Below are 63273 nucleotides of genomic sequence, written 5' to 3' on the forward strand. Positions count from 1 at the left end.
TTGCACATGCAAAATGAGTAGTAATGAATGTGAAATTACTTTGATGAATTGGTACTTAATTATCAAACACTTTTTAATGCATAAAACTATGCGTTAAGTGTTAACGACCTTTAGTGAATCGGCCCTATGGTGCCATTTGGAAAATGTGCTGCCAAAAAAGAATCCTCCTAACTAATGTGTTGCAACAGTGAGGTATTTAATTTTTTTTCCTAGTGATAGCATGTTCGCATTCGGAAAGTACAGTCATTCCAATATTGTACGGCTGGTTTCCCATGAGACAGGGTGATACAGGGTGGGGGTGGCACAGTGAAGTTCAGTTTGGGTGAGGGTGAATAAATATATACTGTTTGGTTATCCTTTGAGCTATAAGGTAATGTCTGATCAGCCATGTTTTCATAAGTATGTGACCTTGTTATAAGGCAGGGGTAAAATATTTGACTGCAAATCGGGACCTGACAAAAGTCTAAAGAACTACAGTAGTATCTAGAGTTTGAACTGAAGTTTAAGCAATGGATTAAACTTGACCTGGATGTTTACCTTTTATTCTTTTCAACTTGTAACTATGAACAATTACAATGCAAGCACATTCCAAACATATGTTGTGTATATTAACAAAGTTATAGATCTTCCCATGCAAAAAGTTGCAGTTTTCAACAGAACTGAGCATAATTTATGGGACTTTGTACATACAAAAAATCACACCACATTTAAACAAATGTGTGTTATATGACAGGAGGGGTAAAGCGAAATCATGCACCTCAGCGCTCATTCAAGAAGCACTTGTGTTTGGGGCATATCTCTGCTCTCCAGCTTGTGCCAGCTTGAAAACCCAGTGTGAGGTACTATGGGGATATTCACACTAGACCAAAGATAGTAATTAGCAAACATACTGGCTGAGTGCTAATGACTGCTGCCACATCAAGTTTTAATATAAAGCATTAGAATATCACTGGTACACCATTCTTAAAATGGGACCCAGCTTTCACGGGTTACGTATCAGAGCTTCAAATGGTATAGTGGTGGCATTATTTTTTTCTGAATAAGCTTAAGCACCACTCACCAAACACTTTCCTTTGCTTGTATCATTTAAAGCTATGTATAGCACTCTTATGGGGTTATGAAATATAAGGTCATGGTTGGTAAAAAAGGCAGAGATATTTTGTGGCATAGACTGCTGGAGCTCAGTTTGCCCCACCTATATTTTGGCCACAGGAAGAACAATAATAATAATAAGTTAGCAATAATACATCTCTCTTATATATTTTTCTTTTATCCTCATCTTGCAGAAAAAGGTCACTTCAAAAGATATGAATGCTGAAGTAAAGCAGTTTTGACTTATATAGTAATAATATTTTTTAAGGGAGACATTTTCAAATGAAAACAAGAGATCTTGAGGTCATTTTTACACTGCTTTATTTTACCCTTGTCATCCATGAAAGGAATGGTTTACCCATTTTTTTTTTAAACTATATTATATACTGAAATTTTGGTTGTTACAAATAAGGATACTGAGTGACATTATCAATTTAGAGTATCTTATTGATTTTTAAGCACAAAAATAGGCGAAAAAAACTCTTCTTTTTAAAGTTTACTTTGGTCATCAAAACCAGTACAGGAGGCCATTACCAAGAAGGAGAAATCGGCTGTCAAGAAATTGCAATAAAGAAGTAAATTGAAAGCAGAACAGAAGAATTGTACAGCTATGCTGTGCCAGTTATCACACTGTTTCTTTACAGCAAGACTGATAAGAATCTACAAGCAAGGAGAGCCCAGGGGACTTCAACATGCCTAGTGAAAATTGGAAATCAATAGGAGTCTATAATCGCAAGCAAACTGCATCATTTTCATTAGGGTGAAAGATGACAAGCATCACACTCTTTCTATAGAAATTGTAATACACAAGGCATTTCAGGAATCTTACCTCCTCAGTCATCAGTAATTCATCACTGCAGTGCAGAGGAAAATACCTGCTTTCTTTGTAACTGTACTATTGATAAAATCAACCAGCACATCATGTCCCTCCCTTCTAAAACATGGTGTATTTCCTGTTATCATTATATATGAATATACGGCTAGTTCCCTTCAGAAGATGGACATGTATGTATGTATGTATTGTGAGAGATACAAGCAGTAAGAACACTGTTTGGTGTGTTTTCCACCATTGTTAAAGGTGAGATACATGTAGCACCAGGGAAAATGCCTGGTTTAGCGGCAGCTAATGCTGTATTCATGCAAGCAGATTAGGAAAAGCCAGATAGGTGAGTCAATGGAGGGTTAATAGGTTAGGTCCTGCATTCCATACTCCAGTTTAGCATTTTGATTTGGCCAGCTGTAAGTAGCTGCCTGATTGGGCTTCAGGTGAGCAGCAAATAAAAGGGCTGTGGGATTACACAGTAGGGGGTAAGGGGTGATAGGTTATTAAGGTTGGAAACTCAGTTCACTCTCAGAGCAGGGCACAGATCAGGAAGGCTGCCTGCCTGTGTTGGGAACTCCCAGAGGAGCTGGGGGTGCCACCTGCCACTGCAAGGAGCAGTAACCAAGTGAGGAGTCACAGAGAAAGGTCTCTCAGCAGGGCATAGAGCAGGAAGGTTGCCTGACTGTGTTGGGAACTCCCAGAGGAGCTGGGGATGCCACCTGCCACTGCAAGGAGCAGTAACCAAGTGAGGAGTCACAGAGAAAGGTCTCTCAGCGGGGCACAGAGCAGGAAGGTTGCCTGACTGTGTGAGAAACTCCCAGAGGGGCTGGGGGTGCTGCCAGCCACTGCATGGAGCAGAGGGAGTCGTGACCACATGTTTGAGTGCCAGGACGTTGAGGCTTGGTGAGAAGCCTAGGTGTGCCAGAGGCTGGTGAGCTGGAATCCCAGGAGGAGAGAGACAGCAGGGCTAAGTGAGTAGCCCAGAGTGTTAACGAGTGTGAGAGTCACCGTGGATGTGTGAAAGCCACTGGGGATGGTGAGAAGCCCCGGGAAAAAGCTTCCAGTGTAAAAGTTACCCTGGACAGTGACAGTCCTGAAGAAGGGACGATTCATAACCATGTTTGATGAACTGTTTATGAACTGACGGTTATGTTTATGTTTGGAGGAGTTTACCCCAAATAAACTTATGTTTTGACATCACATTTTGGGGCCCATTTACTTACTCACGAACGGGCCGAATGCGTCCGATTGCGTTTTTTTCGTAATGATCTGTATTTTGCGATTTTTTCGGAAAATTATCGCGACTTTTTCGTTACCAATACGATTTATGCGGAAAAACGCGAGTTTTTCGTAGCCATTCCGAAAGTTGCGATTTTTTCGTAGCGTTAAAACTTGCGCAAAAAGTTGCGATTTTTTCGTAGTGTTAAAACTTGCGCAAAACGTCGCGCCTTTTAAGTTTTAACGCTACGAAAAAAGCGCAACTTTTCGCGCAAGTTTTAACGCTACGAAAAAATCGCAACTTTCGGAATGGCTACGAAAAACTCGCGTTTTTTCGCGCAAATCGTATTGGTAACGAAAAAGTCGCGATAATTTCCGAAAAGTCGTAAAGGCGCCGAAAAAATCGCAAAAAATACGAAAAAGTCGCAAAATGTTCGTTTTCCAATCGGAATTTTTCCAATTCGGTCGGAATTCGTGTCTTAGTAAATCAGCCCCTTTGTGTCCCTGTCTCTTATGCTTCTGATCCTCTGCATGCTGCCTACCATAGCTAATTCTACCAAAATTACGTGTACAGGCAGTCAGCATATCACAGTATGCATGTATGCTTTAAAACTTTTTACATGTGTGGGAAAAGTATGATTTAAAACTTGTGTGAAATAACAAAGCAGAGATTGTTGTGTACCTTTAACAATTCAAGTCTTACTGATAATCATGATTTAATGCTAAGTGATAAGGCATCCCCACCTGTCTTTTCTTTATCACTTGATACTTCCAGTATAACTGATGCTGAAAAATGATGTTAGTAACAGGTCAAAGAGCTTTATAATGTCAGTTTTAACACAGCTTTAACCACTAATGTAGCCTTTTAGTAGTTCCTTCATAACCTTAACAATAATTATAATGCCATGTCAGCTGTTATTCTACCCCCTCTAACTATAACAAAAAGGTAACTGTACAGGTGAGTGACTGGTAGGAAGGAGCGTATAGGCTGGATAACTTTGCTGTTGTGGATTAAGAGAACACAGAGCAAAACAGCTATGCGTTATGTAATTTAATATGCAAAGTGAAATAATAATAATAAAAGAAAAACATAGTTAAGCAGTTTCTAAGTCCATAAAGAGGCCAGAAGTCAAGGCAGATAGAAGGCAAAACAAGTCCACAAAGCAAACACAAAGTAATGCAGGCAACAGGAACAAAGGACTACTCAGGACTCAGGAGCTAGACCAGAGAAAAAAGCTCAAAGATCCAGCAACTGTAAGGAGGACATGGCAGGCTAAACAGCCTTTTAATTGGGAAATTACCTGCAGCTAAGGCCAATGACTTTGCACATAAAAGGCATAGGGGAAATAAGTCTATACTAATAATTACCTCTTGTGGCTCAGGCAGGAGAAGCACTGGCTAACAAACATGAAGTACCTGGAAGGTCTTCATAGTAACCATTAGCCACCCCCTCTACATAGTTTGTCATTAAGGTAACAATACACTACACAGTTCTAGTAATTAAGCATACATAATTACAGCCCAAAGCAATGCATACTTTCCCACAACTAGCCAATACTCCAGAATACTCTAGATTAATAAAACAGATTGCTGTGTTGTAGTATGGTATATTATGAGCCCCACACTAAATGATCTAACACATTTTGTGCCATATAAAGCATTTACTAATTGACTGGCATTATTTTTCAATCCACTCCTCCTCACTGTTAGTGCAGAGTGGTATGAAGTAGGAAGCATTGTTGGTTTTCACACACTGGTAAAATTAATTTCACTCTTGTCCTCATCAGAAATGGTTTGTGAATAGTTTTAAATTACAATAATGTTTTCTCTTCCATCATTTCCCTTAAAATTAAGTCTTGGGTATCTTGCTAATATCTGTAATCATGTTTTGTATATAAAACCACACCTACTTGTTTGTACCTATGGTTCATCAGCCTTCAAGCTTTAATCCAATGTAGTATTAGTTAACATGCCATAGGGCTCATACTCATGGGCATTTTGCCCTGCGTATCCCGGTGGTAGCATCCTCCAGTGTACCACACTCAATCGTGGTGTACTCACACAGACGCACATAAGCGCCAAACACAAGTGAAATGCTGCATGTTGGAGCATTTGGTGCTTACGTGCTACTGTGTAAGTATGCCACGATAGGGAAGAATGGGCTGAGTCTGTTACTGCATTCCCCTGTGGTATAGTGAATAGTTTCAAAGCAGTGGGGGGTATTTCTGGGAGTAATACTGACCATTCTTGGAAAGTGTCAGAGACATTTTAGAAGGTAAGTGAACTAAATATGGAAATATACAATTTGTGCAGATGAAGTGACTAGTACTGCCACATTAAGACATACTAAAGAGCAGAATTTAGACTGTACACTTTTATGTGTCTGGAAATGGTAATGAAGGAGTTAATTAAGTAACTTGCAGATAGGTAACAACTGTGATGTTAAAAGTACAAGTCAGCCCTGGTCATATGGGGATAAGATTAAAGGAAGAAAAGGCTAATGAAGAGTTAATTTCAAGATGCAGACATACCTTCAGTTGTCTCAATAGTGCCCTTAAGTCTCCCCATATTTCTCCCGTTCAGATGATCAGAAGCCAAACAGGAAGAAAAAACGCTGAGCTGTGTAAAGAAAGTTCTCATAATGCCTCACTCCTGCACCAAGAGCAAGACCGGTGTACATGCTCAGTTAGTTAGACTATGAGGAAGCTTCCTGCTGATTGGCTTAGATCCACATTCCTAAGGGGGGGGGTGAGTTCTTAGCATTCTTGAGGGAGGGGGAGCAGGAGAGTGGAGAGAGCAGAGAGCTGTGTGTCTCTGGCAGAGGAAAAAAGACACAACAAATCTTTTGACAGAGAACTCAGTGCAGAAAAAATTAATTTGTTGGTTCAGGAATAAAATTTTAAATGGTAGAGTTAATTATTTGCTTGTAAATGATGTAATTTAGAAATAAAACCAATAACCAATAAACCAATAAAAATCATGTCAGAAACCCTTTAAAATATGTTGGATCATTACTAGATTTTACATTGTGTCTTAGGTTTCATATTTGTAATAGCTCCTAACATTTATATACTACAATACTACAGAATGCAGGCCATACAGTGATGTAGCACTGCTTTTTCTTTAGATTACACAAAGAAAAATGGAGCTGTGCCAAAATCAAGTTTTACTTCATAATAATAAGCATGTAAATCATGAAAAATATAAACAAATTCCTTCTTATTCCATTATACATGCTTTGTTTAATAATGTTAATATCATTCAGTATCCCCAGGAGAAATGAAAAAGCTGACTGACTTTCTGCATACAGAATGCTGACACCATATATTTTGTACGTGTGGGGTCATTTAAACCCGTGTATTAGTACTCCACTGGATATGGATCATTTACTTTTGCAGCTCTCTGACAAAAGAATTATTTGGGAACAAGACAAGTAATCATTCATGGTGATAGGGAAAAAAAATAGGGGACAAATCCAAAATATATTTTAGCATAAATTCATTTTAATTTATGATGTTATTGAATTACAAATATTTTATCAGACAGCAGAGCTGTGGGATAAGAATTGTTGTGATACAGTTTAAAGTACACATTTTTATGTGGCGATATGAGAAATATCATACCTGCCACTCTCTGCCCCGCTGGATATTTTTCTTAAACTTGCACCAATTTTGGATATAGATTATAATGGTTTTTGTCAGGGGTAAAACATTTTATCTGAAAATCTATCAAAAAAATTCAAAGTATAACTTTAAAATACAGAAATATATGTCCAAAATTTGGCATAAAATGAATCATATATTTAGAAAGATGCTGCTGGTGAAAGGCAGCCAAATAAGTTCCATATGTAAAAGCTCCTTTTATAAAATGTGTATGGTAGGATTACAAATAAATGTAAACTAATTATTTTACTGTGCCCTGGAATTTGCAAAGTTCATTGAAATCAATGGGAGAAAAATGATTATGGAGAAAACCTGGCAATTAAAGTCTAATTAATAAAACTGAATACATGTGTTTTTATGCAGTTTTACAAAGTAAGTTGTTTTCTACACAGCTTACTTAGGGATGAAACTATGGGTAGGCAGCCAAGAAATGTGGGTGCAATCATTTTAAAAAAGAGGGGAGCATCTGCAAATTTATTGCAGTTTAAATAGTTTAAATGCCCAAATCGAATGAAATATCAATAACAGCTCCTTGTGTCTCCTCTCTCTTCCTGTGTAAATTGGTTGTTGTTATCCACTAACTATGCCAAACAGTGGGAAATGGAATAGTAGTACCACAGGGGACTTGATGGGGCGGGTACACAAACTGGCAACCATTTCTGCAAATTTCTTTGTATTGCTCTGAAGCATCTACAAACCTGAACACTATGGAGCTTTATACATTCTCTGTTGCATGGCAAATAGTCATGTAACAAATGAAAATACAAATTGTAATACTGCACTGCATTTTACATTGCCTTTATAAATGTGTGCATTAGTGTGGTATATGACAAAAAGGAACTCGCATAGTAAATGACAGATTATTGCATTGTGCTTTGGTTCAGTTGTTGTACAGTAATATACTTCATTGCACGAGGATGCTGAAATTTTTCATATGAAAGAAATAACAAGTATGATGTATAACTAAATTATGTTCACCTGAGGAGAAGGAATAAGAAATAAATCAGACCATATTTTATGATGTGAATGGGACATAAGAAGGATATCATATGCCTTTAGTCTTCACAGTTACAGTTTTCTAGTGCAGTTAAAAGCAAATATGACTTTTACCACCAAACTTAATTCAACAACAGACAAAATATTCAAGGTCTTGATTGTGTTCTTGATTGGCAGACCCTGTGTGCATGAACAATTTAATCAAATTCTGGCCTGCACCTCCTTGCCTGCCAGGAACTCCATGCTCCCTATCCCCAGTCATGTGAACAAGTAAAATGTAAAGGGTACAGTGTGCAGGGGTTTGAGAAATACAAAAATGGGGTCTGAGGGTCCTGAGGTGGAAGCCCCGGTGTGGGCCCGGGCACCCTAGTCCAACAAAGAAACCATGGTAAGGTCCCATCAATAAAATTCAGTTAATCTATGACTTCTGTACATAAAAATGAAATAAAAATGAGAATTGCACAGAAAGGCAACACAGCTAATAAAGAAAATGGAGTGTGGACATTAGTGTGTATATAGATCAACTTGTATAAATAGATGCAGCCTGTCACAGATAACAAAGTGTAGTGGGAACAGGATCCTTTGCCTCAAAATTTTAGGTTGTGTATTCTGGACCTAGGAAAAGGTGATGTACCGCTAGTCAAAAATGTTTACAGGGTAACCCTTTTGAAATAAAAAATAACAAAAGTGGTATAAAGGTGATACCTTTATTGGCTAACTAAGATAACCCCCCCCCCCCCCACCTTTATATGACTTTGTTAACACCTTCCACACAGATATTCTTTTTTTCTGGTTATTTGATCTATGAGCTGAATGTTGTATATATCTCAGAGAGTGTGACATAACAAACTGTATAAGTTGGATGAAACTATTAGATATTTCTGTTTATGCTGAAATGTACCCCCTGCCCCCTCCTACCTGTTGTAGCAAATGCATTGTGTAAGTTAATCTCATTTAGGGGTGTATTGTGTGTAGCCAGCCGGCTCTGTCTGGCCCTTCTAATGTAATTGCCCCTATTGTGAGGGCACACAGAGCCAGACCCCATAGTGACACAATACACATAGTTACCCCCTTGTGAGAGCAGTGCTCTGTCTGGTGAATGCAATAGACTGAACTGGGCATGCTCACTAGGTGGCTTCCCATAGGCACAGTGGGATTAGCTATGATTGGTCCCTCTGTAAGCTGCCTTTGGGTTGGCAGAAGGAGTCAAATCCTGTTTTGGTTTTACGACAGGAGCTGTTCCCTTTCTGGCTACAAAGGTGGCTTCCAACAGTTCCAAGCAGCCTTTTTGTCTGGGGTAAACCTCGCTGCGGCAGGACCCCCTCCCCTGTGTTCCCCTGGAATCTACCTTAGCTGCGGCAAGAAGATTCCCCCCAACCGTGTGTATTTCCCAATTCCCTAAGGAACAAGAGTGCAGGCTACCACCTACTGGCTTATGGAAACCTGCTGATGGCCACTTGCTATTCTCCAATAAACGCCTCATCCTGTGAAACCAACTGTTTGCTCTTTGGGTCCTGCCCTATGTCTGTGAACTCACGGCCCTGAGGTTGTGACATAATTTCAGAAATATCTAATAGTTTCATCCAACTTATACAGTTTGTTATGTCACAGAGAGCACCACAGCTTCATTGTAATCAGCTTGAAAAAGGAACTAAAATGTTCTGAAAGCTTATTCTGGACCTACAAATAGCCAGGAATATACTTGGGGGGTTAGGTGGACCAGAACAGTGTCTGGGCCTGACTGACAATTGTCAAGGTGGAATGGGCATGGCCTAAATTGTCCTTCATTAAGAATTAAAATATCAGGTGGTATGGGGCTTTGGCCAGTGATCTCTCTTCATCTGTACACAGTGGGGTTTATTTATTACCATTGGAAACAAACATCACAGGTGATGTTGCCCATAGCTAACATCAGATTTTTGTTTTCTAACTTCTAGGGGACCGTTCCATTCAAATCTTATTGTTGATTAGTTGCTATGCGCAACCTCACCTGTGATGCTTGTCTTCAATATTAATAAATACACCCCCTGTGTAACCATGTCTGTAGCCAGAAAGTGCACTTGGAAGTCCTTAAAGGGTTTCTCTGCCCAAAATTGTTTTATTTGCTCAATTCCAAGCAACATTCTATTATACATAAACTAACAAACATAGGTACCAAATGAGGAATCATGGCTGTAAGTGTGGCATTTGATTATATATTAAAACTTATAAACAAAGTCCACGAGGGCCCCATGGTTACTAACTTTGACAGTTAGTGACCAAATACCTAGTTATTCTCAAAGAACACATAGATCATTATTAGTTAGGGGTGCACTGAGTGCAATCAGTGGCTCTTATTTGCTAAGGAGATTAGAAATTTTTTTTGGACATTGTGCTAAATATGTGAACGGTTTTTAAGCATAGTTAGGTTAGAGGTTGTTCTATGAAATCATTTCTTTTGTCTTAGAGTCACAGATATGTTGAAAGCCAAATGATAATTGGGTGACAGGAGGCCTGCCCTAAGCAAAAACATTTAAAATGGGAATATACTATTTGGCAGATGTTGGTCATTATCATAAGGAGCTTTCATGATGCATAAGTTACATATCCTTTGCATTTTATAATCTGTATATACAAAATAAGGACCTCTGTTATAAATATAGGCTGAAAAAGCTGGAAATAAGTGATGAACAAATGTTTTCACCAAGCATGTATTCGTAGCAAATTTGCACATTTCGCCATTGGCCAATTGTTTCTGTGAAAATTCACCACGGAAAAATTTGCGGTCACATCAAATTGGGCACGGCTGCGTCAAACACGGGCATGGTCGCATCTAATTGGGTACAGTCGCGTCAAAATTGGCATGGCCACGTAAAAAAAAAAAAAGACGTGGGTGACAAAAATAAGGTGTGGGCAACAAAAAAGATGCAGGCAACAAAAAAGTTGCGCGGAAAATGCTTTGCCGTTTAGGGAATTTCCTTGTCATTTCGCAAATTTTATGGCGAAGCGAAATGGGACAAATTCGCTCATCACTAATGGAAATGTCTACTTAGGAGAAGAAAGGGGGACTAAAGGAGGACTGTGATCACTATAAAATGTATATACATTAAGGAACCAAAAAAAACTTTCTGGTGCCTTATTTAATAGTAGGAATTATTATTTTTTGAATCCTAAAAATAAGGTAAAAATACACTGTATATATGTATGAAAATCTAAAGGTAGTTTTTGGTAATTTGTGAAGTACAGTATTGCAGACAATTTGTCACATCCCCTGTGAGAAGCTGCAATAAGCAGTAGCTGGTACTAATAATACTGAGTAAGGGATCTTACGGATTCCATACAATTACCTTCCATAAAGATTAATAACCTCAATATAAAAAGTTGGCATGCAATGGTAAAAGGAAATAAAAGAGATTTAAAATGTGCTCGAGAACATTTTTTAAAAAAATGAGATATCTGTTGATTTGGAGGAGTGTCTTGCACCTAGTTATAGTTTTGCTAGCATAGCAACATAGTAACTTAGGTTACAAAAAGGCACATCCATCAAGTTTGATCCCTTATGTCTAAATGAATGATCTTAGTTACACAATAAAAAGTACTTAGCTGATTCTCTCTGTTTCTCACACTTACAAGGCATTCTTCTGCTGAAGCCCCCAGGACCCCTGTCATGTGGAATGCACTGGCAGAGTTCCATACAGGGGTCTCCTCTCCTTAATAAACCTTTCCCCTGTTTTTCTGCAGTGTCCAAAAAACCATGTCCAAACTTCTCCCGAGCTCCCAGCTTCTGTAGGTTTTTCTCTACCCTACACCTGAACACTTCAGTTCTGATCACTCACTCCTCGTTGGGACAACAAACTCTCCTTATTGGTTAACCTATCTATCTTTCACTTTTAGAGTGAACTCATACCCAGCTACTACTCACTTCCCAGCCCTGAAAGAAGCAGTCTCCCACTTGGTCTTGCCACAGTGTTCTTCATCCTGTCTCAAAGATGTTTTTAGGCCAGAAGAGGAAGTGCCTAGCTCTTCACTTTCTTATATAGGCTCCCATAGGGGAATGCCCCTGAGGCCAATCTTGTTGCCACCTGCTGGCTGAAACTGACATTGCCGAACTATTTACATAAATTAAAAATAAAATATATTTTACCTCCTTACATGTCTGCTGGAAAGATGTACAGAATTTATTATATGGTCTCTTTATATGTATACATAGTTATCATATCTTCCCTTAAGAACCTCTTTTATAGCATAAACAGGCCCAGTCTATTTTCATAAATGAGACTTTCTAAACACTTTATCAACTTAGTTGCCTTTCATTGAACTCTCTAATTCAATAATAGGCCCTTTGAACACTGGAGACAAAATTGCACTGTATAGTCTAGATCAGTGATCCCCAACCAGTGGATGTTGCTCTCAGTGCCCCCAAAGCAGGTAGTTATTTTTGAATACTTGACTTGGTGGCAAGTTTTACAAGATTTACTACCAAATAAAGCCTCCTATACCTTATTTTCAAACACTAACTACACTTTTAAGAAATAAAAATTGGCCAGACAATAAAATCATATAGGAAAAGTCCCTATTCCATGTAAAAATGTTGCCACATCTTCATCAGCAATAACTAAATCAAATCAATAATATACAACCTAATAAGACATCAAAATAAAGTCTGCAAAAATAAAAAAAACGGTTTATTTTCTGATATTTAAACTTCCAGGAAAATATATCTATCAGTATTATAAAATTCATTCACAATGTTAAAGACTATTACCAGGGTACCTTTTTGCTGTTTCATTAAGCTAGTTTAGGCTGTCTGTCTACCTACCTATCTGCATCTATCTATCTATCTATCTATATCTATGTTGCTATATCAATCATGTATCTGTCTATCTACTCATCCATTGATCTGCCTGTCTAATGTAAAGAGATTAAATCTGACCTCCATTAGACAATTGTTTCTGCAGCAGTAGACAACACGAGTCTAAAAGTAACTGAGAATTAGAATCAATCACAACTGCCAGAAAGGCTTTAGTTTTTTCATTGAATCTGTAACCCATTAGAAAAAGTAATATTGGTCACTATTTTTGCACCATGGGCCTTAGTTATCAAACCCTAAAGAGCCAATGTCAAGAGTCCTCCTCATTTCTTCACAAATAGAAACAGTTATGTTTGAAGCAATTATTTGCATGGGTTTATGACAAGTTTTATTCCTCATTAACTTGCTTAAAGTAAAAAATGTTTGCACTAAACAAGTTATTTTAAATATAATTAACATATGCATTTTACACTTGTATTAATACATTGCGAAGCAGATTCCAATTAAAAGTAATGTCACTCAAGGTGCTTTTTTTTAGCCTAGCATATTTCAGTAGGCTGCCGATCTACCAAGACTGCATCACCATTTGCATTGGATCACTTTCCATTCATTTAAATGGGAGACACTGTATGTGAGCCCTCACCCACAATTATGGGCTTATTTGACAATTCTCGAGTTTGTGAATTTGAGAGTATTTTTCTAATTAAAATAAACTGGCATTTTTTTAAAAAAAATGAATGCTTGCTTATTTTTTAACATGGAAAACTTGTTTGAATAAAAAAACTTGACTACCTTGAACCTGAATACTTAGAGTTTTCTTCACTTTCACGTAATAATCAGACATTTGACTTTTTGAACCAAAGTTGAACCAATTTTGCTAAAAAACTGTTGATAAATCACCCCCTTAGTGAATGCATCAGTGTATGGGTCCTGAGATGTTTTTTATTTCACTGACCAATTCATAGTCTTAAGGTGGCCATACACGCACCGATATTATCGTACGAAACCTCGTTTCGTACGATAATCGGTGCGTGTATGGCATGTCAGCGAGCCGACCGATATCGCAGGAAGCTGCTGAAATCGGTCGGCTCGCCGATCGGCCAAGTTAGAAAATTTTGATCGGGCGCCATAGAAGGCGCCTGACCAAAATTCTCCCTTCAGAGCTGAATCGGCAGAAGGAGGTAGAAATCCTATTGTTTCTACCTCCTTACCTGCCGATTCAGCCCTGAATGGTGTGTGGCGGATCTGACGATGTTTCGTGCGACCGACGGTCGTACGAAACATCGTGAGATCGCCACGTGTATGGCCAGCTTAATGTACCACTATCCCTCAGACAGTAGACAGAGGGTTTTCATTTATTTTAAATGTGTATGTTTATTAATCATTAATAACAGGTGAGGAAATAGTAAAAACAAGTAGGGGACCATTGTTTTTAAGAACCTTATGACTAATGTCAGACCTTACATTTTCTCCAAAAAATGCATCGGCTGGTGGAAGTGCATACGCATTGCTTCGGTTTTCCAAAGTCGTGCAAAGTTGCCTACAGGAGGAAACTTTGCGAGACTCAAACAATGCTTAGGACTATTCACCAGTGATTCATATTATTGTCAGCTGAAAGGCAATTTGGAGAGATTAGTCACTCGCAGTAGCAGAGATCTATCGCGGGCTAGTAACTCTCTCCATGGAACATTAGCCTAAAACAGTATCCTGGGCAATCACTGCAAGTTTAGTAAGCACCAGGTACAAAAAGAACAGAATCGCCCTTTTTCCCTTTCAAGACTATACAGTTTTTAATTTTAAGACCACTTACTACATCTTTGTCTTGCATTAGATATCTGTAGAAAAATAAAAAAAATCATGTGAGCATAAAAACAACTCATTAATGATTTTTAACACCTAGTTAAAAAAAACTAAAAAGACTAAATGATGTCTGCCCTTTGTAACATAAGTAAAGCTGACAGGTTCATTGTGATTATATGGTATAATGTTGGAACAGAATTAAGATACTAATTTTAGAAATTAAAAAAAAAAACCTGATTATACACGTCATTATTAGAGCAAAGGGTAAAGTCTTCACAGAAAAGTACAGCACACCAATATATCATATCCTAGTGAGAGCTGAGAATTTGGATCTATTACCTCTGAATACTGCATGAAGCTGACGAGCGCTTGTCATTTATAGACCACATGGAGGCATTTAGTTTTCCATTTAGACATAATAACACATTATGCAAAGTAGTGTGCTAAGAAAAGCTAGAGGCATGCATGATATCGCTGTCAAACACAAATAACAAATAAATGAAAATGTTATGCGCTGTCTTAAATTGTAAATCAAAGAACACTGTATAGATTTAATGTTACTTTAGTATTTTCTCCTGTCAGTGACATCATTAAGCTAAAGTTTGTATGAAACTAAAACGGTAGCATTTAATATTCTGAAACCTTTACTGGAACTATGGCAATAAATGGCATTATCAATGAAGAAATAATGCAAGTACAAAGACGAAAGAGCAAAATCCGATTAAAATTCCACTCATCCCTAATATACATGCTTTATCTTCATAAGAGCTCTGTCATCTCTTCTCTGTGAATCTGAAGTATAATATGCAACCACATCTGCAGTGCTTATTTTAAGCTGTCAGCATGCAGATGTGGGACACAACTGATGTTATATGCAATCCTGCTTCAAGCAGTAACTGAATTTTTACATTTTTTATTACTTGCTAAAAAATACTCTGCTAGGTAATCTTACATTTTTTTACCATCCCAAATGTCAGAGTTTTTTTGAATTATAATCTGCTGAACAGTCCCTGCCTAAATCAATGTAATTATTCAGTTTGATTTACTAAGCTGTTTCTTTTCTATAAGGCCACTTGATCTTGAATCATTTTTCCAAATGGCCCTAAAGTTTAACTGAACTGCAACAATTTTCAAGCAAAATAACACCTCTATATGGTATGGAGTAAAAAAAATAGGTTTTGAGCTCGAGAATCGGAATGCATTTTTTAAATGATCTTCAATTTCATCATCATCATCACATCTATGCAGGTCTTAGTGGAGATCGTTTATCATTTGCATCAGTGCCTGCCCCAGTGAAACTTGCATTCTAAGTTCTCTCACATAACACACACTAGGGTCAGTCTTTACAAGGATCCAATTAACCTGACTGCAATGTTCCCTCTAATTCCTTCTCGGCTATATATATATAGATATATATATAGAACAGTTTGGTGTGAAAATGAAACTGGGTAAAATAGATAAACTGCACAAAATAAAAAATGTTTTCAATATTGTTAGTTAGCTAAAAATGTAATCTATAAAGGCTGGAGTGAGCAGATGTCTAACATAATAGACAGAGCACTACTTCCTGCTTTACAGCTCTCTAAGCTGTTAGGAGTAAGTAACAAACCAGTGACTTGAGGGGGGGGCATATGGGTCATAACTATTCAGTTAGTTCGATTTTGAATCTGACCTGCATACTCACAACTGAGCAGTTATGTCCCATGCCCCTCCCTAAAGTCACTGACTAACTAAAAGAGGTTAGAGAGCTGAAAGCAGGAAGTAGTGTTCTAGGTATCATGTTAGACATCTGCTCACGCCACCCTTTATAGATTACATTTTTGCTTAACTAATTAGAAATTTGTATTTTGTGCGGTTTATCTGGTTTAACCAGTTTCATTTTTACTGAACTGTTTCTGTGAAGTAAAGGAAGAATACATAAATAATTGCAGGGTTGTACTGGGCCAGTGGGGCAAAAAGGCAAAAAGGCCTGGGGGGGCCCTGGCCCTTGCCAACCTAGGCTGCTCCCTCCACTGCAGGAGCTTCCCCCCCAAAGCAGCCACAAAAAAGAAATGAGATATGTGGTTGGGGGAAGGGGTCTTGATGACGCAACTGTGATGGGGACCTTAGGCAGTAGTTCTGGTGGGCCCCACACCTCAGTTCGACCCTGAATAATTGAAGTTGATATAGAATAATAATAAAGTTGATATAGAATTGTAGCTGAGCTGCACAAATTTACTGAGACAAAAGAGAAAGCCAATTAAAAGGGGATATTCAGAGATAAATTAAAATTGTCAAAATTGTCAGGTTAATAAACCTGGGACACCCATTTCCTTGGATTTGCCCTTTAGGGGAAAAAAAACTGCCAGAAATAAGGTTCCTGTTAGGCAAATAAATAAACATACTGTGAACAGAGATTTGCTCATTTTTGCTCGATAAAAAAAATAGTTAAAATGAGAGATTGTCTTAAACTCTCTGTAGTGTACTGATTGCCACATTATTCTGTGTAAAATGAACAATTGCATATAAATTCCATCATTAATCCTTCCACCTGCAAATTATTGATGAGAAAATTAGCAAAAAAAAAACCTTCAGCACTTGCATAAGAACACAATAGGGCTCATTTATAAATGCTGGACAAATTTGCACCTGTCCAGTAACCCATAGCAACCAATCATTGATTAGCTATTTTCAGCCAGCTGCAGAAAAAACAATGAAAGCAAATAGCTGGTTGGTTGCCATGGGTTACTGCCCAGGAGCGAATTTGTCCAGTGTTTATAAATGATCCCCATGAACTTAAGCTTCACAAGCTCATTTGTTCTCCCAAGCATTGCTTATACATTATCATTCAGCGTATTTTTTTTGTTAAAAAATCTGTTTCTAAATATATTCTTCTGCTTTATCCCACTACCAATATAGGCACCATTAAATGAAAGACATCAACATACTTTATAAATGCTAGATAACATTATAGCTTTAGAGCATTAGGGTAATGGCACATGAGTAGATTTGTCACCCATGGGAAATTCACTCTACTGTGGCTGACAAATCTCCCGAAAATGCCTTTCCTTTAACTCACATTTAGATCGCCACATTACATTCTAAAAGTTATCTAACAGTCAAGGTTACTTAATGAAAGCCCTTTTCCCATTGGTGGTTTTGAATTGGAATAAACCACAGAAACAGATACAGCATTTTCTTTTTAGTATTTTAATTGCAGGTTACTTGATTAGGGCAAACTTTGCCCATGTTAATGTATATTTTTTGTACTTTCTAAAAAGAGCAGGGCCCTCTTTAACTTCTGTATTGGTGAGTATTTGATTATATATTATGAATGTTTTATGTGTATTTAACCTTTTAATGTACCCAATCCCATATACTTGTTCAATTGTAAAATTTATATTAAATAGTCTATTTTTAAGCAGCAAATTAATAGAATATTTTTTGTGTGTTTTTAAAATGATTTAAATTTACACTGCTGTCTGGTTTCTAGGGTTTAATTACCCTAGCAATCAGGTCACATGGGCTTGGCGCTTTATATACATAATAATAATAATAATTAATAAACCTCCCTGTACATAAGGAGTAGACTTTTTTAATGTAATAACGTAATAATATAGAGGTAAAAGCCACAATGTTTTTATCTAGGTAACGCTTAGCACATAATCATTGTTTAAACATTATTTAAAAGGGGGCCCTGTCCTTAGTCTGAAAACTATAGGCCTTGATATTAGCGGTAGGAAAGTTAATAAAAGATAAGATACTTGAATACATTGCAAATCACAATACTTTGAGTTTGTGCCAGCATGGTTTTATGCATAATTGATCTTCCAGACTAATTTTATTGCCTCCTAGGTGGAGGCGATCAGAAACCTACAGTAGCTTTTGGGATGGCAGTGAATGTGATCTACTTTGCTAAAGCTTTTAATACAGTACCACACAGAAGGTTACTGGTTAAATTAAAACGTGGAACATAATATTTGTACCTGAATAGGAAACTGGCTGAAGAAAAATGTAGCAAAAAATTCCCAAACAAAAATGCCAGTTCACTTCAATGCATTTGGAGTAAGAAAAAACTTGAGAAAAAAAACACCCCTTGACTATGCATTTGGAATGAGAAAAAACTTAAAAAAAAACTCAAATAGATATAATGCTTTGGAATAATAAAAAAAAACTTGAGAAGAAATGCCCATTGACTTTAATGTATTTGTAATGAGAAAAAAACGAAGGTTGCCACAAAAAAACCCTATTAGCATTAATCCATTTTGCAAATTTTTTATCAATTTTTTTGTTGAAGCAAAACTAGACAGATTTAGTCATTACTATTATACACTAAATGGTAGTATGGTGGGGGTATCCTAGATTGAAAAGGATCTCAGGATTTTTGTGGATAACTAGCTGTGTAATTTGAGTCAGTGTCATTCAGTAGGTACTAAAGCAAATAATGTCCTGTCTAACATACAAAACTCAAGGGATAATTTTGCCTCTTATTGCTCCCTTGTATGCAGTGCAGTTTTGGGCTCCAGTCCTTAAGAAGGATATTAATGAGCTGGGGAGAGTGTAACTTTAAGCTATGAGGGTGTCAAGATTTGGGTTGTTTTCTCTGTAGAAAATGTGTTTGTGGGGGGAACATAATTACTCTTTACAAGTGTATTAGAGATCCCTATACACAAATAGTGAAGGATCTTTTTTCCCATAAAAAAAGATCAATCCACCAGATGCCACCTCTTTAGTCTAGAGGAACAGAACTTTCAGTTACAGCAGCCGAGGTACTTCTTGACGGTGAGGGCAGTGAGGCTGTGGAACGTCTTGCCGGGGGATGATGTGATGGCAAATTCTATTACCGTATATACTCGAGTATAAGCCGATCCGAATATAAGCCGAGGTACCTAATTTTACCTAAGAAAACTGGAAAAACTTATTGACTCGAGTATAAGCCTAGGGTGGTAGTGAGTTTTTTTTTTACTTCTATACCATACTGAACTGTATGTGTGTAACTTTAAATTATGGTAATTAATAATAATTAACAGTATTCACCTGTATTAGTAATGCTGATTACATGATATGGATATACCTGATTAGCATTGCTAATAATGGGAAATACTGTAATTAGGTACTAATTATAGGTAATAATAGAGAGCCAGGTGAGATATGGTACTGAGAACCGATAGCCTCTCGGAGCAATAGTTTTTTGGCTGCCTGAAAGCATAAAGAGGCAGAAGAGGGCAGCAAATAATTAAAACATAAATAAATAAATAAAAATGAAGACCAATGGCACATATGCTAAAAATAGGATATTTAAAAACACACTTTATTCTTTAAAGTTTTATTCCACAAACATTAGCACTACCTTCACCATCCCCTGAATTGTGCAGCCAGTTAACTACCAGAAGGTTCACAGTTACTCATGTACCCCCCCCACTCACTTTAGTAAGATGCTGGTTACCTGAGACTTGAGCTGTATGATTTCAGGATGCAAGGTCTCAGAACACATTGTTGATAAGTGTAACTCCCCACTCTCACTAAGGGTGTGCTTGTCCCAGTATACAAGGTATGCCACATAAATATATATACACATATAGAGCAATGTGGCAGCACCCAGGTGTAGTTTCAATCCCTGCCCATAAATGCAAATGGCTAGGCCTCTCCCTCTGGTTTAAGATCTCCCGAGTGAGCGGTGAGGCAGGAAGGAATCAAGTCAGGGAGGAGGGGAGAGCAATAACAGAGGGCACAGCACCAATACTAATTAAACAGCTACTTTTCTAGGGAAGTGCAGCGCTGAGAGATCTGAGCAATCTAAAGAAAAAAGATCTTAGAATAAAGTCTTACATACTGGCACTCATGTCTTCCCTCAGTCCCGCTCTCGTTCTATGCCACAGCTTCCCAGAACATTACCCTGCTGACTGCGCGCTGTTCTGCGTACCGCAGGGGCGTGTGACGTCACTTCCGCCCCGACAGTGGCGTTGGGGCGGAAGTGACATCACGCGCCCCTACGGTGCGCAGAACAGCGCGCAGTCAGCAGGGTAATGTTCTGGGAAGCTGTGGCATAGAACGAGAGCGGGACTGAGGGAAGACGTGAGTGCCAGTATGTAAGGTCTGTGACTCGAGTATAAGCCGAGGGTGATTTTTTCAGCACATTTTATGTGCTGAAAAACTCGGCTTATACTCAAGTATATACGGTAACTCCTTTAAGACATGATATACTTGTTGTATTTACTTTTACCTTGTACTTTATTCCTTCTTAATCACATTACCTTTTCAGCAGATGTGTATTACTGTACTGGTTGCACTGTATCTATTAGTGAAAAATTCCAATAAAAAAAAATAATAAAAAAAAACTAGAATTTCCTTGGCTGAGCTCTCCTGATTTGCGTAACTGGAAAGCCAGTGATATGAACTGAAAGCTGAGGCTGATTGGCTGAAGAGCTAAAAATGAGGCTGACAAACTACACCAGGAGTATGGGACATGCTAAAAAGCTGGAACAAAAACCTTTTTTCCACCATTAATTCTTGCTTATTTTTTATGCTGTTGAAAGCAGGATTTTTTCTTGCTGAACAAAGCCCAATTTATTGCAACATAAAACGGCTCCTGACCTCTGTACCTGCTGGACCCTTAAATGTACATTCATAAGTAGCCATTCATTTTTTCAAAGCACTAATACTGGTGGTGTTTAATGAGCTACATTTATTATAGTTATAAACACACAAACCAATGATACATGAAGTGGATATAATAAAAGACGTAGGGCAATGATTATCTGCTTACAGCAAAAGTAACATAGCAAGTACTATAGAAAAGAAGAGAGGTCATGCATCTTTATATTAGATCAGTAGTTGGGGTACAATACTTTAAATTAAAACTGTTATTAAAAAGTCTTGAGATTAATCTATTAAACCATATTACACAGAAAATCTATTTAGAAGCTGGCCCAGAGTGGGCTAGAATAAAACCATCTTCAAGGTGGTTTCTTACATCAACCTTGAGTGTTAGATCTCCTATACAAGGACATAATTCAAAACTTTAACTGGAGTTATAAGCTCATGTTCAAAATACAGACTTTAACTGTTACAGTTAACTGTATATAATGAATTTACCGTCTTAATTTTTTTTTTATATGAACACATTTTTAATCAGTTATCATTCAACCTTCAGATTGAAGTACTGTATGTGTGATTCAGGATTTTATTTGGTTAGGGACACCAAAGTTGTAGTTTCAGTCCAAGTGCATGCGTCATATTGCACATTTGGGACTTGCATATGACTTCAATAAAAGTCTTGCTGGATGCAAGTGCTACTGTGAGGAGCCAAGTACTTAAGAGACTATTTGATCCAAGACAAATAGTCCCTTAACTCTTAGATTAGGACCAAACACTAAGGGGCCTCTGTTTTATGACCATGTGTTCCCTCTGTTATTCTGTTTTCTGTATTGCCCTATGTTAGTTAAGAAACATACAAAGGGGCGCCTAACATTTTTGCACCCCCCAGTGATTATACCTTTCCTTCTACTATAAATTCCCCTGTTCCACAGTTTCTCCAACATTTTTGTCTAATACATGTGGCCATCTTCCTGCCATTTTTCCAGATATTTGTCCATATATTTATTCTGAGTTGGGAACCATCTGGGGGTGCAGTAAGAATAATATTGTAGAGATTAGTGGCCAACATTTCAAACATTGTTGGATGGTTACATTTTGCAAAAGTTGTATATGGTTGCAAAAAGTGGCAGAGTTAAAGTGCAGAGAGCACAAAGAAGGCGGCATCTGCTATGCCACCTCAGGGTGGTCGTCACCATACAATTTATAATTGCTGGCAGGCTAATACAGAATAATTCTCAGACAAGACAAATAAAACAATGCAATTTCACAATTTTATGTAATTTGCAATTTGCAATTTGTTTAGTGATGTGATTTGCAATCCCTATATTGTGCCAACAGCGTATGAGGATGTTAGAAGTTACCTTGCAGTTTTATATGGTTTTGAAACTCTTTGATGACATTAAATATCACTTTTCTTGAGAATGCATTATTCCATATATTAAAAAGCTCATTTTATGCCTCTTTAATGTTACTGTTAACAAATATTTTGATTAAATAAGTATAAGGGCAGAAAAAATATAATTTTTTTTAGCAATTACCCCATTCTTCAGGAATATTACAGCAATAAGTGTGACAGCAAGAAAAAAAAGTAGGTTTAGCATTTAAAGTGATGTTCCAAGATCTCTGACTGTTTTGTAGCCTTTCCTGCTGATTGGTCCTGCCAGCCAAACAATATTTAATTGGCCTCTACAAAGTACTAGAGAAAGCAGCATAATTATCTTGATGCATCTCAGTAGGAAATGACTGACTTTTCTATTGATTCAGATGTGCACATTTATACCTTTTGCCAAATCAACTGCATGGTGACATCGCTGGACATTAGAAAGCACTAGAAGATGTTTTATTAAGGGATTACCACTGTGTTTATTTTTGGTGTTTTTAATTATATTTCAGTTGTATTATAGTTTATCATACACTGAATGTGTATTATTTACACAGATATGTTGAAATTCCCATCTATTTCAGTCTCAGAATTCATTTTTGTTTTCAAGTTCTGATGCAGGGACCCCCAACCTTTTTTACTCATGAGCCACACTCAGATGTAAAAAGTGTTGGTGAAAATTTCTTTTTTGTAAATGTAAAAATGGGCACCTACTTTTATGCCACTGGCAGCCACAACATGTTGCTCACAAGCCACTGGTTGGGGATCACTGATTTAATGTGTAGGGACCCATAGGGTTAACATGCCCCTATGGCTTTAAACCCTACAACTTTCTAGTTTATGCTGTTACTGAGCAAAGACCCATGTATCCAGTTTATAGCTGTGCCTTATTGGTTTCCAGCAGTGATCCCCAACCAGTGACTTGTGAGCAACATGTTGCTTAACACCCCCTATGATGTTGCTCCCAGTGGCCTCAAAGTAAGTGCCCATTTTTAAATCTTTGGCATGGAAGCAAGTTTTGGAAGCATAGAAACACAGTTTTACTCCAAGCAGAGCCTCCTGCAGGCTAGCAGTCCACATGGGGCTGCCAAATAGCCAATCACAGCCCTTATGTGGCATCCCCAAATAAAATTTTTCATGCTTGCGTGGCTCACCACCAAATTTTACATCTGCGTGTGGCTCACTAGTGAAAAAGGTTGGGGCTCCCTGGTTTACAGCTTGACTCCACCCTTTGCACTCTAATATAGTGTTTAGCAAAGGGGTGGGTCTTTCTCTTTGGCTGCCTCTGGTATCTCAGGTGGGAAGTCCACTGAGCCTGGGATCAACAGGGCCCCAGTAAAGCCAATTTCTACCCTAGAGTACCCATCTATACTCTAGAAAAGTCGGGGGGACAGGGACCCCGTGAGTGAGGTCTAGCTCGACAGTTACACTCAGTAGAGCCCTTTTTAGGAAAGTGAGACAGTTAGGAAAAGGAAGAAAGAGCAGTTTCTAGCTCCAACCAGGAGGTTAGCTGGAAGAACTCTTCCATACAGGCACTGTTGCCTTAGCATAGGGTCACTTTTAAGATACAGAATACAGGCTAGTAACTAAACTCTGATCCATAGTCAGCTGTAGGGATCCTTAAAGCTAAAGGTATTGAACCTGAGGACTGAGGTATCTATCCAGACTGCCCTCCATAGTGGTGCCAAGCTGGCCAGGTGCCCTTACCCTGCCCAGTCTCGAAAAGAGGTGGGATAAATCGGTGGGAATCCTCTCTTGTTGTCCTCAGAGTGTGTTACTGCTAATTCCTTAATGTAAGTATTATCTACCCTGTGAACTAATTGTCTGGGACAATAAACCAAGTTGTCATTTGTTCAACTGCAAGAACCTTCTGGCATCCATTATTTGATATTTTACTCTGCACTCGACATCAGTGAGGTGTAGTTGCACTACATGCGAGGCTATTTCCACTTAGCAAAAGCCCATCTGAGGGATTGAGTCCTATGTACCCCATGCTCTAAACCTATTGTAGCAGGCGCTGTCTGTTTTTACAGCCAAACAGGGGTTACAAATGTATAAAAGCCTCCTCTGTTACTAACAGAAAGTTTTTACCTACATAAGGGTAATGGCAGGTCCTCTGCTGGCACTGTTGCACCACTGTATGATAAACTACAATACAACTGGAATGCACTTAAAAACATTACCTTACGCTACACACATAAAACATCATAGTGATTTCTGATGTTCAGTGATGTCACTATGCAATTGAAGGAAGACATAAATATGCACACTAGAATCAATGGAAAGTTAGTCATTTCTTGCTATCATGCATCAAACTATGCTTGTCATTACCCTTAATAACCAGGCCTGGACTGGCAATCTGTGGATTTTGGTAAATGCCAGAGGGGCTGCAGTAAGATGTCATAGGCAGTTACTATTTGGTAGGCTGGTGGGGGGCTGTTTGTCCCTCTGTGTTCTCAAAATGCCTGGGCCTATTTTGAATACCAGTCTGGGCCTGATAGTAACACCCCTTTTTCAACATCTGTGAAATGCACAGGACTCCTAATTAATTTTCTTTTTAGAAAAAACTCATATGCTACCTTCTGGAGCACTAAAATATTATTTTGTCTAGTCTTGTGCTTAAGGGCAAATGCCCATACCTTGTGCACTCCTACGTTCCAATTCCTTATGCCTGTATGTTTCCTGACCACTGTGTGTAATTGTGTATACTGTAAGATTGTACAGTGCTGTATATCCTTGTTAGAGCTTTATAAATAAAGTTATACATACATACAAGTACAAGTTCTGTTGGTTGAACTAATATTAAAAAAGGGGCAGTTTTTGCCCTTTAAGCAAACTAAACATCTAAAACTGTACAGTGCTTGAGGTACTCTAACCTTAAAGGAGAAGGAAATGTAAAAACTAAGTAAACTTTATCAGCCAGGTCTATGTAAATACAGCCATAAGCACTCATAAAAATGCTGCAGTCCTCTATCAAAAGAAAACAGGATTTCTTGTCTTGTTTTTTGTGACCATGTCTTTGGTATCAGACTTCCTTGCTTTTAGGGCTCCTTCAGGTTTGGGGCACAAGTCTGCTCAGTTCTCTCCTCCCTCCCATAATGCATAAAAACTAATTCCCCCCTCCCTTTGGAATGTGTGATCTGAGCTTCCAACGGCTATAACTGCAGCAGGAAGCTACCAAGACCAAGCTAAAATGGCAGCTGCTATCGAAGGGAACTTCTAAGGCTCTTTACCCAGGTATGGTAAAGCTTTCAGCAGAATATAGTGTTCTAGGTGGCACTAATGTGGTGAATCTATTGGCAGTAAAATGCCAAAATGACTTTCCTTCACCTTTAAAATGTTCATTGCTTTATATAGTGAATAAAGTATTGTCTAAATTATTATTATTATTATTATTATTATTATTATTATTATTAATAATAATAATAACTTATTAAGTTATTATATTTATGATTAGAAGATATTATATATATAAAATTACATTAGAAGTCAGAGGCATCGGAACTGGGGGGCTGTCCTTGGTCACAAAAAGTGGGCGTGTCCACAAATTTTGCACGCCTCAAATCTTCCGTCCCCTGGCCCGTTCAACCAAAACCATCTTCTGCTGCCCTTGTTAAAAGATATTATATGTTTTGGATGAGTTCTATGGACATATAAAGGCAGCAATGCCAAAAACGGAATGCTTTTATACAGCTCATTAACCTCTGAGGTGATTAATTATCCTCATATTTTACAACAGGGAGTTCATACAGCAAGTCATGTGACAGAAATTACATCATTGTGAACTGATTATAACTGATGATATCACTAACCACCCATTTTATATATATATATATATATATACAGGTATAGGACCCATTATCCAGAATGCTCGGGACCAAGGGCATTCCGGATAAGGGATCTTTCCGTAATTTGGATCTTCACACCTTAAGTCTACTAAAAAATCAATAAAACATTAATTAAACCCAATAGGATTGTTTTGCATCCAATAAGGATTATTTCTATCTTACTTTGGATCAATTACAAGGTACTGTTTTATTTCTGCATAGAAAAAGGAAATCAGTTTTAAAATTCTGAATTATTTGATTAAAATGGAGTCTATGGGAGACGGGCTTTCCGTAATTCGGAGCTTTCGGGATAACGGGTTTCCGGATAAGGGGTCCGATACCTGTATATATATATGGGGCAGGGACCTCCATAATTTTGTGTTTTTGACTTAACTTATTGCAAGTGTATCATGTATTTATTTGTATTTAATGTTATACTTTGTATTTATCTATTATTATCTTAATAACCCCCTGTTTGTATTAATCTATTCTACTTTACACATAAATAAAGATATACATACATACCTTACGTTACATGAATGTAATAAACACCACTTTAGGGTTCAGGGACACAATTATGTTAATTTATGACCGCAAGTGTCAGGTGAAAAAGTGCAATTTCAGATGCAATTTGACATTTTTCACACAGAATGCCGATTTTTTTCTAAAATTCTTGCATAATTGCTGCCGTGAGGGGCGTCATGAACAGTGAAATACGTCAAAACAAAAGCACAATTGCACCAATCAGATACAGTGTCACTGGACATATATTGACTTAGGCCCTTGTGGGAAGCCTGGAGCCACTGTCAGCTTGAAGATGGTTGTGGCTTTAGAGCCAATACACACACTTGTGCTGAGCGCAGCTATGTGGGAGCGCAAGGAATGATTTTGGATCCTTTTATTAATGACACCAATTCAAGCAACAATTGTGTCCAGTTCTACATGTCTGCAACTGTGGTTGCAGTTGTAAATGAGCCATATTGTGTCTCTTTGTATAGAATGTAACCAGGGTGCCAGTAATCACTGCTTTGCACTTTATAATGTGCCGATCTGTCAGTACCCACTGCTTAAAGGAGAACAAAATGCTAAGTCATTTGGGGGTGCCAAAATGTTAGGAGAAAACCGCACCAGTCCGGGGTACCTGCAGCGAGCACTTCCTCTTCCTTCTGTTGTCTGAATCCCAGGGCCTGCGCATGCGCAGTAGAGTGAAAAAACAGACGTTTTTGTTAAATTCCGGCTCTACTGCGCATGCGCAATCGTGTGTAGAAGGAAGAGGAGACATTCGCTTGCAGCTACCCTGGGTGCGGTTTTCTCCTAACAGGGATACCAGCCCAGTGGAAAAGGTAAGCAATTAGCCTTTCATTCTCTTTTATGCTGTACAGTAGAATACATTAATTACAAACGATCAGATCCAATCGTAAAAATCAATTTGGCATTTCAAGTAAGACCAAAGGATCATATTTAACCCGGCACTGTAACTGCTAACAGCCAGGCCTCCTGAAAAAAAAAACTTTGGGGAACCTGAGGAATTCAAATCAATGCCCTCCTGCCTCCAACCCTTCTGCCGGCTGCCTGGCTGCTTGTCAGCAAGAAAGCAACTTTGATTCTAAACATTTAGACCTGTCTCCAAAGTAACAATACTAACATATTGTTTGTTTATCCTTAGTAAGTTTTCCATTACCATCCACCTCCTGACAGGACTTGTTGATTGCATGTGTAGAATGACCTGTGAAAACACTGTCCTGATCATTCTACTGAGATGTGATAAAATATTTTTTTTTCTTGTATTAAGGAACAGATTTTTTTTAGTCATCAGGCTGTTTAAAGTGATGAAAGTTTATGTGAAAGGTTGCAGCCTCTTTAATGACTAGGCAGATAAAACTACTGAGCATCAGCCACACTATTTGGCTGAATTTACCCTTTACCTACAACCATTATTATAGACAAAAGTTATACTTGAATTTGAACACCATTTGGATAACGACTGAAAGACCTCAAGGTCTTTAAATGAACCCAGCAACAGTTTATTCTCAATGACCACCTTTCTGAGACTAGTGCAGCATGAAGCACATGCCTGGGGTGCCACCTTGCAGCAAAAGGACCTCCTTAGTAGTCATGCCAACACCTTCAGCCTTTCTCCTTTAAACCTCCCCACCGACACCAAGAACACTGCTTAGACTGCTCCTGGATTCCTCCTTCAGAGAACTCTACCTGCCTTGTTTGATTATGCCAGCTCCTGGATTCCTATTGCTCAGCATTCTGCTACCTGTTCCCATCATTGCTAAGGCTGGCCATACACGTGGCGATCTGACGATGTTTCGTGCGACCATCGGTCGCACGAAACATTGTCAGATGTGCCACACACCATTCAGGGCTGAATCGGCAGGTAAGGAGGTAGAAACAATAGGATTTCTACCTCCTTCTGCCGATTCAGCGCTGAAGGGAGATTTTGATCAGGCGCCTTCTATGGTGCCCGATCAAAATTTTCCAACTGGTCCGATCGGCGAGTCGGCCGATATCAGCAGCTTCCTACTATATCGGTCGACTCGCCGACATACCATACACACACCGAATATTGTACGAAACGAGGTTTCGTACGATGTTATCGGTGCGTGTATGGCCACCTTAAGAGTCACAGGTTGGCATTGGGTGATATTTGCATTATCCCCCCAATAGAGAAAATGCTTGCTCTGACATTGGTCTTAGGTAAAGACAATCAAAATGTATGTTTTTTAGCAAAAATGATTTCAATTCCATTCACAAGAAAATTACAATTCTCTACATATACTGGTGATGCAATAATTATTCACCAACATGAAATTTTGGCACATTGGCCAAAACAATGTATAACATGTCGCCATACAAATCTCTGTCCAAAGTTAGGCTCTTAGCATAGTTACCCAGCTTCTTACCGTTCATTTGCTGCTGAACTATAACTCAACCCCCGCCTCTCTCGGGCTGTTTTCGGAGAATTAGCGTTTATGCAGCTAAAAAGGCACCGGCTAAACTATTTGGACACCCCTTTATGTATAATTTATTAGACCAAAGCAAGCGGTTGTCATACAACTGTTCCGCACTACAAAGTACGGGGAATAAAGAGCCATTCATTCGGATTCTAAGAGACAGCTCGGGTATTTCCGCCAAGTGTCGAAGCTAGGCTCGCCCCGTTTCGGCAGTTTCCGTGTTACTGGGTAGCGCCATTTTGTTGCTGAGTGAAGTGAGTCGGTGGCGGTGCTGTTTAATATTGGACGAGAGCACTGTCCGAATCGGCAATGGACGGGTACGTATCTAAAGGAAATTATGGGCGAATGTCAGTTTAGAAAATGGTGTTTTTGGCCCAGTCAGATCGGCATTTGTGTGCGCGGTATTGCAGGTGGCGGTGGGAGGTTTGGGCAATATGTGTTATTGCATAGGCGGTGGGTGAGAATGGAGCGCTCTGCCGCTACCGGCTTTGTAAATGTTGCAATAGTGCGGGGAAAGCGAGCGGAAGGTGGGGGGCAGGCCTCCATTTTGAGGTGATGGCTTCTGGGTCTTGGGCTGTCACTCTACCGTGTCCGGCATCACCAAATAGGCACCCAGTCTTGCCCTGCCTTTCTGAGCACCTTTTGTGGGGGTGGGAAATATCTGATATGGCGGCGGCCCGAGTTTGTGCTTTGTTTTCATTGTACATAATTAATAGGCAGCGCGCCGGCAGGTAGGACAGGCTTGTTGTAGTGAGAGCCTTTGTTCCGGCGGCCCTGTCTGTCACAGAGCTCCGTCTCTATTCATGGATATGGTGCTAGCAGCCTCCCCATCCATGTGCCTGACTTGTTAGCAAAGTTGTGTGTGACTGGGAGAAATCTGGCGGAAAAGGGAGCACTTTGTGTGCTGTGAAGACAAACGGGCAATGGAGTTTGCAGCCATATGGAAAGCAGCCTTTTGTGTTGGCATGTATCCCAGGAAGGCAGTGGGCACACACCAGGGCTTTGTGTTGGCAACATCCTGCTCATTGTGCTCAGGGTATCTGTATAGGTAAACGTGTGCCCATTGCAGCCAGCTCTTCACTGCTCTGTAAATAAGCAGAATATTTTGACTGAAATATGTAACTATTAACCAGGATAACAGTAGCTATAGTTATATCATACAGCCCTTGTCTGAGCCCTTTGTCACACACTGGGGTACATTTAGGAAAAGGCTTATGCTCTGTCTGCAGGATTGTCAGGGAGTTATTTTATTTCACTTCAGGACTTTCCTGTACTTAGAAAAATACATATTTTGTAGTTTGGTCATTTGCCCTTTTATACATTTATCATTTCCATGATGATATTAATTTCCTCTTTCCATGAGGGTATAGCCACAGGCCTTGGGGCAGAATAAGATAAATCAGTGTTTTTCAACCTTTTTTGGGCAAAGGCACACTTGTTTCATGAAAAAAATCACGAGGCACACCACCATTAGAAAATTTTAAAAAATTTAACTCTGTGCCCAGCAGCAGTGCCCCCCTAGTACACTGGTGCCCAGCAGCAGTGCCCCCCTAGTACATTGGTGCCAAGAGCAGTGCCCCCTAGTATATTGGTGCCCAGCAGCAGTGCCCCCCTAGTACATTGGTGCCAAGAGCAGTGCCCCCCTAGTACATTGGTGCCCAGCAGCAGTGCCCCCCTAGTACATTGGTGCCAAGAGCAGTGCCCCCCTAGTACACTGGTGCCCAGCAGCAGTGCCCCCCTAGTACACTGGTGCCCAGCAGCAGTGCCCCCCTAGTACATTGGTGCCCAGCAGCAGTGCCCCCCTAGTACATTGTTGCCAAGAGCAGTGCCCCCCTAGTACATTGGTGCCCAGCAGCAGTGCCCCCATAAGTCAGTGTGCCCCGTGGCCCCCCCTAATACATTGGTGCCCAGCAGCATTTTACTCTTCGGTGGCTTCAGCAGCATCTTCCCCTCACGCGCGCCGCCTCTGCACTTCTGCCTACACGCGACCGCACACAGGCCCTTTTATAACGTTGCGCCCCGTGCGTACTGACGTCACCCGTACACACGGGGTGCAACCAATGACAGGGCCCGGATTTTTTTTTTTGAAAGTAAAAATTGCGGCCCTGTCTACGGCACACCAGGCAACATCTCGCAGCACACTAGTGTGCCGCGGAACAGCGGTTGAAAAACGCTGAGATAAATTACCACATAAGTCACCATATGGTGGAAAAGAAAGGCCTTTCACTCGTAGCAAATGTGTATAGGCCCATTTGGATATGGAGCCTACAGGTGGCTTATACACGGCCCACCTTTGGCATAGCTGAGCTATCAGCCAGCTGAGCAAACAAACTTTGTTCCCACAGGTACCAAATACAGTTGCTGTAAACAAGTTGCAGTAGTATGATTGCTAATTAATGATGAACTACTTCCTGAGTATCTAAAATACCCAAATATTCTGGGCTAGCTTAAAGGGACTTAGTCATTATTTTTATGGTGTACATTTTAATTCTAAATTACAATGTTCACATAGTAAATACTTTACCATTTAAAATGTTATTCTTAACCAATAGTAATTAGTTGTAATATTGGTGTGTAGGCACCATCTCAGTGCATTGTGCCTAATTCTGAGCTTTCAGAAGGAGCCAGCGCTACACATTAGAACTGCTTTCAGATAAGCTATTGTTTCTTCTACTCCCATGTAACTGGAGGAGTCCCAGGCAGACTTGGATTTCTTACTATTGAGAGCTATTCTGATGTCGGTGGAAAGCCATTTGAAGCAGTTAGTCTCTAGGGATAGTAGAGATCTATCGCAGGCAACTGAATTGCTCCGTGGGTCCTTAGCCTTACTGCTGAGCTGCAAGTTTGTGTGATATCCCCTCCTGTCCCCCAGCAGGCAATCAGCAGAACTACGAGAAGGTAGCAAGATAGCAGCCTAAATTGTGACTGAAGTTTATCAGAGCACAGGTCACATGACTGTGGCACCCTGGGAAATGAAGAATTTGTCTAGTCCCATGTGAATTTTCAAAATTAAATATAAAAATAATCTGTTAGAATCTTCAATGAAGGATTTGACCAAATACTAATTTGCATATGTAATTGAGCACGGTTCAGAAACTGGTCATTTCTGTAATCACAATAAAGGAATGGTGACATCAAAAATGAAAGTGTTTTAAAGTGCTTAAGCATAATGTACTGTTACACTGCAATGTAAAAAGTTGTGTGTTTGCTTCAGAAAGACTGATATAGTTTATATTAAAAAAACTGCTATGTAGACATGGGGGCAACCAGTCAAGGAGAGATTGCTCAGGTTACATAGCAGATAACAGGTAAACTCTGTAGAACACAATGGTGTTTTACAGAGATCTGTTATCTGCTATGTAACCTGTGTCATTTAACCCTATTTTAGTTTGAATAGTATACACCTTTGCTTAACATAAGAGCAATAAATATGACTTTTTCTGAAAATCTATTCTGCCTATTCATTCAGTTTTTTTTAAAAAATGAGATTTTTCTAATTTATATTATAAAGCACTAACGGTACCAACATCTTCCCTTTTAAACTGGTACATTTTTTTCAATGAGCTCTATTGGACTCTCCCTTCCATAAGCTGCAGTTTTTGTCAGGCGTTGATATAAGAAGCAGCTCATTATACAGCTGACTTAACTGTGAACTGCTTATTTGGTTTACTTCTTCACAGACAACCTGGCAAAATCAGAAAGTGAAACAGGAGTTAGAAAGAAAATGAAAGTTTTCTTCTTGTTTAGCGTCAAAAATAAACAGATTTCTTAAAGCAATAGGCACAAAATATGTTCAGCACAATCACTACTCATAGCATATATGTATGTGTGCTTCTTGTCAATGTCATTGGCTAATAGTGGCTATAGAGCTTGCAGGAAAATCTGTAACAAGCTAAGAATGCGTACTGTCCAAAATATATGGCATTTTTTTCCAGAATCCGGTGACTGTTGTGCATGGTGTTAATAATATTCTGTTGTGTTTGCATGTTTAGATCTGTGGTGTGTGTTGTATTAAAAATTCTGTAATGTTTTCAATAATGTTTCAATTGATCTTATTTTTCAGGATTGTCACTGATGTGCCAGTTGGCGTTAAGGTATGATTTTTCTGTTTTCTAGTACAGTGACAAATCTCTGTATATTTATACGGTTCTATATAAAGTGCTATGTGGTAAGCGAAACAGTAGGAAGGAGGGCCCCTCTCCTTAGAGCTTACAATCTAAGTGGGTGTATAATGGACACTAATTAGAGGGCAAAAGTGTAGAAGTTTGGGGCATTGGCCCTTAAGTTTCAGGACTGGCCTAGACTAAACCGTGTTTGAGTTCTCCAAAAAGGAGAATCTGAGTTTCTTTTGAGAGAGAGAATTGTTTGTCTTCCTGTTCTGTTTCAGAAGGGGGCCATTGACCCCGGCAACAAAAAAAGCTATTGCTCTGTAAGGCTACAGTTTTATTATTGTTGTTACTATTTATTACTTACTAATAAGGCCTTCTCCTGTTCATCTGCAAGTCTTTCATTAAGACCACTACCTGATAGCTAGGGTTAACATGTCCTTAGCAACCAGATAACTGCTAAAATTCCAAACTGGAGAGCTTCTAAACAAAAAGCTAAATAATTTAAAGATGAAAAAAAGTCCAACTGCAAATTGTTTTAGACCAGTGCTGTCCAACTTCTACGGTGCCGAGGGCCGGAATTTCTCTAGCATACATGGTGGAGGGCCGCTAATGGAAGTCAGTTTTGACCACTCCCCTTTTTGAAACCACACCCACTTCAAACCACACCTATTTTATCACAATGGTGGTAGCACAGCAAAATCCCAAATGCTTGGTCCTTACTGTGGGGATATCAACCATCATTCATATGTGAAAGAATTATGTCATATTAAGATATACCCTTAAATTCTATATGCCTCCTCCTCCCCTGTGGATAGCACAGCAACCCCCAGTACATAATTACACACCTTTGGGACCATTTAATGGCTATTTCCAACTGCTAACAAACTCCCACAACAAACCCCTGCCAGGTTCACCTCCCACAAGCAGCATAGGGCAAGCAGAGTATGGCACACACAGGCAGCACTCTGCCTGTCCTATGCTGTCTGTATGTGCCATACTCTGCCTGTCCTACCCTGCCTGTGTGTGCCATACTCTGCCTTCCCTATGCTGCCTCTATGTGCCATACTTTGCCTGCCCTACCCTGCCTGTGTGTGCCATACTCTGCCTGCCCTACCCTGACTGTGTGTGCCATACTCTGCCTGCCCTACCATTCCTGTGTGTGCCATACCCTCCCTGACCTATGCTGCCTGTGTGTGCCATACTCTACCTGCCCTATGCTGGCTGTATGTGCCATACTCTGCCTACAGTACCTATGTCTGAGGTGTGAAGAAGTGAACAATGGGAGTGATTACAGTCTGAGCCTGAGGTGTGAACACTGCAGGGGTTGAACAATGCAGGTATTAAAAGGTGTGAAAAACACAGGGGATTACATTTTTAAACAGTACAGAGGGATTACAGCCTGAATCTGAGGTGAGAACCATGCAGGGGGCCAGTTAATCTCAGTACTGATACCATTTAATGCTTACTCAAAGGTAAGCCATCAAAGCAGCCAGACAGGTGGGGGGCCACACAGAGGGGGGTCGCCAGTTGGACAGCACTGTTTTAGACTCTCATTGCATCATACTAAAAGTTAGTTTAAAGATGAACACCTTTTTTAAGAAGGGATTCAGGAATGGAATTCAGAGGTAAGGAGCAGTAAGATAGAAGGGTTTTAGAAAAGAGATAGCACTGGTTGTGACAGGACATATCTTGGCAATATTGCCAAGGAAAAAATGTCAGGTTTTGGCACTGGTAGTTCTAAGGTTTGCAATAGATAGTGACGGCACAAATTAACTGACATTAACAGGTTTAAAGGTCAAGCCATCAATGAGATTTGTTGTAACTACGTTGAGTTTGAGGTGTACAATTTCTATTATGAAAAAACATGAACCCCCCTTTCAAGATATGATATCTTATCCGGAGAAGACCATATCATAATTTTTTAACTGTCTGTTTTCCGATTTATAAAGACTTAAGATCAAATCAATGATTTCAGAAAGTGGTAACACTTTACTGTATCTTTAATGTTAGCAGCGGTATTGTAATGAAGCATCCATTACTGCATTGTTTAACCCATTAAAGGAACAGTAACACAAATATTTCAGTTTTAATATATGACTTCTAAATACTATTATTAAGATATGTATCTTGGAAAAATTGCAGCATCATAAGTGGTTTTTGAATAATTTATGTTACAACTGATTTACTGGGCAAACCTTCAAAAGGCGATAAGGCGACTCCTTGGCTTCCGTTCTAATCCGGAAGTAATCTTGCCGCATTATTGTTATGGTTTTGTAGGGGATTGTGTAGGGAGAGGGATGGGGGACGGAGCGTTTCTACTTGACAGGTAAGACTGACTGCCTGTAACAACGGATCGCTATCTAAGCCTGCACGGGGAAAGGGAGGGGGAGGAGGGGTGAGCTGCCCAGAAGCTTGCTACGAGAGTTGGAGGAGATCTGCTGCCTGAGTTCAATAAATTAATGGAAAGGTTAATTTTCAAGAAAACCACTTATACTTTTGTAATTTTTCCATGATATATTTTCTAATAAAAGTATTTTAAAAAGATATTTTTAATATTAAAAAATTGTGTTACAGTTCCTTTAAAGGGGCAGTGTATACCTTTGTTCAATCATTTAATCAATAGGGCATGTGCAGAAAATATATTTTGCCTATTGTTTTAGCTGAGAAAAATCTGAGCTAAAGACGGCAGTTATAAAAGTGAAGCTAATCAGATAATCATTGCACTTATAAATGAGTAAAGGGGTGATGTTTATATGGAGCTCATATATCTTTTTACATGAACTCTATTAATCACAGGGGAGAGAGTGTAAAAACTAAACAATTTACTGTTACATATTTAGAGCAAAAATAAGAAAAATGTTTTTTTTTCTTTTAAGTAAACCAATAGCCCAAGTTCTGAAGCAGTCTGCAGGCAAAAGGAACAGGCTTTTTCTTTCTTGCAATGTGCCACTGTCTCTAGACGGGACGCCACTTGGCTGTAATTCCCTTTCCCTTAAGGATTTCTAGTTTTTTGTCCCACAGCGGACTCCGCAAGCCAACATCTGGGCCACATAGAGGGTTATAGAAGGCATGTTCTGTTTTTCCTTATACAAATGCTGTAAGAAAATTGTACTTTTGAACTGGTGCATTTTGAGAACAGGCTTTTTCTTTCTTGCAATGTGCCACTGTCTCTAGACAGGACCCCACTTGGCAGTAATTCCCTTTCCCTTAAGGATTTCTAGTTTTTTGTCCCACAGCGGACTCCGCAAGCCAACATCTGGGCCACATAGAGGTTTATAGAAGGCATGTTTTGTTTTTCCTTATACAAATGCTGTAAGAAAATTGTACTTTTGAACTGGTGCATTTTGAGAAGTGAAGTTCTTTCTACATTAAGAGGGCTGTGAACTGCGCACCAATACAGCAATTGGTCATATTCTTCATGCAGTTTTTGAAAGTATGATCTGTGTTTTTTCACTTGAAAATTGATAAATCTGTCCCTTTGTGTATCTGTGTATCTGCACCTACAACAAAAATATGGAATATTATTGTCTTTTATGTTGGTCCAATATGTTACTCATGTTGATTATTGGAACCTATCCCGGTAGAACTAACGACATTAGTTTTATCGGGGCAACTTAAACTCTATTTGAGTTAGCCCTGATACATCTGTTAGTTATGGAATCTCCCCAAAAGATATTGGATTAATGAAAATCTGACACCTCTAGCTCCTGCATGAAGAGAGAATGAAGAGAATCATGCTGAGAGAGGGATAGTTATTTCAGAAACAGTGCAGAATCTTATATTGACTATGTTTAGAAAGTTTCTTATTTCAGAGTGATGAAGCTTTTATTAAATTTCATTTCTTGGATAGTTCCCCTTTAACAACAAATTATGATTTAATGGTTTAACAATAGTCCATAGAAAACTGTAGTTTTTTGTGTTCCTAGTTAAATTCTGTAGTCGCAGTTCATTGTGGGGCGCTTCCTACCAAGAAAGACCGCACACGTTTCCATGCATACAGCTAGGGTAGTTTAAAATAATTTTTGCTTTGCAAGTAAGAACCTTATTTCTAAAACAATGTTCTCACTGTTTTAGAGAGGATCAGACGAGTTACTGTCAGGAAGTGTGCTTAACGGGCCAAGCTCCAATATGAGCAGTGTAGTTGTAACTGGTAAGTGTTTATATTTTATTCAATTTAACAAAACTTGTTTTCTGCCTAAAAACAGAATGTAATTTTGTGTAATGCATAGTTTTGGGGAAAAAGTTACTATTCTAAAATACTGTTACTGTTTTATTCTTGCAATGTTTCATTTATTATCTATAATCTGGTAGTCTTAACTTTCTAAACTACAAGTGAGATTTTAAACAGTATCTTGCAAAACTGGTCAAATTCTCTCATATACATTTCTAATATCCCATACGGTCATTTTATTTTAATTTTATATTATGCTTAATTCTTTATAAATATTGTTTTATGTGCTTATGAACAGCAGCATTACCGCATGATGTAAGATTTGTGCCATCATCTTATAATAAAACCTTTTCCTTCGTTGCAGCTGGATGACTGTCATACTTTTTGGCAGACCTCAGATGTGCTGTTACATGTTTTTTTACCTTAAATTATATCTTTCTTTAATGTTACCTTGCTATACCTGGCATTGTTATGCAGTGCTATTGATATGGCCAAATAATACCTCCTCTTAAGTATGGTGTAGGTAGCATGATCCTGTAAAACTGCTCTTCAACAGAAGGGTCTGGGCACTTTATTCACATTTTGTAATCAGAATGAATAGTGGATAGAAAAGGTCTGAGAGAAACTGAGATAAATTCTGTCAGAACATATTTCACCTTTCTTACTAAGAAGTTAAAAATAAATCAGAAACTGTTTCGTGAAAAAAGGAAAAGCAAAAATCATACACAAACCTGGTTGCATTACTGTGCACACCCTTTAAAAATAAAGGATGTGGCTGCATTCAGAATCAACCAATAATGTTCAGTCTTCTCTCAAATAAGTATATAGCTGACATCACCTAAAGGGTCTCTGATTAAGCTCAGATAAAGTTTGGCAGTTCCTGTAGGATTAATCCTCTTGGTCTAATACTCCAAAAGCCATGGCCAACAAAGAACTTTCAAAAATGAAAGGGATCCCATCATTGAAAGGTATCAGTCAAGGAGTACAAAAAATTATCTAAATAATTAAACATTTGATGGAGCATGGTAAAGATGGTCATCAACAAGTAGAGAAAATATGGCTCAACAGAGACTACAAAAATCAGGTCCCTCCAAGACTGATAAGACAAGGAGAAAACTGGTCAAGGAGGCCACCAAGAAGCATACAGCAACATTAAAGGAGCAGCAGGATTTCTTGGCAAGTACTGGTTGTTCCCTACACGTGACAGCAGTTGGTCATATTCTTCATGCGTCTGTGTTGTGAGGTAGGTCTCACGACAAAAGACTTTACTCACAAAGAAATAAAAAAAGCCCTGCTAAACTTTTTAAAAAGAAAAACTCAGTCTTCCACAACTATGTGACTAAAAGTATCATGTACGGAGCAATATCAACACTGCTGTTTAAAAAAATCATACCTTTATTCAGTCATCTTAAAAGCATATTGTGCTCACATAGAACAAAACCATACGCTTGACGAGTTTGGTTTTGTTCTATGTGAGCACAATATGCTTTTAAGATGACTGAATAAAGGTATGATTTTTTTAAACAGCAGTGTTGATATTGCTCCGTACATGATACTTTTAGTCGCAGATTGAATTGCCGTCTGGGTTTCGGCTGTACGTTCGAACACGCACTGCTGGCTCGGTAAGTGCTCCCGTAATTTTCTATAAAATTCCACAACTATTTGGAAAGATTCATTATAGTCTGATGAAATCAAGTTGAACTATTTGGCCATAATTCCAAAAGGTATTTTTGGCACAAGAATAACAGCACTTCATCACAAGAACACCAAACCCACAATGAAGCATGGTGGAGGCAGCATCATGCTGTGGGGCTACTTTTCATCAGCTGGAACTAGTGCTTTAGTCAAGGTTAAAGGAATTATGAATAGCTCCAAGTATTAGTCTATTTTGTCACAAAACCTTCTGCAAGGAAGATGAAGAGGAATTCCACCTTTTAGCTTACAGCGACCCAAAGCATGCATCCTAAATCAACAAAGTATCAGTGTTCTAGATTGGCCCAGACCTTAATCCGTATGAAAATGTTTGGGGTTACTTAAGGCTCTGCACAGGAGATTCCCTCACAATTTGACAGATCTGGAACATTTTTGCAAGGAGTGAACAAAAAATTAAATTGCTAAGTCCAGATGCATCGAACTGGCTCCTAACTTAAAAGACTGAGTGCTGTTATAAAATCATCAAGTACCCTGTTTGTCCCTGAAGAAGAACACATTTAGGGGCACTTTACTAATCCACGAATCCGAATCACGAATGGGAAAAAATTGTATTGGAAACGAAAATTTCGTAAGATCGCAAATATCACGAAAATGCTTATGAAAAAATCGTATTAGTCACGATAATATCGTATTGGCGATCCGAAAGTCACAAAATTTTCGTACCGAACAATTGTAAACAGCGGTAAAACCTTTCCGATTTTTTCTTGCAAACGTCTGAAAAAGTCGTGCGGACGCCCGAATAAATCGTCGAAAATACGCTCGGAGCGTTCGCATGAACGCACGTGCATTCGTGCTTTTGTAAATGTGCCCCTTAGTGTTGGAAACGTTAGATTAATAAAGATTTTTTTGTGCGGCACTCTGTTCTTCATTTACATAAACTTCTGGCCAGCACATCACAGGGTTATTGGTGATAAAGAACAATTTAATGGAGGCTGATGTTTCGGCCTACACAAAGGCTGGTAACCAGTATTTAATATAGGTGTTCCAGCCAGAGGTAATGGCAATGGATAAGAAATTTGAATGACATTGACCATATTGGGGGCAAAACAATCCTATTGGGTTTAATGTTTTAAATTATTATTTTAGTAGACTTAAGATCCAAATTAGGGAAAGATCTGTTAGGTGGAAAACCGCAGGTCCTGAGCATTCTGGATAAGAGGTCCCATACCTGTATAAAGGAAGTCATGATGGAAAGTGAGAAGGCTAAAGCCCTACAGCAGGGGTCCCCAACCTTTCTTACTAGTGAGCCACAGTCAACTGATAAAAAGACTTGGAGAGCAACACAAGCATCATACAAGTTTATGGAGGTGGCTAAGATAGGCTGTTAGGCAGCCTCTATGTACACTGTCATCTTACAGGGGGCTTTATTTGGTAGTAAATCTTGTTTTTATTCAACCACCAAGTCAGGAATTAAAAAATAACCACCTGGTTTGGGGGCACTGGGAGCAAACATCCAAGTGGTTGGTGAGCAACGTGTTGCCCCTGATCCACTGGTTGGGTATGACTGCCTTATAGGACGAATTGTTCTCAGGTTGTAAAGCATCATGCAAAATAATTGTGAAGGTATGCTGTAAACCTGTACAATGATTTGAGCTTATGTTTTTTCTCAGTTTGCAAAAAAAAAAAAAAAAAAACTTGACCAAAAAGAAGAATGCAAATTTACACAAGAATAGAATTTGAAACACTGAATAGAACTGATTTATCAAAGAAAAACAAAATATGAAAAGTCAAATGAAGAAACTTTGCACGTAAAAAGCATCTGAGCTTATATAAAAGTCATTGGGAATTGTCTAAAACAACTTTGTTTAGTTTCCAGTTTATTAAAACATTCAAGATTTTCAGCCTTATTGAAAATTAATGGGACAGTGATTTTTCTTTGTATGTGTTTTTTTCTTAAATAAGGCAGTGCCCGAAAATTAAATAAATAAAACGCAGTTGTGAAAGAAAAGTTTTTTGTTCGGTTTTTTTTCCCCATTTGAAAAATTTTCCCTTTTTGAAATATTTGAAATTTGTTTTTCATTTGAAAATCTGCCTATATATTTTAGGAAACAACAAATTTTAGTTCCTTAAGATCAGGGTGTATTAAGCTACAAACACAAGACAGAAATACTGTTCTCAATTTACTCCCTTAAACAAGAACTAAACCCTACAAATTAATATGGTTAAAAATGCCATATTTTATGAACTTACTGAACCATCCTAAAGGTTCAACATCTCTACAGTCCTAAAGGTTCAGCACCTCTACAGTAGTGATGATCTGGGACTGAAATCTGTTAGAAATGTCTGCGACACTCGCATGCTAAGGGGTATATTTATCATGCTGTGTAAAAAGTGGAGTAAAACGTCTCCGGTGATGTTGCTCATAGCAGCCAATCAGATGCTTTGCTTTGATTTTCTAACTGTTGAAATCTAATTGCTGATTGGATGCCCTGGGCAACATCACCGGTAATGCTTCCCTCCACTTTTTACACAGCATGATAAATATACCCCTTAGTGTGCTTTGAGCGACTGTTATCTTAAATTTAGAGATTGTAGCAAATTATCAAGCATTTCAAGAAAATGAGGTTTGACTGTCATATAAACTGATGCTACAGGGCTGATTATTATTTTCTGATGCTAATTGCACTGGTTTCAGAGCTGCCAATCACTAATAATTAGCATTATTTACCAGTCATCCTTATATTACAACTAGGGATCCACCGAATCCAGGGTTTGGATTCGGCTGAATCCATGGTCCTGGCGAAACCGAATCCTAATTAGCATATGCAAATTTGGAAGGGTTAAATGTCCGCGTGAACAAAGAAGTGAAAAAAATTTCCCCGCGCTCTGCGCACGCGGCAACATTTATACTTTCTGGATTAGCATATGTTAATTAGGATTCAGTCAGTATTCGGACAGATCCCTTGGGATGGATTCGGGGGTTTGGCCAAACCTGAAAAAACTGGGTTTGGTGCATCCCTAATTGTAACATTTATATTCTATGTATACAGTATATTGTTAGTCGGCCCCTAAGCTCAGTAACTGACTGCAGTACAGAGCAAGTGAATCAGTGAAAAAAGAAGATGGGGAGTTACTGGGGGCATATTTGGAAGCACTGATCTTTCCTGCTAAAGGGCTGTGGTAGCCCAAGTCAAAATTGTACCAGTACTAGGTTTTCTAACTTGCAGACCTTTCACTTGGAGTATGTCATGTTGGCAGACTACAGTTTGCAATGTCATGGGCTTGGTTTTCGCACTTCCAGTTTCTTCACATAGCAGATCAATACAGTTTTGAAAGATGTGCAGTAACTTCAGGTTGGCAAGAGATGCGGTGTGATCAGAAGGTGCAGAGCTTGAAACTGTGACAACCGACAGTGCTAACAGAATTAAAGATGGTGAGCTGGCAGTGATCAAGAACACTGCAAGCCAAATTCTCTGCTGAATAAACAGTTATGGGCTCAGTGTTTGGGAAGGGATATATAAGAACTACATTATATTAATATGTGTTGAGGGGCCTTACATTCTCCTTTAAGAAGCAAATGTCAGAATATTAAGGGCCACCCTATGTGGCTTAATTCAGAAAGCATTTTAAAACTACAAAGTCAGGGGAGACAGAATTTGCTTTTAAAGAGTATATAACAGTGTAAAACAGGAATCAGAAAGGCAAAGATGAGAAAATAAGGAACTGGTTGTTTTGCATTTAAAGACTAACCCCTCCAACATCGTCATGTGTGACAGACAAGTTTTATTAAATTTAAAAGATCACGTTTGAATGTTTCAGCATGATAATAGATATATTGTGTACACTGGGTGGTCTCAATGGTAGATTCTCTATTTGGAGTAGGCTTCTCAGTGGGCTTTTTACAGGGTTATATATTGGCTCCACTTCGAATTTTTCAGCAATAATTTAGGGGTGGATATAGGAAACCACTGACAGTAATACATTATTACATTCCGACATTGGCTTAAGAAGTGGATTATAAATTTTCCAAAATTAGCCTGGAACAATTAAATATTATTCATAAGATTTAAGGATAATAAACTGATGATATATTTGAGAAATAATATATTGTTATAAAATATGTGGACACCATCGTTCTGTTTCAAATGTTTAAAAGGCACTTTCAAATAGGCTGATGTAAAACATCAAAAAATGCTTATATATGTCAGGGTGTTAAAACAGCCAGGTTTCTCTAAAAATTGATGGAGGAGAATCTTTTCCATATCTCATGGTTTCATGCATGGTTTCATACATTTTTATTGGACAGCACCTCTCCTAATTCTATTGGTTACTTGTTTGCGCTGTCAGAAACAATGTAATTAAACATATCTTGTACCTGTATTAGTAATTTCTTACCTGAAAATCAGTGAACTTCTCCTTCAGTAGAACTGTCACTGAACTACACTCACTTTAATGCAAAGGCTCTCAGATAGTAGTGTAATAACACGGTTATTTCAATAGAATTGAATACCTTCTTTACAGGGATCATTTTAAGATGTTACTATATTAAGTCAAATTTTCCATAAACTATTAAATACATAAAGGGATTCTGTCATGATTTTTATTAGGTACTTTTTATTTCTAAATTACACTTTTTACATCAAATAATTCAGTCTGCCATTTAAAATGTAGTTTTTCAAACAACAAAAAATTTGTTGTAGGCATCCATCTCAGTATATTGTGCCTGAGTTTGAGCTTTTCGAAGGAGCCAGCGCTACACATTAGAACTGCTTTCAGATAACCTATTTCTCCTATTCCCATGTAACTGGAGGAGTCCCAAGCCAAACTTGGATTTCTTACTATTGAGTGCTATTCTGAAATCTACTGGGAGCTGCTATCTTGCTACTTTCCCATTGTTTTGCTGATTGGCTACTGGGAAGGGGGTGAAATCACTCCAACTTGCAGCTCAGCTGTAAAATTTATCGAATCAAAAGTAACATAGTTGTGGCACCCTGGTAAATTAAGAATATGTCTAGCCCCATATGAAATGTAAACATTAAATATAAAAAAATCAGTTTGCGCTTTTGAAAAACTGATTTTAATGCAGGATTCTGCTGAAGAAGTTCTGTTAACTGCTGCGTTTTGAAAAAACATGTTTTTCCATGACAGTATTTCTTTAATCTATATTGCAAGAAATGCAGCACAGGCATAAGTACGAAAATCCGTGCAGAGATTAGTACAGGTATGGGACCCCGGATAAGGGATCTTTCTGTAATTCGGATCTCCATATCTTAAAAATTATATAAACGTTAAAGGAGAAGGAAAGGCTAATAAAGAGTTAATCTCAATCTGCAGGCAGACCTTCAGTTGTCTCAATAGCGCCCTTAAGTCTCCCCATATTTCACCTGTTCAGATGATCAGAAGCCAAACAGGAAGAAAAAACGCTGAGCTGTGTAAAGAAAGTTCTCATAATGCCTCACTTCTGCACCAAGACCGAGACCAAGGGTACATGCTCAGTTAGTTAGACTATGGGGCTGATTTACTAACCCACGAATCCGACCCGAATTGGAAAAGTTCCGACTTGAAAACGAACATTTTGCGACTTTTTCGTATGTTTTGCGATTTTTTCGGATTCTGTACGAATTTTTCGTTACCAATACGATTTTTGCGTAAAAACGCGAGTTTTTCGTATCCATTACGAAAGTTGCGTAAAAAGTTGCGCATTTTGCGTAGCGTTAAAACTTACGCGAAAAGTTGCGCATTTTTCGTAGCGTTAAAACTTAACGCTACGAAAAATGCGCAACTTTTCGCGTAAGTTTTAACGCTACGCAAAATGCGCAACTTTTTACGCAACTTTCGTAAAGGATAGGAAAACTCGCGTTTTTACGCAAAAATCGTATTGGATCCGAAAAATTCGTAAAGAATCCGAAAAAATCGCAAAACATACGAAAAAATCGCAAAGTACCGATCATTACGAAAAAAACGCAATCGGACTCCATTCGACCCGTTCGTGGGTAAGTAAATCAGCCCCTATGAGTCAGCTTCCTGCTGATTGGCTCCGTTCAACATTCCTAAGGGGGGTGGGAGGGAGTTCTTGGCATTCTTGAGGGAGGGGGGAGCAGGAGAGGGGAGAAAGCAGAGAGCTGCGTGTCTCTGGCACATTCATTACAGATACAAGACATCTTTTGACAGAGAAGTCAGTGCAGCATTTCTGTGAGTGCTTATGGCTGTATTTACATAGACCTTGCTGATAAAGCTTACTTAGTTTTTACCTTTCTTTCTCCTCTAAATAAACCCAATAGGATTGTTTTGCCTCCAATAAGGATTAATAATACCTTAGTTGGGAGCAAGTACAAGGTACTGTTTTACTGTTACAGAGAAAAGGGAAATTATTTTTAAAAATTAGAATTATTTGCTTATAATGGAATCTATCGGAAGATGACCTTGCCGTAATTCGAAACTTTCTGGATAACGGGTTTCCAGATAAGGGATCCCATACCTGCAGTAGTAGTAGTAGAAGTCCATAATTACAAAAAAGGCTGGCTTTTATACATAACTTATATTTTGTGTTTGAGATAACCAAGTGATAGGTTCTTCATGCAAGCCATGAAATAAAAGCACAAATGAAAAGTCTTCTACAAGTCCTTGCTTTGAAAAGAACATAAATCAATAGGTGCTCTGCAGGTCTGTGTGCCTTAGTAATGAATAGGAAATAGCTCTTTATCAGTGGTAGCTATAATAAAGGCATGAAATGCAATTAAAACATAGTTTACTTAAACCACACGTGGGTATAATAAACAGCAAAAAGGAAGCCAGATTTAAAGTCAGCAATTTTTAACAAATTGCATGCTACTGTCGGAAAACAACTAGGTGGGAGGGGTTATAGGGTCTAAGACAGGGGTGGGTAGACTTTTTTCGGTCATGATAGACTGGACCGATGCGGAAGTGCGGCGTGAATGCGTACGTACACATTCACGCCACACTTCCGTATCCCCGGCTTGATTGTGGTCCACCAGAGATCCACGGGGGATCGCCTGGTGGACCGCGGTCGACGTATTGGCCACCAGAGAAAATCAGGAAAATACAGGCCTGTATGCGAAATATGATGATGGCACAAGTGCAAAGGTATTTTCTGTTACAAAGGTGTTTTGCTGGACCATATTAAGTGTGTGTGACTAAATTTACTGTGCGCCATCCCCCTAATGGTGCTATTAGACAGAATCAAATGTTGAAAGTTGTCAGGTCTAAGTCGTTTTAAGGGCACATATTGCATAAAAAATCTAGAAGGAAGAAACAGTAGTTTTTTTTTTTTTTTTAAGAAACAGTAGTTTTTTTTAAGAAACAGTTTAGGCCTGTTCCTCTAACCCCTTACCCCCCTTTATTGTGCCTGTGTTATAAGGGGAGTTTTCCTACAGTTTTGAAACAGCTAGCTTATACTGATGGATAAATTAATCTCTGTGACATTGATTACTTGTGTTTGAGAAATCTTAAAAACAGCATCTTTTTATTTGTACAACACATTTGTACATCTACAGCCTATGAAAGGTTTTATAGCTCACAGTAAAAACAAATGTACAAAACACATTTTTAGATTTATGGCAGTACCAGCAAATCTTTCAGTGTTGTTGATTTCATAAATTTCAGCCACGTTTGATGAAAAGCATCCAGTTTCTATATCTTTATGCTCATTAATTTACTTTGATTTTTCTTGAAACAGCTATCATCTGGCCCTTCAAAAAGGAGCTTTTCTCATTGTAGGCTCATTCATGTAAGTCCTCATACTGGTTTTAAAAAGGCTTGCATTTAGGACCCTTAAAAAGTAAAGCTGTTGAATATATGTAGAGCCTTTTGTTAGGTGGTAAATGGAATTCAAACCTATAGAGTAAAATTATTTCCAATGATTATGACATTGTAAAGAATCTATTCATCAGTGCTTGCATCACTTAGTCCAAGGTCATTTTCCTTTGGATGCTGACATTAACAGGTGCAGCTATGCCCTTGAACAGAGAACTACATGTTTTATATTAGCAGTTTTCAAACAAAACTAATGCATTTCGCTCAGGGTAGCAAATGTGTATAGGGGTAAAGATAGGCTGCGCATTATAGTAACCCACAGTGCAAGATTATATATTGTATTGCTTCAAAATGTTTAAATTCTACATGATGTATTTGCTTTCCATACCCAGTGTGTTGATCAGATCTTAGATTCCCAGGGAGCTAGTACAGTACAGAATACATCCAAATACTTACATAATTGGCTGCATATTGTTCACATAAAAATAGAGTAAAGAACTAGAGCGTTACCTAAGACGCCCTGATCTTACCAAACAAGTGAGCTGGTTCTACACTATTCTCCTGCAGGATAACTTTGACCCATACAAATACTTTGCCCGTAAGTGGCAGCAGGATCTTCCACAGTTAGAGGAGGCCTCCTGGAAAGAAATCCTGAGCCAAATACCTGATACTAATATATCCTCTAGGGACAGATATATACACATTAAGTTCCTCAATCGAGTATACCTCACCCCTCACAGGCTGGCCCAAATCTACCCGGGCTACCCAGACATATGTCCCAAATGCAACTTTGAACAAGGTACCTACATGCATGTCTTCTGGGACTGTACTGAGATCCAAACATTCTGGACTGAGGTACTGAACTACTGTACTGCAACCTTAGGACTACCACATATCCGCTCACCCACTCTATGCCTACTAGGATGCACGGAAGGGCTATCCCTCAACAGACATGAGGAACTATGCCTCCTTCAAATTCTACATTTTGCAAAAAAAGCCATCCTAATGACCTGGAAGACGACAGCCCCGCCAACTTTGGGCTTCTGGAAAAAACTCATCAATGACATGCTCCCCAGACAAAAACTCACATACTTGGCCAGAGGATGCCCGGACAAATTCAATAGGATATGGGACAGCTGGATTAAGGATACACACCAACCTGGAACCCCGTCATAAACTGCACGCAGGTCAAACAAGGAGACACAGACTCGCAAACCTAGGACGGAGGAACAAACAAATGCGCAACCAAAAAACAACACTGGACTAGAAGATTAAAGCCAGAGACTCTTTATTAAAACAAAATCAAAGGGACATGGAGAAAACACCAAACAAGAACACCATGCACTCAAAAGCGGAAGCCCACTACCCCCCCCCCCCACCCACACTTCCCCATCTCTTCTCCCCTACCCCCCCCCCCCTTTTCTTTCTTCTTTCACCATGTTAAAAAGTTGGAAATGCAATAAAGAAAATCTTTAAAAAAAATAGAGTAAAGAATAGTTACCTGAATAATGATCCAGATTATGGTGATGATGATGATGATGATTATCTGACTTTATAAGGACTATTAATTCTTTTTGTTTTGGTGTGTGTCCAAATGCATGACATGTCTTTGGTTTTAGCTGGGCATTCACTGCTGGAGATTGTATAGATGCAGTCTATATCAACCCCCTCTCCCTGAAAAAAAACTTGAGTCTTTACGTTAAAAAATAATTGTTTCATTTAATTTTCGTTTCAGCCAATGGTAATGATAATAAAAAGTTTAAAGGAGATGATAAAATGGAAGCTGCACCGTCAAGAGTCCTACATATTCGAAAACTTCCTGGGGAAGTAACTGAAACAGAAGTTATTGCATTGGGCTTACCTTTTGGAAAAGTCACCAATATTCTCATGCTTAAAGGAAAGAATCAGGTACTTTCAATTATTTTTTTTTTCTTTTGCTGTTAAAGTAATGGTAATAAAACTGGTAATAGAACTGCCTAACTATTGTGATATTGCTTGTATACCTCACATTATTTATAAGAATAAATGGTTGATCATATGAAGCTGTGTATCAGAAAGGAGGTATTCAAATCATCAATGATCACAAATCTACAAATACTGTTATTGATGGATGGGAGGGTGGGGGTGAGGTTTATCAGTAGGTAAAATTTAAGCAAACCTCATAATTAAAAGTCAAAACTTTATTTGGCAGAAGGGGGGGGGGGATTCCATTACTTTTTTTTGTTATACTGCTTTTTTGTTATATGCAAAAATATCCAGATGTATTTTTTTTCTGTATTACAGGCATTTTTGGAATTAGCCACTGAAGAAGCAGCCTCTACCATGGTCAATTACTACACCACTATAACCCCTCATTTACGCAATCAACCTATCTATATTCAATATTCTAATCACAAAGAACTTAAGACAGACAGTGCGCTAAATCAGGTATATATTAAACTCTTGTTTTTGAATAGAAGTCTGGTGGAATTAAACTCTGAACCCTTTGCTGTCTAAATGCCATTGCAAATGTCTCCCAGGTCCATTTTCAGGTAACCTGTATTACCTTTACTCCCTGCTTTGCTTACATTACTCCCTGCTTCGCTCACTTTACTCCCATACCAAAAGACATAAAACTAAATTCCTCTACTGTATATGAAGAACTATTATTGGTTTTCACAGGGGCTGATTAGTCAAACTGTGTTTTAGTAAGAGCTAATACGGTTTTGGTCTACACAGCAATACTACTGAGCACAAACTTTTTTATCTCTTCAAATCAATTTAAGGAAACCTTTTTTTTTTTTTCTTCTATCAGTAAAATTACTCTAAACAGCCTCCAGAATTACCTACCTTTGTCCCAGCATTCTCTCTGACCTGGTTCCTCAGTTAGAAGTTGTTGTTTTTCTTTGCTTCCTTGTGCAGAGTGAAGCCCCGCCCCCACTTCCTATTCATTTCTCTCTTCAATTTGACTACCTGTAGTGGACCTGGAGAGCCTTCTGGGCATGCCTGGAGGCAGCAGGAGCCAGTCTGTGCATTAGCAGGGTTTCTTTTTGATGAGAGACCTGAACAGAAAGTGGGGGCGGGGCTTCACTCTGCACAAGGAAGCAAAGAAAAACAATTAACTTCTAACTGAGGAACCAGGTCAGAGAGAATGCTGGGACAAAGGTAGGTAATTCTGGAGACTGTTTAGAGTAATTTTACTGATAGAAAAAAAAGTTTTACTTATTCTTTAAAGCATTTTCATGAATTGAATCTTTTATCAGTTATGATAAAATGGTTACTGTTTCCTGTCAGGAAAATATTCTTGCCAGTCATGAAAGTTTAGATAAAAAAAAAAAAAATCCAGAGTGAACTGCTGAGAATCATTCCAGATTCCTGTTTGATAAATATAAGAGTTGCATTTCTAACCAGAAGCAGCATGGGGATTTCTCTTTAAATAGATCCTTTACTGACTTCCTTGTCTAGTGTGAAGCTCCCCCCTTTTTCTTTCTCCTCTCTCCGACTATGATGACCTCAAAGAGGCGCCTACTAGGCATGCTCACTGCCTCTGCTACAATTAAAATTTGGGCACCTCTTTGAGGTCATCATAGCGAGAGAAGAAAGGCTCAGGTATGTTATTCTGGGGGCTGTATTGAGTCATTTTAGATATTTATAAAACAAAAAAAAGGTTTACTTATTCTTTAAGGGAGAGGTTACACAAAAGCGTAGATCTGCTTCTCTCAGCCCTGCTTATACTCAGCTCTGCCATATATGGCTGCCCTGAAGCAAATTCTGTCGTTTTCAGTGCAGGTACACAGGCAGCGTAGGAAATCTGAACCGCTTCCCTCACCTTGATGGGAAAATGCAGGGCTGAGAGGGAGGCAGATCTACGCTTCGTGTGACCTCGCCCTAAGGCCTTGCCAAAAAAAGGTTGAAATGATACAAATGTATTGGGTAAGGTCTTGACACTTGGCCAACTCATAACAAGCAAATCTATATAGAGTTTGGCTGTGTGCCCAGACCTAACCGCATACGCTTGTATCAAGCCAACACCTTGAGGAGAGAAGTTAAATATTTTTCTTCTGCACATGATCATTGACAGCCTGAAAGCTTCTACCAGTGCACAGATGCAGAAAATGACATTAAAGAGGTCGTTCATCTTTGAGTTAACTTTTAGTATGATGTAGAGAGTAATATGCTGAGACAACCTGCATTTGGTCTTCATTTTTTATTATTTGTAGTTTTTTAATTTTTCAGTTTTTGTTGAGCAGCTTTCCAGTTTGAAGTTTCCGCAGGGCGTGGTTTGAATAAAAGACTAATATATGAATAGGAGAAGACCTGAATAAAAAAAAAACAAATAATATAAAGTAACAATAAACATTAAACTCTAGCTCCACAGAGCAATAGTTTTTTGGCTGTGGGGGTTAGTGACCTCCATTTGAAAGCTGCAAGGAGTTAGAAGAAGAAGCAAATAATTAAAACTCTATAAAAAATAATTAATGAAGACTAATTGAGAAGTTGCTTAAAATTGTCCTTTCAATAACATACTAAAAGATAACTTAAACCACCCCTTTATTATTTTTTCCAATGTTGGGGATATAGGTAAGATGATTGACTGCCAGGCTTGTAGATGGGCTCTTCAAAGCCATAAATTATAAACATGGACACAAAATACCCTATTAAAAATGCTTATATATTTGGATCGAATACTATTTCTCCAGGCCAGTGTATTTTTTTTTTCTAAAAGAAACCGTAACCCAGGAAATAAACTTGGGTGTTGTATTTGGTTTACTTGAAAGGGTTGAACTTGATGGACTCTTTTTTCAACCCTATGTAACTATGTATTGGGTATAACATCTCTTTCTAGGCATTTTGAAAAATAGATCCTAGTCCTCTCATATTTTTACTTTTTGCTTTATCAAAGGCTAATTTCAAAACATTTGTGGATCTGTCAGCATTTGACTATTGTATTCTTGAGTTTCAGGACTGTCTGCAAGTATAGCACACTTCCACAACTGGAACTGGTGGAACCAAGTGCATAGTATTTTATTTGTTTTGTTTCCAGTTCTTTTGCAGAGAAACTGTTTTCCAGAGAGATTTCTTTCCAGTAGTAGGGTTAGATGGGAGGTAACTCTTTGATGAGTTTTGATGCTGCATATATCTGTTGGCTTTGCAGTTTGTTTCCCCTGCAATTGAATCTGTCATCTATTTTTGCAGCGTGCTCAGGCAGTTCTGCAGGCTGTAACAGCAGTACAGACATCTAATTCCAGTGTGACCAGCACTGCTGCAAATGAGAATACAGTGTCTTCAGCACAAAGTCCAGTGCTGCGAATAATCATTGATAATATGTACTATCCTGTGACTCTTGATGTCTTACACCAGGTTTGTGCAAAAAATTTTTTTTTATAATGTGCTAGGTATTAACTAAGTTACATTTATTTTAGTATAATTTATATAGCTCCATCATTTCACGCAGCGCTTTACAGAGTAAAGGGGTACAACAAGACCAAACAGTTAACATGTACATATAAACAATTCCCGAAAAATGGTTTACACTTTTTTTTTTTTACACATTTGGATATAGATTAAAGACAATAGGGGGAGGGCCCTGTTCGCAAGAGCTTACATTCTAAGAGGGAGAGTAGCTGATATGTAAGGTTAGGGTAACCAGTGTGATGGTATAGGTCATGTTAGTTTGTAAAGTGACAGTAAGTGCAGAGTAAGAGGTGAAAACCAGTGGTTAGTCCTTGTGTGAGCAAAGAGTAGGAGGTGTTTAGTGGATAATCAATTTGCTGAGGGCTTAGGTCATAGGCTTGAATAAAAAGGTGGGTTTTAAGAGACAGGTTAAGAGCCTGGAAACTCTGACAGTGTCTAATGTGATGGGGCAGAGGGTTCCTGAGGATTGGACCAAATTCTGTTTTTTAAACAGATAACCAAATTCTTTTTTTTTTAATAGATATTTTCCAAATTTGGCACAGTGTTGAAGATTATTACATTTACAAAAAATAATCAGTTTCAAGCTCTACTACAATATGGTGATCCTGTTAATGCACAACAAGCAAAACTCGTAAGTAAAACATTTTTCTCATGCGTGTATGTATGTATACATATATATTAGACTTCCTTATGAAGGTCCCATGGAGAACAAAAACATTAACCTATTTTGCACTTTCTTTTTCATTAAAACCCATGAGTACTTGATCTTCATTTTTTACCTATGTCAAATTTGTTTATGGTAATATCTGGACATGCATGTTTGTATTTATAGATAGTGTGTGTATTTTAACTTATTAAATTAGCATTCATTTTTTTTCTCACAGGCCCTAGATGGACAAAATATTTATAATGCATGCTGTACCCTTCGGATTGATTTTTCTAAACTGGTAAATTTAAATGTTAAGTACAATAACGATAAAAGTCGTGACTATACTCGTCCTGATCTTCCTTCTGGTGATGGGCAACCTGCACTTGATCCAGCTATTGCTGCTGCTTTTGCAAAGGAAACATCACTTCTCGGTAAGGCTTGTTGGCTTTTGTGGCTTTGGTGGCTAAATAGCTGGTTGCAAATAAGTTTTTACCTTGCATACCTTTTATTTAACATCTGTACTTTTTGTGAAAACTCTTTAGTGAAGACTTGGGGCATATTTTATTATAGTGTGTAAGTTTTGCTTTTGTTTTATAACTTGTAGGCGACTGTTAAATTCTAATAGCTCTGATGTTGGTAAAGAATGTTTTTTTGAGGTTGCAGAAGTTTTGGGCATGTATATTTAAATGCATATTTGTCTAACTGGGAACAATATGCCTATTAGGTATTCATTTCATTCATATTAACAGTAAATTGACATTTTTTTTTACTGAGAACTAAAGGAAGAATATGTGCTATAAGCTGCACATTTTAATAGGATTTCTGGAAAACACACATTTGAATTCTGGAAATACAATTTATAGCAGATATTACTATTCTATTAATTTTTTGTTTTAATTGCTTACTGTTTCAGCTGTTCCTGGTGCATTGAGTCCGTTGGGGATTCCAAATGCTGCAGCAGCTGCAGCCGCTGCAGCTGCCAGCCGTGTTGGTATGCATGGAGTCTCCACTGGTGGCAATACTGTGCTTCTCGTAAGCAATTTAAATGAAGAGGTCAGTGAAACAATTCTGTGTAAGCCTGTTTGATCACATAGAATTGTGTCCTTCTCCATTTTTTTAGTCCTGTTTTTTCTAATCAGTCTTGATTTTGTTTTCAACATTCTTTCATTTCTCAATCTCAATATGGGGATACTTCTTTTTAGTCTTTAAACTGTTCAATCTGGTAACCAATGAATGGTGCGTGGTGAACACAGAAAATAAAGTCAGTAATAGACTGTCTTCCTCAGCAAAGAAAAAACAAAGCCTAGTTTTAGAATTTTTTGAATAGACTATTACATATCAATGAGGCAAGTTTGATTCCTTCAACTTATTTTTGCTTATCTACATCCTATAATTTGCTTTTCCATTCCATGCTCTGTTTTTTTGTTTTTTTTTATGGCAATCTGTTTGTGACAACTACTCTAATACGTGTTTCTTTCAAGGTTCTACCAAAGATATTGATGAAGCTCTCTTCCTATCTTTAGTAAACTTCTATTCTTTGCAATATAACTGGGCATCCTTTCCTTTACTTTCTCTCTGAAAACTTCTCTCCCAATGCTGTCATTTTACTCTTTTTCTATATTCCTGTTTTATGGCTGTGTATAACTGGTGTGAAATGTGGGAAGCTTGATAAGAGTGCATTTTTTATGGCTGTTTATTATTTACATTTTTGTGCCTGTTAAGATATTTCAAAGTTGTTGCTACATTCCACACATTGCTAGACATCATATACCTATGTAGCATACTTTTGTCTAGCTTTTCTCATATTTGTTGTTTTCGTTTTATGATCTTGCATGTTTTAAATAATTGCCGTCTTTGTAAGACCTTCCCATGCATTTCAAAACCAGCCAGCCGGTAAAATGTAAAACTCAAATTTCTTCTGCGTGCTTTCCCATCTCAAGAGACAATACAGTAATGTTCTCCAATATGAATGTGATTTTCCCATTTTTGTCTTAGATGAACATTATTTTATTCAGTTTTTCTTGTACAGTACATAAACCAACCATATTCTGACCAGACTCCTGCATTTCCCCTGTACTGACCTTTATTTTATTTTATTTTCTCCCAATTTTTTCCGGTCTGCATCATTGTCTTCTACTTTTTTCTTTACATCCTCTTCCCCATGTGGTGTTTTTGTTATCCAAAACCACTTTCCTATTGCCCCCACCTTTGTCTGTTTTCCACCTTCCCTTACCCCTGTGTTCATGCTTTTTTGCTTGAACAATATGTTCCTCGGACCAACTTGCCCCAATTAACTGCCTTGAACCATGATCCATGACCACCTTCACCATTCTACGGGAACCACCCTTCGTTATGGATGATCTGTTCATCTCCGCTCTTCCTCGACTCTTCTCTCTTCTTGTCTTACGCTGCTTGCTCTTCTCTCCTTCTAAAGATGGTTTCGCCCCAAAGTCTGTTTACCCTCTTCGGTATGTTATTGTTAGCACTATAATTATTAATTTCGTTTTTATTTCACCTTAATTCTTATTTGTAGCTAGCAGTTTGGCTTAAATTTTTATATATTTTTATTCTTTTATTTCTTTATATATTTTTATTTTTTTTCCTTTGCTTTTTTCTGCTTTTTTTTTTTCTTTTTGTTTGTTTTTCTTAACTCACCATAGACTCATTGTATTAATGCATGATAGATTTGTTTTGCATGATCTTTAATTTGTCATTCACATAGCTTTGAGGGTATATCAAATATATTCTTTCCAAATTTCACTGTTCAAAATCTTGGTCCGCTTTTCATTCTTGTAAGTGTCAGGATTGTTTGAATTATAATGTTAAGACAGATTGGGTCATTGAACTTTCAGTTGTACTCATTTAAATTTGTTTTATTTTTATGCATATTATTTTTTTCTATTGCTTTTCTGAATCTGAAAAAAGGTGTTTATGGAGATGTGCAACGTGTGAAAATTCTGTACAATAAGAAAGATAGCGCTCTTATACAAATGGCAGATGGGAACCAATCACAGCTTGGTAAGATTTATTCATACTTTAACCAAATAGATATAATATACAATAACAAAATATATTGTATAGTGTCCAACTTAAATATCTATTTTTAGATTACTTACACATGCATAATAACGGAAATCCAGCATTCAGGCAAAAAATAATTATTTGTTTCTTTCTACAGACAACAGTAACAAAAGATCTTAGGCCTAGGGCACACCTGGTATTTTGATGGCTGTTGTACTCTGGTTGAAAATCAGTGGAGGTCAATAGCACCTATCTGCCTATCATCATTTTACATAGATAAATAGGGGAAATATGTTGTATACTTGCAGGCATACTACTGTTTTTTTAGTGATTTTGAATGATTGTCAGTATGTGACTTCAACTCCTGCCTTAGGCAGCCTCTGAAGGTGGTATCGATGTCCTAATTGACTTAACAGAAGAGTCTACAGTTTGCTGGTATCCCTTTTTTGTTGTTGTAAAAACTGATAAACTGTTTAGATGTGGCATATATAATAGCCATTGCCTGTTGTTTTGCAGTCTTTAATACTGACAGACCTTAGCATTATTTTTACTCTTTAAATTAGTTTTTACCTGAAAATATATTTCATACATTTTCCTTTTTAATATGTCAAGTAATAATCCTTCCAAATTGATATGTTTATAAATGTATATAAAACGTTCCAAGTTTTTAAAACAATGTAAGAAACTAACATAAATGGCATAGTTGTATGTATATCTTTATTTTATTTTCCTTTTCTTTATACACAGCACTATATCTTTGTAATATAGGAAAGGTACAAGCAGGCACCATTTTATTTTTATTTATTGCATAAGAGAGACAAGCTTGTTATAGTCCTTACATGAGAATTACCCCCAATTTTGGAAATGATCTATTACAGTCACAGTCTACACCAAAAATTATGTAAAAGTGGTGTAAAATAGAAATTTACACAGTGTAACATATACAGTATCTAGTAGAATTAAGTCTAAAACAACTGGACTTTTCTGAGTTTTTCTTGAAAACGTTTCACCACTCATCCGAGTGGCTTCTTCAGTTCAAATGACTGGTAGGGAATTCCCCGGTATTTAAACTCTTGATGGTAGTAGAATCACAGACATCCAATCACAATGGTTCCATTGAACTTGTTCAGTTAGGTGTTAGCTGAAACTGACAGGTGTGAGAAGGTATGATCCAATCACAATGGTACCAAGATTCTCATTGATGAAGGTGTGAACTGTTGTGAAACTGCCGGGGTAAGGATGTCAACGCGCCATTGTATGTTGGTGACAAGCGGTGTCTCAGTTTCACAACAGTTCACACTTCCAGTCATGTACTTTGAAGGATTAACACCTTCATCAATGAGAATCATGGTACCATTGTGATTGGATCATACCTTCTCACACCTGTCAGTTTCAGCTAACACCTAACTGAACAAGTTCAATGGAACCATTGTGATTGGATGTCTGTGACTCTACTACCATCAAGAGTTTAAATACCGGGGAATTCCCTACCAGTCATTTGAACTGAAGAAGCCACTCGGATGAGTGGTGAAACGTTTTCAAGAAAAACTCAGAAAAGTCCAGTTGTTTTAGAATCTTCATAGACACAGTGTAACATAGCTTTTAGGGTATGATGTTTTGTAGTTCCATACAAAATTGGCAAAACATTATGGTTAGCACAAGCCCTATTTGATTAGTTTATGTTAAGTAGGGTTTATACTGTCTCTTAAACTTAAAAAGGTTTTTTATAAAGTATTCCAAAACACTATTCTCTGAATCGTCTTGCTATAGCTTAAAGAATATTTAGAATAACGGAGAAGCAGAGAATCTAAATTTCACCTTACTTAGTTAGGCACTCTCCTTGCACCATATGCCCTTCCACCTATTCTCCCTAAATTTTTAGTTAGTTGCCTTTTATTTTGTACTATAAATTTTGTTTTGTAAGTAAATATACCACTTATTTAGAGTCTGGCTGTTGCAATTAAAAATTTTAAGCATTGCTTAAAAAGAGAGAGATTCTTTTTTTTTTTTTTTTTTGTAGGCCTGAAGTTCTGAGCTAATTAAATGGTACAATAATTATCAACGGTACACTTTTTTCCCCCTCATTTTAGCAATGAGTCATCTTAATGGACAAAAAATGTATGGAAAAATTATTCGGGTAACCCTGTCTAAGCATCAGACAGTCCAGCTACCTCGGGAAGGTCTTGATGATCAAGGGCTTACAAAAGATTTTAGCAACTCTCCATTACATCGTTTTAAAAAACCTGGTTCAAAGAACTTTCAGAATATATTTCCGCCCTCTGCAACTCTCCACTTGTCTAATATACCGTAAGTAAACCATTTTAACAATTCTCCAATTAATAAAGAAAAAAACTGCTCATTCTGTATGGGTTATAAGGATTTATTATTATTCTATATGCTTAAGCTTACACAATCTGTAAAGAAATCGCAATGACAGAGGAACCTAATATAGTACAATATTGTCTAGTTAACCCACCCAACAGTATAAATAGAACAAAATGCATAATATATGTCACAGGACAAAATAAATATAAGAAACACCTATAATAAAGCAGCTTATATTTGCTCCTCTGTTTCCCTGTCTAAACAAAATAAAGATGATTAAGAGTTAAGTAATGGATGCAATTAGACCAGCGCTCAAAAGAGCGAAAAAAAAACCCCTCAAAATTTATTAAATAACTTTTTGTGTATGTCCAGTGTTTTAGTACTTAAATGCATAATTCTTATCATTTAAAGTTTGTAAATTACCAAATATCTTTTTCAGGCAAAATATCACAGAAGATGATTTGCGAACTCTCTTTACAAACACAGGAGGCAATGTCAAAGCATTCAAGTTTTTTCAGTAAGTAAATTTTTATTAGAGGTATTGTTTTGAAGAATTAAAAAAATAAATGAATAAAAAGGTTGCTGACTATTTTATTCTCTCACCACTACCAGAGACCATAAGATGGCCCTGCTGCAGATGTCTACAGTTGAAGAAGCAATACAGGCTTTGATTGACCTTCACAACTACAACATTGGAGATAACCACCATCTGAGAGTTTCATTTTCGAAGTCAACTATTTAAAAGGCAGCTCATCAGGGTTTCTTTGCATTGTTATTTGTATTTTCACCAATAGACTGTTCAGGAAAGTGGGGACCAGAGTCCGATTTATATTTCACGTTACCATTCCTTGGTTTGTCACAAAATCATTCAGTGAAAGGCAGTGAACATTTAACTGCAGTTTGTCCCATATTATTAGGGAAAATATTTTCCTAGTGTTTGAAGATTTTTTTTCTAATATTCTTCCGAAAACATGGACATGTGCCTTAAAGGAATAGTAGTATTTCCAAAAATGTGGATAAAAAAAAATCAAGGGCACATTGTTACATGTAAATGTAAACATTTACACCAGGAGGTGTGTAAAAAGGTTAAGCTTTGGTTCCTCCTGCTCAGAATTTCAGTCATTAGTCATTTGTTTATGTATATCAGTGCATATTAGAAAGTACAAGTACTAGATATGAATTTGTCATAAGCATTGATATCAAAGATCTGGTCTGTAAGTTCTGTACTGTTAATTAGTACGTTTCATAAAGTTTTTATCCCATGAAAATGCAATTGTTATTTGTGAGTCCTATGTGTGAACAATCTTAACCTTTTTGTACACACTCTTGTAAAACCATCTAAATGTAAGCGTTACGGTAATGTCTTGTATGTGGCTGAATATTTTTCTCTAGTTTTTGAAGTTGACTGATGTGCATTTAACTCTATATTGCCATTTTTTTTATCCATTATTGGGATTATGGTTGTGAATTTCTGAGCATACACAGGCTGGTCTAGAGATTTCAGAAACTGGCGTGTGTATTTTACCATGAGAGAGCCTTTGACAAAAGAAGAATTTGTGGCAGTTTTTGAAAACTGGCAGCCAGTTGGGACCAAAGTTTATGTGCCTTTAGTCTTAATTTACCTTGCATTGTAATATTCTGTTTTAATAAATATCTTCAAAATATTTTGTATTTAGAAACAAACCTGACTGTAAACATGGCTCAGAATCTATAGGTTTCAGTCTGAGATCAGTTTATCTGCCAAATGAACTGTGATTATTGCTCTGTTAGGACAAGTACATTTTGAAATTAATGTATTTGTTTTAAAATCCATAGATTCTGTTATATGTGTAGGGGAAATGCTCATGTATATTTTCTATTGGTTGAGTTTTTACATCTTTAGAAATGTAAAATTCAGTATAGTTTGGAACCGGCACAATTAAAAATTAATTTTCTAACAAAGTTGGCAGGTTTGATGGTTGTTTGATTTCATCTTGTGTACTCTGCTTACCTCTGTAGCATGCTCAATAAACTCTTCTGTAGCTCTGTATTCACATTTTCTGTCTTTCTCTGCTTCCTTTCTTCCTTCTGCTCTGTTCCTCTCCACTCTGCTTCTAAATTCACATTTCTCTGTCAGGGTGGGAAAAAACATTTTTTTATAACTGTAAGTAAAAGTAAAATAACCATAGTGATTGACTTTTTGCTTCTTTTGCTGGAGAATCCTGTTCTTGTTGCAGGTGTCTCTGGCTGAAAGTATTACATTTGTCTAATGATATTTTCCCACCTTGCTGAAATCTATTGCTTTACAAACTTTTTTCTTTAATGCTTGCGCACTGATACAGCCCTGTTTGTCAAACAGGCCTTGTTTTTAAACTGGAATTTACATATAGTTCTGTTTGTTTTACTATCACAGGAACCAGAGGGTAAGAGAGAACTGGAGAACAAATGAGATTTTGATTTTGCCATTATTTGTATGAATTCTTTTCTGGGATTGGGTTTTTTTAAAAAAATAAAACATTTCTAGAGGATTTGGTCGGTGCATCACAGCACACCCCAATCTAGAATGCTAATAAATCGGCTCCTTAGTATAACAAATATGATATGTGTAAAAGAAAACAGTAGGGTTATTTTGCTATCTTATTTAATCATCAAGCAAAGGGTTTTGTTTTATTTCAGAAAAAACAGGAGATAAACATTTTTCTTTGCTTAAATATAAGTCTGTAAGATATTTAAAGAGATTAAGGAGAAACATGCAGATCTGTCAGGTTATCAAGCAGCTAGTATGGCAGACATGAATTCAGATTTGGCCTCATGCTTTATGCTGGAAGAGAAGAGCAAGGACCTGGAATCTGCATGCTGGCTGTTGCTAAATCCCAGTCGTGTCATTTTTCTTTTAGCCCTCCCTTGATAGCTCTCTAGGTATGACATAATTTGACACTAATGGAAGAGATTGTAAGTGTGCAAGAAATAGGTAAGTGCAGAATCAAAGACAAGATATGATGGGATGCTTGGGTCTTTGCATTCTACTGCTATGTTTTGTGGCAGCATTATTATATGTATGTATATTAAGGGCTTAACCGCACAAGTGTTTTTGATCAGATTTTGTGGGTCATAATCTGATCTTTCTTGCAAGAGCACAAAACCTGAACTTCATAGAGTGCAAGTCGGATGTAGTTTTTTGTTTCTGCGTCTAGATGCCAGTCAATGTAATTCAGTGCGAAAATAAAGTCGCTCCGACTGGATGTGACAGTATCACGTTGGACACCTATTAAACCCGTTTTTATTTTTTACACCTGCCATTGTGTTTATGTTATGAGCTTCTAAACTGTTATTTTAAAAAAATCCAGTTTGGTCACATTACTATTAGGAGCAGATCAACTACTACTCCACAAGGCAGCCATGTTTGCTCTTCTGCACTGCCATGTAAACACCTCCATCAAAAAAAATCACCCAATCACATTGCCTGCTTTAGGGGGCTCTCCTTCTCCCTTCTGTTACGCACACACAGAGAAATAAACTTTGCTCTTGCTGTCCGTTGTCTGCTTCAAAAGGACTCTCCCCTTCCGCATTACACGTACAGAGAATTAACAGACACCATCAATCAGAGTAAAGCTGAAGTAACCGTTCTCCAAGCTTGTATTGTGGTTGGAATCGGACCTCAACTGTGAAAGATTGACGGCGTCTGCTAATTCTCTGTTCGTGTAATGCGGAGGGGAAGAGTCCTTTTGAAGCAGGCTAAGGACTGCAAGAATGTGAGAGAAAGGGGAAAGAGAACCATAAAAAGCTGCAAAATAAACTCTCAAACAGCGAGGGAACACATCCACAGGTAAATGCTGCAGGCTCACAAGCATTGGGGAGGTCACATGGTCATGTTTAGTTACGCTGCTTAAAGTAATGTTGGGATCCTCCCAGTTTTTTGACGTCAGCTACTCCACTTCTGACAGACAGCTTCAGAAGCTACAGTCGGCTTGCCAGACAGTCGGGGCCAGCTATCTTTAACAGGATTTACTTAGAAAAACAAAACTTTCAGGAAAAAATGGTCAGCATGGCCTATAGGTATGTTTGGATGTAGAATCATATTTTGAAAAGTACTTTTTTGCTGTCAGTATCACTTTAAGGTATGGAGATCCAAATTATGGAAAGACCCCTTATCCGGAATACCCTTGGTCCCGAGCATTCTGGATAACGGGTCCTATACCTGTAGTAGGAAACCTTTTGGAAGGAGTAATAAGGGATAGAATACTTGAATACATTGCAAATGTATGTATGTATATCTTTATTTATAAAGCGCTACTTATGTACGCAGCGCTGTACAGTAGAATACATTAATACAAACGGGGTTAAAGATAATGGATAAATACAAAGTACAACAATAAATACAAATAAATACAAGGTACAGTTGCAATAAGAGTCAGAAACAAGATGAACGAGGTCCCTGCCCCGTAGAGCTTACAATCTATATATTATATATAAATCACAATACTATAAGAATTGCAGTGGATGTCATCTACTTAGACTTTGCTAAAGCGTTTGATACAGTACCTCACAGAAAGTTAATGATAAATATTGGCCTAGAACATATTTGTACTTGGATAGAAAACTGTCTGAAAGATAGATTACAAGGAGTGGTGGTAAATGAACATTTTATAATTGGGCTGGTGTTGTTAGTGGAGTACCGCAGGGGTCAGTCCTTGGTCCTTTGCTTTTTAACTTGTTTATTAATGACCTGGAGGTGGGCATAAAAATACTGTTACTATTTTTGCTGGCAATACTAAATTGTGCAAAGCTATAAGTTCAATGCAGGATGCTGCCACTTTGCAGAGAGTAGGTGGTTTTTCATGGTGAGGGCAGTGAGGCTGTGGAATGCCCTGCCTAGCGATGTTGTAATGGCAGACACTGTTAATGTCTTTAAGAGGGGCCTGGATGAGTTTTTGAACAATTATAGTATCCAAGGCTATTGTGATACTAAAATCTACAGTTAGTATTGATGTTGGTATACTGTATATGGTTTATGTATGTGAGTGTATAAAAAGGTCAGTATAGGTTTGTGTGTGCTTGGTTTACTTGGATAT

The 63273-nt window shown here is 38.0% G+C and overlaps 1 protein-coding gene across 1 annotated transcript; it reads left to right on the forward strand.

Annotated features, from left to right (window-relative positions):
* The first annotated feature begins 29351 nt into the window (after nt 1-29351).
* ptbp2 (polypyrimidine tract binding protein 2) lies at nt 29352-60163 on the forward strand. Its single transcript, NM_001079011.1, is given in 14 exon segments — nt 29352-29444; nt 33191-33221; nt 37311-37386; nt 48569-48741; nt 49117-49260; nt 52009-52173; nt 52748-52858; nt 53112-53307; nt 53790-53929; nt 55311-55344; nt 55802-55894; nt 57988-58204; nt 58662-58739; nt 58835-60163. Coding segments are annotated over 14 exon segments (1596 nt in total). The 5' UTR covers nt 29352-29436; the 3' UTR covers nt 58965-60163.
* Nucleotides 60164-63273: the final 3110 nt, after the last annotated feature.

The sequence above is a fragment of the Xenopus tropicalis genome, chromosome 4, assembly GCF_000004195.4.
Source record: "Xenopus tropicalis strain Nigerian chromosome 4, UCB_Xtro_10.0, whole genome shotgun sequence".
Classification (NCBI taxonomy): Eukaryota; Metazoa; Chordata; class Amphibia; order Anura; family Pipidae; genus Xenopus; species Xenopus tropicalis.